We start from the raw sequence: 60948 nt of genomic DNA, 5'->3' as shown, positions 1-60948 counted from the left end.
GTAAGGGAGCTCGTATGCAGCATATCGCCTCTGTGAGTTTGTCCTCTTACATAGAAATTGCTAATTAACTAATTAAAAGGGAGCAAATTGTGATTGTATTTCTCTGGAAGGACAGTCTTGATATTCATCCCTCTGATTTAAATCATCTTAACTGGTCACTTGGCTTTTCTGTAAATACGGACTTTGCATTTTCACGCATGCTTCTGTTTTCTTTGCTTACAGAGCGCTTAAGAGGCTGGATGAAGACATTTCAGTAAAGCCAAACGCGGAGGATTATTATCATTCCTCAGCAGTGGGCTGTGTTGGCTGGAAAATGGGAATTCACAATGATGATTAGTGTGGGCATTTTCAAGTTTTGCGAGCTTATTCAGTTCTTGTCAGAGGTGGAGAAGGAAGGCGAGTGAGCTGTTTATAATCTTATTCAGCAGCATTAGTCGGCGCAGTGTTGGTAAGTGTTTACAGAAACAGCTGCCGTCAGCTTTCCTTAACAGCACAAATAAACAGAAATGTGGTGAGCTGCCCCGTGGCGTATTCTGTACTTATCTCCCAGAAGGACCGTGTCAGCTCATTTGAGTGACTCTCAGACCGCACTGTCCACCACCACCTACCCTTATAATGCTGCCTGGTACTGAGACAGGAAATGGATCACGACTGCCGTGCACAGAATAAAAGCAGCTCTGAAATTACTCACCATGACTATCTGTCTCTTTAGCTGCTAAATGCTCCGCTGTGTTCACCAGCTAGTTACTGACTGTCTGTCTGCAGTTTGGTGCGGAGCAGGTGGTGTGCAGCAAGTTGTTAGCAGTATGAGAGCCGTGAGAGTGAACCAAAATAGTAAAGCTTACAGTGAAACTCTGTAAAGCTGAGCAGCTCCAGTCACATTAGGCAGGTTGTGAATACAAAATACACTTGATAGAAACACGTCAATTTTGAAAAAACTCCCAATTTGTAAACATACATTGGTTACAATTTGCAGGTGACACTTTTGACAAATTGTGAGTCAAAATGTGTTGCACATGATATATAGTTACGGTAGGAGTTAGGCTTCACTTGGATAAGATGGAGGAAGAATATCAACCTTTTAATTTAATATAAATGTATGTTTCCCATGCGATTAAAGCCACTTCAGCTGAAGTTAATTAAACCTGGCAGTATTAAAGGCGGTGCACTTGTGTAACATAACAGGGTGTTAAACGCATCCCTGTTTCTGTTTAAATTAACATGCAGTGAGTTTTCCATGTCTGGTTCTTATTGGTCCATTTGGGTCAGATGGATGACCTAAGTGAACCAATGACAACTTTTTGAGTCGCTTTTTCTTTTTCTTTTTCATGTTTGTCTTCAGAAAAGTGCCCCGATGGATGTGTGTTATTTTTTTATTGATTTACACATTTAAAAAGGTGAAGTATCTTTACAAAGTGGATTCATGTAAACATACAAAAGGCAAAATAAGCTCACTGCTGTCTTCCTTTGTGTGAACTCTGCAAACTTTCAGATCACCTGCTAGAGAAACAGCCACCCGCATCCAGGAAGTGAAGGAAGGAGTCTGTCTGCTTTACAGGTAAGATAAATGCTCTCTGAGAGGGTCTTGTTAAAGATAAATGAGGTGTAGATTGAATTCCGAGACGTTTAATCTTTTTTGCTTTTTGTTTGTGGTGATTTAGTAATGTATCCCATCAATCTGAGCTGTGTGAGCGCGCCACAGTCGGCCTATTGAGTTTCTAAAAACAAACTGAATTATAAACTGTAAAACCACATGTGCAATTTCTCTCTGTCACACACACATTTAATCTACTACCTGATTGTCTTCCTAAAAATGATTTTAGCAGTGAAGCTTTAAAGCTTCTTTGTTGGAGAATTAGTCACAATGACGAAGAATCAGCCCAGTGTGACATTTACCAGAGTGTGTGTGGAGGTGGATGTTGTTGCAGGAAAGAAGCATGACATCAGTTTGCATTTGTCCGTACAGAAACCAGCTTTGTTGACAGAAAGTGATGGAAATGTTTTGATTTCTGTTCAGATTTATTAGAAAACATGAAGAAAACATGCTGTGAATTTCTGATGCTGTGCTGTTTTGCCATCTGACCAAGAGTTGTTTTTCGTGTGCTCAGTGTTTGGCCTGGCTTAGCACCAAATCTACGAGTTCAGGGAAACTGCTGAAAAGGTGCACTTTCCAACTGTCTTCTTTCATGTGTTGTTGCAAACGCGACAGCAATCAGGCGTTGTGCAGAATTTGGTCTGTGTTTAGAGCAAGGAACAACCCTGTTCTTTTATTCACATGTGCCTGAGACTTAGCAGAAGTTTGGGCTTTGTTCAATGTGTGTTACTGAGGAATATTTCTTCAACTTGCTTTATGTTGTTTTGACTCTCTACATGGTGTCTTTGCAGCTGCTGTAGTTACATTTTTGAGGGGCAGGCATTAGCTCTAATACAGCATGGTGTCTGCATGTGTCAGAGTAAAAGCTATGTTGTCAACACACAAACAGATACACACGGGTGGATTATGGGACAGTGGGTCCCTGGGCACAGACACGGAGGAGCCCCCCTCCACCTCTCTATCAGAGAGTGGTAATTTTGCTTCTGAGTGCATTTCATGGCTTTTTTTCTTTCATGGTCATTTTGTGTCACTTTGTGGAAATGCTGTCTCCACTTGTGGTCATTTTGTTTCTGTTTAGGTCATGTGGTGCTTCTTCATGACTATTTTGTGTGTCTTTGTAGTAATTTTGTGGATTGTTGAAGACATTTTGTGGCTTCTTATGCATGATGTGTGTCTGTGTGGTAGTTTTGTGTCTTTTTTGGTCATGTTGTGCTTCTTTCTAGTCGTTTCTGTCGCACTTCTGTCTCTGTTTTTGGTTATTTTGTGGTAATGTTTTCTTTTTTTGGTCATTTTAAGTCTCTTCCTGGTCAGTACATGTTAATTTGAGTGACATTTTGCAGTTCAGGGGACTCTCTTGCCCCCTGTCCCATTCAGTAATCCATCCATGGATATATTGTAAGACCACAATGTTTTCTTCTCTTTCTACTTACATTACACACACAAGATGTATCAGGAAAATCGGAGTGATATCCATCTCCTTTATCTGAAGCTAACAATAGTCCCAAGAATATCAGAGTGTTCATTTTCTTGGTTTCAATGCATAAATGAGTGCAGAAAACTGACGTCGAGTCAGAAAGGTTGCCCTATGAAAGTTTTGATGCTTAGTTGCTTGTATCCTAAATATTGTTGTGATTTAGTTCCATTTAGTTTGGAAACCAAATGGAGAAAACACACACACACACACCTACGTGCGCACACACAAACAGACCAACACATGAGGAATAATAGGATGTTAAATATTGATCCCTCTACAGCAGATTATTTAGTAAACAGTCGACCATCTGGACTGAATAAACATTTATCCGCCGCAAAGTCTTATTTATTTGGCAGAAATGGTTCAACTCTTTGATAATATTTTATTTTCTATGGGCTATAACTTGTCACAAAAACAATAACAAATAATAGATCGCTGATTTATCCTTCACAGATCAATGATAAGTGACCAGAATAACTACAGAATAAAAACATTCTTTAACAAAAAACAAAAAAAACATTGTCGATCCGCTTAAATGCAAAATCATGTCCATCTGCAGTTTCAAAATTAAGATAATTAATAATGACTAGCCAACATAAATCATTAATATCTTTTGAGCAGATGCTCTGCAGCCAGAAGCTTATTAGTCCTTTTTAAATATTCTGTCCTGTAAAGCCGTAGCCTGTGGAGGAGTTTGTTTCGATGCACTTGTGATGTGTTTGTGATGACTGAAGGAACCCTGAGCTCCCACTGTGTTGCTCTTGGACAGGTGTGTTTCTCCGCTGTTGCTTTGCCGGTGTTCTCAGTCGTTTCAGGCTGCCAAACTCAATACAGCTCCTGCCAGCTTCTGGATGTGGGAACCCTGATTAGTTGTGACTCTTTCTTCCTGCGTTTCAAACACTATAGCTTCATGATAGAGTCAGTGTTGATAGCGTTTGCCTGCTTGTCTCCTGAGCTAAGTTTTCTTCCAGTCTTGCAAAAAAAACAGCACTATTTTACCTCCAAAACTCCTCTCTTCTCTTGATTTGTGCAGCATTTTTTTCAGTGCATGTATTGTAATATTAACTGAGGGTGAAAAAGAAGTTCTCTGAGACTCCGGCGGCTTAGTCTGCAGAGGTCAAAGCTCAAGAGTCTGGACTCGTGGGGTCAGCAGAAGTGGTCTGTGTAACTTCTGTCTTTACATGTTCAGATAGATGAACTAATTACAGCGAGTGTCTGCTGAGGTCCACAGACAATCAAGTCTTTAGCTTATCTGCTGCTTACAGCCACTCAGGAGGTCAAACACACATTAGCCTGCTATCACCGCTAATCTCTGTCTCCCTGTCAGTCTCTGCTTCCTCCACGCTCCACTTCAATAGCTTTCTCTTTCTTTCTCACACACACACACACACGCACGCATCAGCACACACACACAGATTGCATTAGGTAACCAGGTTATGGTCTTTCTGCTTGCTTCCTCTCATCACGTTAATCAAGCTTTTTTAATGGGATGTTGGGACAAAAACTTCAGTAATAGAAAGTAAATCTGTGATTTTGGAGTTAAAATGGAAAGATTAATACTCACATCCAAATTAATCAATGTAATAATTAAACCTAAAAAGTGGCTTAAAGAGACAGTTAATCCCAAAGTCAAAAATATCTATTCTTCCTCTTACCTGTAGTCCAATTTATCAATCTATATTGTTTTGGTGTGAGTTGTGTTGGAGATATCGGCCATGGAGATGTCTGACTTTTCTAAAATATAATAGAATTAGATGGCACTCAGCTTGTGGTGCTCAAAGCACCAAAAAATACATTTGAAAAACTCAACAGCAATGTCTCTGTCCAGAAATCATGATCTGGTTACTCAAGATAAACCACAGACCTTGTTGTGAGCAGTTTCAGTAGGAACTATTTTCTTTCTACCGAACTACACCAATCAAAGGAAGTGTGCATCTACACATGGGCGAGAGGCTGGTGCTCATGACAGTGGGAGATGTCAATATTAAGGCCTCCTCCTCGATTGAGTTGTAACATGGCTCAGTGGCTCAGTGGTGCTAGGTGAGGTAGCAGTAAATGTGCACTTTCTTCTGCAGGGTTATACAATTGGTGGATGAAGTTTGTTAGACAGAAAACAGTTCCCACATGAAGTGCTCACCACAAGGTCTGTTGATTATGTACAGTTCATTCCCAACTATTTGTATATCAGTTACTCACCATGTTATATTGAATTAGTGAAGAAAACTTGCAAATCTACATCAAAACATGTTTTACAGACTCTCACACAACTCATGCAGTATAATCCAAGTCTCTTACTCTAACCCTCTCTAACCTTACTATGTAAAACTGTTCCACATACAAGTAGCTGCCTGGGCAAGTGTATACATTAGAACTGCTTGTTCATTACATTGAGGTTTGTGTCATTTCCCCTCATTCTCTCAGACTGAACCTGCAAATCAATAAGGCACAAGTTATTTTACTTCTCTATTAGTAATACTATAATACCATGTTATGTAACAAAACACTTCACCTGCAAAATGACCATTTGTATAACAATGCCTCACCGCCTGTTACCTTGATTTTTTAAAATTTTTTTTTAATGCATGCCTACACGGTGAATGCTGAATCCAAAAAAGGCGAACATTCTTCAGAAAGATAAACAAACTCTCACACAACTCATGCAGTATTAGAAGTATACAATTTACAACAGATCAGTACAAACAGTGTCATGCACGTCTGAGTAACATGCCTGGAAACACACGTGCGTTTGAACTCTGCTCAAACACATGTGCTTGCCCAAGTGTGCTTCTTGTCCATGTGAGAGACTGTTTATGCAGAAGTTTTTTAAATAGACAGGTTTTAGCAAAATGCATGGGTTTCAGAAGTACCAAGCATATGACTGGATAAATAAGACTTGGATTTTACTGCACAATTTGTGTGACAGTTTGTAAGCAGATGGTTTGACGGAGTTTTGTTGTTGCTAAATGTGGTCCCCCCTTCACTTCTGCGTGTCTGTTTTAGGATTCTTTTTTTCAGCATTGGAGCATGCAAGAAAAAGTTGTCTCCACAAATTCGACATGGGGTGAGTACTTGATACACTAATGGGCATTTTGTGCGTGAAATATTGCTTCAAATTAGAAAACCTTTAACCTTACAACCTCCCTAAAAACCCAAATAATCGTTGAAAGTTGTAGTGTTGGGAGTGTCGCAGAAATCCTGCTCCTATCCCACTTGAAACTTTTGTTTCACCGCAGAGGCGTGCTCTTATAATGTCAACATACAGTCACATACAGCGGCCAGGCTTTTCCTGCATTATGTCTCAGCTGACACTGTGTACATTTTTATTGAGATTTAAATACACAAATCCAGGCTGATCTTTTTTTCCGAGCAACACCGACTCAAGGAGAATGATCCATAACCTTTTACATATATGACGTTTTATGATGATTTTGAAATGGCATGACCTTTTAGCGTACATCCCCCTGCTGCTTGACTTAAATGTCATTTTTTATAGTTAGTCATAAAACTACATTGCACCCTTGTTTTGCCTTAATTTGATATTTACTCATTTTGAGAAATGTTTGACTCTTGTGATGCTAAAATCTGAGTAATAAAAGCAACTCATAGCAGACTTTAAAAAAGGTTATCATACCACATTCAAAAACAAACATTTAGTGGATGCAATGGCAAGGTGACATTAAATTAATAATTAATATTCTTCATTTTTTTCCACAAAGTATTCATATTATTTGCCATGTTAAACTGTGGTAGTATTAACTTGTAAAAAGCACAAGTTGCAGTGTCATGTTTGCATATTAATATTTGTATAGCATCATAATGCCGCAAAGTTTCACATGAGGAAAACATGCATGCAGACACACACACAGCTCAAGTAAGCTAAAGCCTAGCATGCAGAATTGAGATGTAATCAGGTAACATTACAACGTTATCTGGAACAGTAATCTGGGAAATCGTACTCTTTTGTGCAGACAATGAGCGCCGCATGTTCCCCTTATCACGTAGAGTCAAATATCGAGAAGTGATGTTTCTACCTTCGTCTCCCCGCATCTCAGTCGGAGCTTCTGCCGTTCGGTTGACTTTATCACCGGCTGTACTGTAAAGCTTTAAATTATTCAGTGCCTGCGCAGATCCAGAGAAACAGAGTGGGAAACGGAGGGGGGAGAGACATTATCTTTGACAGCAGCCTCTATTTTTCTCCTCTTCCGTCTCACTGCACATCAGTTCAGACAGTGTTTACCAGAATAAACCCCATCGTCCTTCCTGCTCTTTGCTTTTCCTCTGGATGCTCTCTCATCGCTATTTGCCGTGGAGTTACATTACTGGACACAAGCATTAAGTTTACTCAGCAGCTGTAGATTATCAACTCCTGCAAAGTAATCCTGACACACACGAGCTTTAGTGGAAGATTGATAATCATAATGTTGATGTACTGATACAATCAAAGTCCCACTGACTGCTGCACTCTGCCACACAAATATGGTATACTGCAGTAGGGTGGGTATTATCCTTTTCAACGTCCATTCACCAAATGATTTTTATGTCAAAATCTTGGAATTTTCAATTATTTCCATTCCAGGAAAAAAAAAACAAATTCAATATTTTCTGATATTTTCTATTTTCTTATATTGTTTCGCAGAGTGTTGCTTTAGTTGTAGGTTAATGTTACGGTTTTATTATTTTGCTATTGTTTTTGTATATTGTGTACTATAATTTTCTGTGGTGTTGTTGCAGTATGATGTGTAACACCATTTTGCCACCTTGCTGTTCTGTGTAATGTCCGGTCGTGGAAAGCGGGGGCAGAGTGGTCTCGCCTCCAAGCTGGGATCAGAGGTATTAACAGCTCCAAAACCAGCTATGTGTAAAACATAAAACAGGAAAGATATGACCATGGTCGGCACGAGTATGACATTTTGACGACGTGTTTGTGTTCAAGACCCATTGCTGGAGATTTAAAAAGCTGCTGTTAGCATAGCAGCTAATTTAAAGATCGGTGGTCGTAAATATCCGAAAACTGGAAAAACAATGAGATTCAGGAGCTCCTTACCCTCCATGCAGAGGATGAGATAGCCGCCATATAACAGAGACAGTAAATGATTGCGATTGAGATGTTGTGCCTTTTGTTATTGTTTAGAAAACGCTGCAGATGCATGTTTCATTTCTTACTTTTGAAGAGTAATGTTATGCAATAACACCTCTTATAGCGTCTGCTGCATCATGCCCAAGGAAGCCGGTTCCTGCATCGTATCATAAGACCTATAAAAGCCAAAGAAATTGCAGTTTTGCGAAATATGGCATTTTCAAATCACCTGAAATATCACCTCAAGCAAGTGTAAAAACTTTATTTTGCAAAAAATGGGAGTTTTTTCGCAATTGACGTGTTTCCATTAGGCATATTTTAATTCGCAATTTAAATTTGCGTAATTTGAGAGTTAATGGAAACCCGTCTATTGTTTTTTTAGGGCACCATTGCTGCATCCTGATCTTAGCACTGCCCAAGACAACTGTGATTGGTTTAAAGAAATACAAACAAGCCAGAGCATTGTTACCCCTGTAGCAGAATCATAATGTGTGCTTCCAGACGTTTGGCCACACAAAGCCAGTTTATCACTGGGATCCACCAGCTTCCAGTAAAAAAATCATATTCATCATGTAATGTGAGTATTAAGTCTGAATCCATCACATAACTTAAACTCACTGTCTCATCATCATTATGATGAGAGCTTTTAGTACATCTGGCTCATCTTTATAACCACCGCCTGCACAAATGGGCATCACTTTGATGGATATTAAACAAGGACACAGAGAGACATCAATGAAATTGATAAAAATCTGTTTTTCTTTCCTCCTTGCATGTGTACATCTAGCTGGTGGAGCTCTGTAGGGAGCAATCCAGTTCGCCGATGTATCAAATTGAGCCTGAGGTCAGGGTTTCTTTAAGACGCATGAGTAAAATGTAATCATAACCTAAAGGACTAATATCCAAAACAACAAAATCAGACCCCATATGAAAGGAAAAACATTAATTTTCTTTTAATCAGAAAGCTATCGACTCTCCTCAGATGTAAGTTGGTAATGGAGATCCTGCCTTTGATAAGAGACCTGAAAGAGCATCTTGGATTCATCCTGTCCACGAAGCTAAAAGCCTCGAGCTCTTTGTGTCCTTTCTGTCAGTCTGTAATCATCAGACATGAAACAGTATAAAAACAGTGAAGCAAAGAGCTGCTGAAGGGCCCGTTTCTCCTCACAGGAAGATGGCTGAGCAGGAGCAGCGAGTGTTTACATGAGAACAATAAGACCCTGTCCTCGTCCAGATACTCCAGATTCTAGACAGATTGGATTTTGTTTTTTGGAGGAACGGATTTAGTATCTTTTGCTGAGGACAAGGTTGTTTTTTAAAGGAATTAACTCGTCGATGTTTTGCATCTGCAGTTGAGACCAGAGACAGTTCACAGTGTCAATAACATGTCATTTAATTGCACCCTCAAGCATTAAATATTCAGTACAGACACCAAGTTTCCTTTGGGGGACATGATTTATAAGATTTAGTTAATATTGTGAGTATTATTTCACCTCAGTGATTAATGATGCATAATGTTTCATATTTCATGTCATCTGATACTGAAATATATTGCGCATGCATGGATACACAACAAGAAATCTATGCTTTATATAAAAACTATAGTAAAGGTTCAGTGTGTAGGATTTAGGGGGGTATTTTGGCAGACGTGGGATATGATACAATATGTATGTTTTCTTAAGTGTATAATTACTTGAAAATAAGAATAGTCGTGTTTTGTTAGCTTAGAATGAGACATTTACATCTACGTAGGTCCCCATTCATGGAGTCCGCCATGTTACACTGCCATGTTTGAAGAGTAGCCCAGAACAGAAAAACCAAACATTGACTCTAGATAGGGTTATATGTGCTTTCATGTATCCATGTTTTGGCATCGGCCACCATAGTTGGCAACCTCTCAACCCCTGAGTGTCGGAAAAAACTGTTGAACTGGTTTAAATCACTGGACCGTACCCCTGCGTATAATTCAGCCCGCTCCCATTCCGAAGTCGTCACATACGGTCACTTTTGCAGTGATTTCGGTGTAAGATCCTGACACCAAAAGCCACCTTTCACATCTGCATAATTCTGAGAAAGTGGCCCGACAGAACAACCAAACAGTGTTATTATACGCCGCCGGACGACATATGTAACAGCAGCATGATCCACGGATGGTTGCCGTCCACTGAGAACACGGCCGGACAAAACCTGTCTCATGCACATGATAAGCCACAGATCGGTGTCAGGTTGAGATGCTGCTGGTAACAATGTAATATAAGGAGCATTAAGGTCCCAAAAGGGTGGGCGGTGAATTGATCCAACAAACCACGGACTTTCATGCACGAATCCAGTGTTTGCTTCCTGTCTGAATGTGTTGGGGGTTTTTTATGCCTTCTTTGCCGAAACCTAACATCTGTGCCTTTGTTGCCTGTGCTATATACAGTATATATACTAAACATAACCATGTGCTTTTGCAGTGTAATGCAACCATGTGCTTTTGCTAACATCCCAGCTTCAGTAGTAGCAACCCGGCACGTCAACAGTTGACGCAGAAGGATAGGCCTACCTAGAGCGTGGACGTGGAAGTCCACCAGCAAAGCAGCAATATGTGACAATTTGGATGAGAACGTCTTGGAGAACTGCAGATTTCTTTTTGCATGAAACTTTTTATTCAGTGTTTTTAGTGGCTTAATCACTGTGTCTGTTTGTTTTGGAGAGGAAGAAACCTCTGCAGATAATATGGCTCCTGATAAAAACCTGCTGTATGTCTGTTATATTGTCAAAGAAAAAAAGGGTAAGCACACGTTAGTAGGTGTTTGGCTAGTGGTCCGTCTGCAACATACCAAACAATGTTGAGGAAACGGTGATTTGTGATGTTCAACTGCTTTACTCAGTGTTTTTACCGGTTTTCATCAGCTGGTCTGTTTGTTTTGGAGAGGAAGAGATTTCTGTGGACGTGAGACGTTTCAGCTGGTTGCAATCTGCAATCCTCACCACACAATTACACTAAATCTTACACACTGTTCCTTTAAGAAATTTCTGGAAGGATCAAGAGAAATGGAAGAGAAAAGAAGAGCGACAGAGAACTAGAGAAGCAGAGGAACAGTCAGAAAAGTTAGATTGGCAATTCATTCATTTGTTCTCTTGTGAATATCCTTCAGTTCTCAGTGTGTGAGTCCAATTGAATGCTTTCTGCACCTGGTGCATCCTGCAGCAGCTCAATGTGAAGGAGGAAAAAGGAAAAGGAAGCCTGTAATAACACGCACACAAACACACTCGTGCAGCATATTCACACTCATACACAATTGGTTTTGTGTGAGTCAAGGTCTCAGGCCGTCGTTCGAGTATCTACTCTGATAGAACTGGAACAAAGAGCACAACACAACAATGTGCCATATTCAGCGCAGTGTGTGTGATGACTATTTTTTCACAGTATGTATCATAAACTGTAAGGAACACTGTGCATGCTTCACGTTCATGTAAAAGTTCTTTATGTATAAATTTGACCATATATTAGCTGTAAAATGTCATCAGAAACTAGAATTAAAAGTATTGATTGATAATTGTGAAGAATATTTCCTTTAAGAGGTTAAATGATTGATTTTTAATGGACAGTTCACCCCAAAATCACAAATTCATATTTTTCTCTTTCCTGTAGTGCTGTTTAGCAGCCATGATTGTTCTGCTGTGAGTTGCAGTGTTGGAGATATTGGCTACAGAGATGTCAGCCTTCTCTCAAATATAATGGAACCAGATGGCACTCAGCTTGTGGTGCTCAAAGCGCCTAAAAAATACTTTTTAAAAACTCAACAGCAATGTCTCTTTCCAGAAATGATGCCCCAGTTACTCAAGATAATCGGCAGACCTTGTTGTGAGCAGTTTAATGTGGGATCTGTTCTCTTTCTGCTAAACTACACCAACCGAAGGAAGTGTGCATCTACACGGGTGAGAGGCTCGTGCAGAAGAAAGTGTGTATCTTCTCATGGACCATAGGCTCATACTCATGAGAGCGCAAGATGTAAACATGAATGGCATGGCATCCCATGGATTTAGAAAAAGAACTGGATACAGCGTTGGGAACTTGCATCTTGACTTACAGTTTCATCTGCAGACTTGACTTAAATACGCAGCAGCAGCAGCAGCAGCAGCTCGATCACACTACAGTGAGTCATTTGATTCAGTGCGTGTGTCCAGAAAAATCACTTAATGGAGCTTCAGTGTTCAGAATAAAAAACTCAGATAAATTCTTAAGTTTGTGTGTGTGTGTGTGTGTGTGTGTGTGTGTGTGTGTGCGTGCACGCGCTGTCAGCCTGTCCTTGCTGTGTCCAGCGGTGACAGCAGAAGCTTTGGTCCTGTCACTGCTCATCGCTGCTTCACATCCTCAGTGCTCACAACGTGTCAGTGTTTCTGTTCCACATGGGGGCCAGTGGGGCATCATTACCATCTGGCTATAAGGCTATACTGATGTCAAATATAGGCCAGTGAACACACACATGCTCGCACACACTTACACACTGATCCTCCACACAGTGTGCTGTTAGCACTTGGAGAGCAACAGGGGGAAGGAGGCGACGTGGACATGAGGCGAGCCGCAGTGACAGTCCATCCAAATTGACCGCCAGCGCTCTGGTGGCAGTTGGCCTGGTTCCTTCTCATTGCTCTGTGACATTCCCTCAATCAGCACTGTGACACACACACACACACACACACACACACACACACACCCACACACACACACACACACACACACACACACACACACACACACACACACATGCTCACACATGCAGAGTGATATCCTCCAGCGGCCCTCATTGTCTCACTAGACTATCCATATGAGTCATTCTTCCCCTGACTCCAGCTTCCAGTAAAATACACACACACACACACACACACACACACCAATTTGTCCCTTTATATTCAGCAACAATAAAGATCAACACATGTGGCCTGTTGCGACACAAAAAGGTCAGCCGTTCAGGAAAAGGGGTTCTTTTTCAGTCACTTTATTGAATAAATGACTTCCCCGTCCTTCTTGCAGGATCACTATTTGCGATTATTACCCATCCTGCTCCTGATGGAAAATATTACTGTAACTCCCTTTAAGAAGTATATAGCAATTCAATAAAATGTAGAAGTTGTTGGTTCCAATAATTGTAGTTATAGAAATAAAAGTCAATTTGCAATGTGTCTGCAAAAACATTTATTTAGAAACACAAGATCGGCGTCATATGTTGACATTTTTCTTGTCAATTCAGCATCAATATAATCCATACAGATAAACTGTAAATATTTTGAACATCCATTGCCATGCTTCTAGTAATGTTATTGCGAGAGGAGAATACGCATAACTTCACTCAGTGGAAACGCAGTCATCTCGCAATTATGTTTAATTGACATTTCAAAATTATCACTTAAGCTTTGTGCAAATCTGTAATGAGCTCTTGGCCAGTGTCTGTCTGCTGTTTGGTGCTGAGCAGGAAGTATATTAGAGAGGTTGTTTAATTCTGGAAAACCAACCGAACCAAACCGTGAATGTGCTGCAAAACCAAAACAATGAGCTAAAAGAGACTGAAAAACTCTATAGAGCTGCAGAGTTGTCTGATAATGCTCTGTGGGTCGTCACCGTGAGCAACCACACATTTAATATTTTGTCATTGGATTCACTGACAGATATTGATTAGTGGAGTTCTCAGATAAGAGCGTGTTTTCCAATTTTCTTTAAACATGAAATTTAAACATTCAGTCAACTTTTTATAAAACTCAATATGTTTTACAAGGAAGGCAGAGCAGGCTGAAAGATGAAACCTCGCATATTATATTAAGCAGTATTTTGTTGTCTAAAGAAACAGGTGCTATACATGGTTATATAAATTGTTTTTGCATAAGTGGTAGAAAACAGATGAATCTCCAGCTCGTCTCCCTGGTGAGTTTCACCTTGCCCAGCAGTCTTTGGGGAGCTGTTGGTCTCATTAATCTCCTGTTTTCTCTCCCCTGCTTGCTTTCCCCTCTTTTTTTATTCCTTCCCTCATCCCTCGCTCCTCCTCTCTCCTTTCCAGACAATGATCCAATTAGCTGCTAGCTGCGGTGGCACCAGTTGCCTACAGATGTCAGATGCCTGTGTGTGTGTGTGTGTGTGTGTGTGTGTGCGCGCGTGTGCGTGCATGTGTGCGTGTGTGTGTGAGTATGTGTGTGTAACTGTTTCAGTAATTACCAGTCTGATACTCCTGCAGCTCGGTAACCTTGTTCAGAGTTCTGACTCTGTGCCTCACACTGCTGCTGTTCTCCGCTCTTTAGAGGCTATATAGAGCTGTGAACAAGTTCTCCTGCTTTAATCAGCTGCACGGCTGTAGAAGTCATGGATGAACTCAGACTGCAGTCACAGTCATAAACCAACGCTTATGTGGCTACATTTGAAAAGCACGGTTCATGTGTGAAACAGTCTTTTTGTGCATTTTGTGATCGCCGTCTTAAAGCTCATTCTCCACCTTAATCCTTTGAAACCTGGATCGACATCAGTTTTCTTGTGCTGTGTTTAGAGGCCTTTCACAAGCTATTTGACCCTTTGAAACCCGAGCAAATTGGTTTGATTTCTTTCAAAAACATGGAGGCAAAAAGGCAGTGACCAACTTGAAAATAAGGGAAAGGAAAAGGAATCAGGAACAACATATTTCAGACAACAAATAATGCTGGTGCAGTAAAGCCAGACGTGCCTGAGTCAGACTCACTACTTTGTTCCCACAACATCTTTCCACACATTTTTATTCCCCTCCTGTCCTCCAGATGCCCTCGGTGTTCCCACCTTCCCCAGTCACCTTTCTCCACACCCACCTGCACACCTGCTCCTCATTACCTCATTAACTCCTCCAGTATAAATACCTGCTCCCTTTATCTCTGTGCTTTATTGCAGGTTGTTTATGTTGCTTTGTTGCCATACATATCTTTCCTTCATGTCAGCATCCAGTTCCCTGTGCTGTTTGATGTGCTTCTTCAGACCACCCGTGAGTTGCCTGTTCATCAACCATAGCCTCTTATAAAGTGCTTTTAAGCTTGCAATAGCTGTTTGCGCATCACGCAGGAGCATTGGAAGTCTTTTTTGTGTTCCTAGGAAAGTAATTTATTTTTAGCTCTGTTTTGGTCTCCTGAAGGAAATATCTGCCTTTTTTTGCTGCTAAATGCTCCACCAGTCGCGGCTGACCAGACCAGATTGGTCAGCCGGTAACTTGTTTATATGCTCTTTGGCGCTGAACAGATTATGCCTGGAAAGATTTTGGAGCGATCTGCAGTTGTGTCCTCTTTCTTCTTGCCTGTGACACAGTGAAAGATTTGGACAAATAATGGTTCATACACTTGCCAAATGAGTTTTGCATTAAGATGTGTGATGGTTGTAAAAACTGACAGTTGTTACAGCCTGACGGGTCTTGCCTTGAGTGGTTACTTGACTGAGGCAGCAGATTTGTGTTTTTCAGGTACAGTTTAGTGAGTTTGAACTTGGTAGAAATTGGTTATTAATGTATATATCCATTTGTGTGTGTGTGCGTGTGTGTGATTTTTAGTTTTTCACTCTTAAGGCTCATTTATGCTTAGTGTTAGAAACATTTACGGACCTGGATGGAGCCTTCTGCATGTAGTCTTTGTTCATTTCATCCATATTCTTGCATGTTTTTCAAAGCTTATGGCCACCGAAAAAAACAGCAAGATTACCAGAAATTGTGAGAGCAGTGTAGTGTATTTCACGCAAGACACAACCATAAGACATGACAAAGACATTTTAAAAATGGTGAAATGGAACGAATCAGTGATAAAGTGACAAGATTTTCCGTCCACATGTAGCAAAGTATTTAACGTCCCCACAGACCCTCTGAAACGCTGCCTCCATTAAAGGGGGATTATTTCGCCCTGTTCCGCTGTCGCCATTTTTGTGAAACGTTTTGACTTTAGTGCCATCTAATGGTTGCCAAGATAAAGGACACGTGTACTCGGGCAGTGACGGTTACAACATTTGACATTAACTGATCTATTTTCATACATAAAGAGACTATAAATGAGCCCTTATTGTTACAACTTACCCAGATAGTAGGGCAGGTTATAAAAAGTCCTCTTATTTGACATCAGCTCATGAATTCCGTGATATAAGTTAAGAAGTTCGAAAGATTGATATTTGTAGTAGAGAAATACAGGTACTTCGTGTCAAAATTTTAGAGCCAAACACAAAAATTTAGCGAGTAATAGGCGACAAGATGAAACGTGTTACAACCATCCATGGTCTATTAAAAACAAAAGCAGCTTTTGTCTGCTATTGCTTAAGAAGTCAATATTATATTTTATAGATAGACAGAAAGATAAAAATGTACACTTAATACCACAACTTCTAAAACAATTTTTGTATGTTTGTTTGTATTTGAGGATTCTGCATCAGTGATTTATGTCCAGTCTTTCTGTAGACAGGGTTTGATGTTTATGTAACATTGCAAAAAGTATAGCAAAGACCCTGGTTCCTTTCTTGTCTCATATATCCATACTCAGTGTTTTTTGCCATGATTTAACCATGAGGGCATTGATCTGAAGGTTTCCAGCCTTTCAGCACGGTTTTGAAAAAGCTCCGTTCTCTGCATTGAAAAGCAAGGCCGTCAATGTATTCACTGTGAGAAGCGTTTTTGAAAAGCTCGGGGGTGGAATATGCTGGCTGAGTGTCAATTGAAGGCCAAATCTAAGAAAAGAAGAAAATGTACCTGCGTTATTATGTGCACGGTCATAATGCATGCACACGGGCGGAGAGGTATGATGTGTTTTTGTGTGTTTGAAGGCGCATTACTGATCTATTTTCCATCAGTCTCTTCTCTCTTCCCTCCTTTGTCCTCCCTCTTTTCTCCCCGTCCTCTGAGCTTCTTTCATCAAGGTCCTCAGGTCAAAGGGAGCAGCAGCTGCTTGAGGCTGTTTAGGATCCTGAGGGTTTGACCTTTTGACCTTGTATGTTACAGCACCGCGCTATCCATTTATGCTCAATTTAACACAGCAATATGAGTGAAGACAGCAGAGTAGCGTGAGCGGGATCAATGAGGGAGCATGCCTGGAATTCAGCAGCAGGGCTTCGCCTTTGTACAAAGAGGAGGGGTAGGCTTTTATAGTCCCATCACAATTTCATGTTTGGGGATTGAAGCTCTCAATATCGATAGAAATTATTCAGTGTTTTATTCAGTGTCTTTATGAAGACGTGTCTCACAGAGAGATCATCAGGGATCAAATCACAAGATGCTAAAACTGAAGGAATAACACTAGTTTTCATTAGTAGTGTTGAATTATTTCAAAATGTTAATTATAATCTAAAAATACTCCACATGGGCAAGCGGCGTATTTAGTGCTGGCTCAATTAGTTGAATCGCTGGTTATTTAAGGGAAAGAAAATTAATTGGCAAGAACTTTGATAGTAAATTATTTGTGATTTCCCAAGCTTCTCAGATTTTTCGCTTTGCTGTATTTCTCTCTTTTGTTCAATTTCAAAGTTACAATCTTAGGGTTCAGAGATTTTGGTTTGACTAAATAATAGATCTGAAGATGTTGTTTTTCTCTTGTTTTCTGACATTTTATTCACTAAAAGATTTTCTTTACCTAGTACTGGCCCAATGTTAGTTAGCAGCGGACTGGTGGTGAGTTATAGTTAAGCGGATCAGCTGATGTCTCATGCAGTAAACAGCATGCTGCAAAACTAAAAGCGCTTGAGATTGTCGGATGCTCGGCACCGCAGGCATGGATGTCTGACACAGATAATGCAGGAGCAGCAGAGCAGGACATTCCTAAATTACACCAAAACATGACAGAGACTCTCAGCATAATAGTAGCATTGCATTACTATTTTAGCACAATCATCGACAACAACATTTAGCAACCTACCCCAATTTGGGGCTTGGCGGGTGTTATTTTCGGACCCTGTTTAATTTGGACTTCGTTGAAAGCTCAGTGAGTCTCATACAGACGCTAAAAGATGCCGTGTGCATCAAAATCAGACACTGAGGGGCTTTTAAAGTTTTGGTATTTGACGACATGTACTGTAGATGTTGAGGTATTTCATTGTATGACTGGAAACTTTGAGGTGCAGATGAAATGAAATTAAGTTTTAAATTAAGGACTATGACAGATAGCAAGGTTCATCTTCTGGCAAGAGAGAGACAGACCGACCAACCAACATGTTCTCATCCCAAGTCGCTCCGAGTGTCCATCTGCGTCTGCTGTTTATGTTTTGGCGTGGTGCTACAGTGATGTCAACACAAGCACATGGTAGGTGCAAGTGGTTATTACGTAATAAAAGCACATGACAATCAACACCAGAGCGTCAACAGAAGCACATGCTTAGGATTAGGCAACACGGGTACAGTGGTTAGGATTAGGAGGCACATGGTAAAGTGTAGAAAAAACAAACAAACATTATATTCAGACAAGAAGCAATCAACAGATGCCTACATGAAAGTTAGGGATTTCCTGCTTTTTGACTGTTGTGCCCTTTTATAGTCACGTGATGCCTTCGTAGTTTTTTGAATCCTGATGAAACTTTATTTATTTACCCAGGAAAATAAAACTGATTCAAGAAAGTAAAACAAACATAATTATTGTGCAGCTGAAATGTTTTTCTTCCTCTCTTCCATTTTATTAATCTTCTCACAACCCATCAGATTTATCTCAGAAGGCCCTTGGGGGGTCCTGACCTCCACATTGGGCTCCACTACCTTCAGTATATCTGCCTCAGGCTGTAGTTTATATTTGGCTACATTACACACCTTTATCAGGGCCCAGACTGCCATCATATATTGATTTATTTCAAAATGAATCTCTCTGCATCGCCTGGAGATGTCAATATTAAGGCAGCTGCTTGAGAAACGCATTCAAAGGAGAATCAGGGACCTCTTAAGCGTTTCGACAAACCTGGAGAGATAAAAAATCCTATCTGCCAGATTCAATATAGAAACGAGGCCGGGTTATAGTGATGTTTTTGTCAAGACCCCATAGGTTTTTGGTATTTGGGAATTTCGCTGTCAAGCTGCCTGTGCTGAAATGGGACGAGGTTTTGTGTGTGTGTGTGTGTGTGTGTGTGTGTGTCAATAAAGATCGGCCGCTGCAGATTGTGTTAGAAATATCAAGTTTATTGATGTAGTTTAAAAGCAATTTGACCTATTTCATGCGGACTTGATCCCACTCACAGGATAACTTGGACCTTTTTCTTTAGATTAGTTGTCATTTTGGAGCTGTGAAAATGGTGAAAGAAATTCAGTACAGGCAGAAAAATATCAGGCAAAATACAAGATAGTGAATAGATCTGAAATATTTTTGGTGACTTAAAAAAGAACAGTTGAGTTGCATGTCAAGGGTGTTTTTGTCTCCTCTATATGTTTGTGTGTGTGTGTGTGTATCCATGCAGTTGCACATAGTTTGGGACTCTGTGTGTGTGTGTGTGTGTGTGTGTGTGTGTGTGTGTGTGTGTGTGTGTGTGTGTGTGTGTGTGTGTATATCCATGCAGTTGCACATAGTTTGGGACTCTGTGTGTGTGTGTGTGTGTTTGCGTGGGTGGTTACCAGGTGTGGATCATGCAGAGACATAAGAAATGCACAAACACGCACAGATGGCCCAAATCTCCAGAGTATTTCATATGCACATGTGTAAACAGACACCATGCAGCAGGAAAACCTACTGTCTAAAAAATATTGGAAAAATATGGAATACTTTGTCATAAGATGAAAAGCTTGTACATCATTTATGGAGCCTTTGTCATCAAACCAATCACCAAAGTAAATGTTAGCATTGTACATTTCTGCAAACAATGACTACATTGTATTTATTATTAGAATGTAGCTGATATGTTGAAACTTTACATTCCAGTAAGGCAGTAGTTAACATGTGGTGAGGTTTACTCGCAGTGCTGCCTGGGTTTGACCGATTGAATAGCAGGCATCACGGAGGCAGAAAGACATTAGCTAGAAACTAGTGAGGACAACCAGAAGACAAACTGGGGGCTGGGATAACATTTTGACCAGCTTCAGATGACTGGTAAATGAGTGTTTCACACACAGAGTGAATACAGGTGTACCAGCACATACTGTATGAGAAATCTAAATGTTTGTTTGTTTTGTTTTTAAACATTAAAGCATGTAAACATGTTCTGGTAGAAAATTAAAATACAAGCATGAACCTTTTTAAAAGAATACATATTTTGCATTTTTGCAGAAATTTGCCCTGTAATGCGGAGTGCGTTATTTTTCATATCCGCTCATACTGGCCACTAGGCTCGGGCAGTATAATCTATTACGGTGGTATTCAGAAATCCTCAAAGTATGTTTTTCAATATCTCTTTCTATTATACTGATTGTATGTAGTGCACAGCATGCACCACCAGAGCTCAGTCTCCACTGGTGGAACAGGCAGCTAGGCTGAAAGACATTGCGACACCCAGTGGTGAAAGGAGAAGTTACAGGACAAAAAGTTGAATTCAGAGGGTGTACAGTTGTATTTCTCTGTTTAATAAGGAAAATAGATGTTAGAATATTACTTCTCGTAATATTTATCGTTGGCCACTCAATGGTGATTGTGCATTTTATAGTTTTAAGATAATGCACTTTTTAGTTAAAACTTTGTATTAGCATTATGACAGTGTGGAGGAAATACCACGCCTCTGTGATCGTTTGGACACCCTGTCATGCATTATAGCTAACACATGTACATGTATCGCTGTACATGTGATATGAAATGTCAACACACTTTTTAATGAGTCATGTTTGCTGTGAAAGTCAAAAACACTTGCAGCAGATCAACAGTCGGACTTCAACAGTTTATCGTAAACAAGCCTGTAACCCTCCACAACGAGCTCTGATTGGTCCTCACTGCTGTGGTCTAAAGTCTTTAATTAACATGTCTGTGTGACAGTGGAGCATGTGTGTGTATGTGTGTGTATGCTGGCAGACGAGTGTGAAATTGGCTAATTAACGTGACCTCCCTTTGATCCGGGGAGAATACACATATGACATCTGAATTGGGGTGAGCCTGAGGGACGGGAGGGTTCCTGGAAATTTGTAAAAGTGTGTGTGTGTGTGTGTGTGTGTGTGTGTGTGTGTGTGTGTGTGTGTGTGTGTGTGTGTGTGTGTGTGTGTGTGTTCCAGAGCTTGCTGCAGCTCTGAATACTTGATTTAACCCTGTGTTTACCCCTCCTCAATCTGAAAAACACAGAAATGAACAGGAGAGCACATCAGTTCAAATGTAATTCTCAGTCTTATGAGTTGTTAAGTTAACCTAAAATTTAGCAAAACAGACCAGAAGAAAATGCTCTCATTTATATAGACTAAATCACAATGTTTATGAACAATAACCTCGAGGTAGAAAACCCCCACATCATGTACATGAAATGAAACAGCATGAAGGAAATGCAGCCTCAATTGGTTCATTTTTTAGATAAGAAGCAGTAAAAGCCAGAAAAGCACCACAGTACGTCAAACAATCACAGTGGAAATGTCAGATAGGTTGGACCACCATGTTAAACTACAGCCTGTATCTTAAGTTTCAGTTTGCTAATTTCACATATCTCATATGTCGAAATTGAAATATGTTGCCAGTTTTCTCCCCAGAAGTCTATACAAACATTAAATTTGGTGCACATGCATGCTTTGATGCTCTTAATGTTTGATTGTAATTATAGCAAAAAAGATACCAACTAGCCATGGCCTCAACTGCAGTGTTTTCCTATGACAACTTGACTTTAATTATTTAAAAAAAAACTTTGTTCCGATATTATTCTTAAAAACATATAATAGGGTCGTATTTGTACCCACAGCCAAACCTCAGTGGTCATTGCTCTGATCAAAATCCAAATAAAAGTTCCTTCTCTTTTTTCATGTTTTTCATTTTTCCACACTTTTGGAGTGCTTAGTTTATCCTGTTAGTTCCCGTTTTTACCCGACAGAAGTTTTTGACCTGTGTTTGGCCATAGCCTGCAGAGCAACCAGTCATCTCCCTCTTTTTCTCCGAATAAAAATTGATGAACGTTTTTTTGGTTGTTTCTCAGTGAAATGCTTCTAGGAGTGAAGCAACATAAAATAAGAGAAAAAAACAATGAAATAGCTGCTCTGTAGGCGCCTTGCTGCACCAGATGGAGGGAGTTAAACAAAAAACAGATGGACAATGAACTGCTTCATCACACCAATATGGAAGAACCATATTCACTTCTGCAATGTGTGTCAAAGATACAGAGCCTGACGGCAGTGAAAAAGAAAATACTATCATTACTATAATCCCCTTTCTATAGTATAATTTGTTTTATCTCTTATCATGGTCAGTTAATAGGATTTATGTGCTGTATATGTCAGTGGAAAAATGGAAGCAACTGCCTGTTTGTGTTTTTACAAAGCTCAGACTGCAATAGCGTCAAACTCTACAAAGTGAATGTATGATATGAAACTAAAATCTTTTTGCTTCTGTTGTGGTATGGTTTTTTTCCCCGACCTTCCTTGATGTGGTGAAGGTGTGTGAGGCCGCTGAGGAGTGCTGGGGTGTAATTGTGCAGCAGAACTTTGGACCATTTGTAAATGTCCTACAGCCTCTTGACATAAAAAGAATATCCTTAATTATTAAGTCTGTTGAGACCAGACACAGGATAATTTCCCGTAGCTGTTGGAAGAAATAAATGGTGTGTAACTGGGATAGTCATTTGTGGAAGAGTCTTTAGATCCTGTGCTTGAATAGAAGTACTTACACAACACTGTAAAAGCAGGTAAGGTAAAAGAATGTGAGGAAAAATTAACATAAAGAATTAAAAGTAAGAGTGCAGAAAAATATAAAACTAATCTAAAAAGTGTTTGATAGTTAAAAGAATTACATTTGTGAAGCTGGAAACATAAAATGTTTGTCATTTTTGCACGAAAAATATCTTAAAGGACTATAAAAATAGTTTACAATCAATTTCAGTTGAGTAATCGACTAATCATTTAAGCTGTAGCTTAATTTGTGTATTCTGTACACAAAAGTCTTAATTCAATGAAGTAACCAGTGACTAAATCTTACAGTAATTGTAATGACGTTAAAAGTTGAATATCTCCCTTTGATATGTAAAGGAGTAGAGGTGGAAAGTGGCATGAGAAGAAATTACTAAAATAAAGTGCAGGTCCCCAAATGTGTGCTCAAGTAGGCCATAGTAGTTGAGTAATTGCACTTAGTTACTATCCATATAATTTGTGACCACAAATAACAGGTATAATAATGACTTTGAAATGGAAACTGTGCTGGTAAATAGTGCCAGAAAGTTCAACAACTTCCGTCCTTTTGTGATTTAACTGAGATTATGAAAACAGGCACTGTTTCACAAGCCCTTTTACTAAGTAACAAGATTTGAGAGCTCTCTAGATGTCACAAATATGTAGAGCAATATCTTCTGATAGCAGTGATAACAGACACAACAAAACCAGCAGAAAAAGTGAATTAAAGGAGCACGTAGACAGATTATAAAACAGGCCCCAGAATAGAGCCTTGAGGAACTCCAAGAAGATGAAAATTACTCCTTGTCAGCAACAGATTAAAAAAACACAGAATTATTTTATATTCCATCCCAATTTCTTAGATGATCATTAATCTATATATAACATTTAATTGTTTTACTGCTGTTATGTCTACTCTCTAACTTGTCACCTATAAAGCACTTTGACCTTGACTAACAGTGGAAGGTTTAAGACAAGTTTAATTGATTGATTAAATTATTGATTTATTGACTGATTAGATGTATGAAGAGCAGTACTGGAATTAAGAGAAGCATAAATACACTTTTTAGATGCTTACATCTTCATGATTATGTCCCTGAACCCTGCTTCTGACATCCTAAATTAAAGGGTAATTTCAGATATGTTGTGCAGTTTCTAAGCATTTGCCTACTTAGTTGCTGATGTTATTATTGTCCTTGGCCATTTCCTTTGGTATTTATCTACAGTTCTAATAAGGCTCTAAAATTTAAGTTTTTTGTTGTGTATTGTCTTTAGTAGCCTTTCAGACTATTGGACCTCTTCATCTACTATTTCAGTACTGCTCACCTTTCTTTCCTCCTCTCTACTTTCACCATCCCTCATGGTTCTTCTTTGATCTCTCCTTTTCCTCACCATCCACATCTCAGTCTGTCCATTCTCATCCCGTCTCTCCGTCTCTGTCACATCAGGTCTCTTCTGCAGTCTCTCAATGTCTCTTTCTGGTTTCTTCACCTGCAACTGTGTCACACTGAGGTCTCTGCTCTTTCTGTCGCTTTTCTTTTTCCGTTTATCTCCACTGTTTTCTCCCCTTTCCACCTCTTCCTTTCTCCCCTCCTCCTCTTCATCCTCCCTCGTCTCCCTCCCTGTTCCCCTCCATCACCTCCTGGGTAATGACAGGGGGGACAGGTGGAGACCAGACCATCACCACCACCAGCCTGTGTGTGTGTGTGTGTGTGTGTGTGTGTGTGTGTGTGTGCGTGCGTGTGCGTGCGTGTGCATGCGAGTGTGCGCACATGTGCGTTTGTCTGTGTCATTTACACACACACACACACACACACACACACACACACACACACACAGATGGTGGACAGGGTCCCTGCCGGCCAGCCTGTCTGTCTGGTGATGGGGTGTTGTTGTTGTTGAGTGCACTCAGCCACACATGATTAGCTAGACAAACACACACTCTCTCTCTCTCTGACACACACACCCACACACACGCATATGTATTCCCCTCTACGTAGCACATATGGGGCTCAGCACCAAAACAAGTCACCTGCTATTCCAGTCACACACACACATGCACACACACCCACACACACATGCACACATGCACACACACCCACAAGCATGCAAACCCACACACACACACACACACAAACACACACACAGAGGACAGAAAAACGATCAAAGGGCTGTGGGACTGTCAGCACTGATTATGCATCATTTCGTTTTGTGTCTCTTCTTTATGTAACATTATCAGTCTATTGTTCCAAAATAACAGTGGTATTTCTTACAGAAAAACATCAGTAAATATTGTTTCTTAATCCTTATTGATACTATAGACTATAGTTTATTGATTGTGAGAGTATTGCTGTTAATGTGTCCTAATAAATATATAGCTAAATATAGATAAAGATGGCGTGTGTACATGTGTTTACATGTACTTAAGTAAACGGGTTACAGTCAGCTTTCATCACTAAGCTGATTTCTAAAATGTCATGTCGACAAGAAATCTGTAATCAGAGTAAAGATAAGAGAAACGTGATTTTCCTCATTATCCTGCCATGTAAAGGGTAACAGGGAAAGTGTAGTGGAGTAGTTGCACATGTGTATTTTTTATTATTGTTGTTATTATTATCTATATATTTATTTATGGTGGGAGCAGGGGACATGTCCCTCTTAATATTAATATTGAAACAATGTGCATTTGTCTGCCACAATAAAAGCATGAAAGTAGCAGAGGATTTTTTTTTGATGGTATGAAAGACATTTACACCTTAAACATCCACTGCGTAGGATTTGGTGTATCTATTGGCAGAAATGGATTATACTAGTCAGAACTGTTTCCATTTGTTGATAATCACCTTATAATCACCATCATACAACAATGACAACACAAGAGAAAACTGACGGAAGGATAAGAGGGGCTGATGATATACTTCTATATGTCTGCTCTCCGCTCTGACGATCAGCTTCATTGCATCTTTCCAAGCATCGGAGAGGGCAACACACTCATCAGTGAGCAGGTGCAGAACAGGTGCATGACCCCCAAACATGTCACCTTCATGTCAAAACTGTTGACACACATCAGATGACATGTTTATCATGTGGTCGGATGTTTATTTAAGAAGAAGGCAGTGGTGCTCCAAAGGTTGAAGAAGTGAAAGTGCCTTCGAGCAATGCACTTAACTCAGATGTTGAGACATCAGACTGTGGATGTGCTCGATATCTTGAACTCTGACTTTGGCTAGAAAGTACACTATTCTTCATTGTGTTTTTATTCTTCTCATTTTCCTTCTGAGTATCAGTTCCAGAACACAATGTCACCAAATGCCCCTGTGTGTGTGTGTGTGTGTGTGTGTGTGTGTGTGTGTGTGTGTGTGTGTGTGTGTGTGTGTGTGTGTGTGTGTGTGTGTGTGTGTGTGTGAATGCGTGAGTCTGTTCTTTCAAAGCTCATTAGCTTTATTACACAGAATGTTAGTTATATTACAAGTATGTAATGTATATATATATATATATATATATATATATATATATATATATATCTTATATATATAAATAAGTGTGTGCAGATTACCGTAAATTCCCAAGTTTTTGTAATAAAACCTTAATTTACATTATATTACATTGTAAAACTGATTTATTTCTGATCTGGGGCATCAGATCATTAAACACTTATTTTTGTCCCTCTAAAGGCCCATTACAAACAAAATATCTTGTTATTTAATTTGGAGGACTTGTTTGAATACTTAACCAAATATTAATGCCAGTCCTGAATTCTAGTAAAACATCCCAAAAACACCTAAAATCCTGAAATGTCCTTTGATTTTTGGGGTGCTGCAACAAGACAAGAATGATGGTGTGTGTGTGTGTGTGTGTGTGTGTGTGTGTGTGTGTGTGTGTGTGTGTGTGTGTGTGTGTGTGTGTGTGTGTGTGTGTGTGTGTGTGTGTGGGTCGGTCGGGGGGGTGGGGGGGGGCTCCTATCTCTTCTCTCCACAGTACATCAGCAGGAGCTGTCAGATCAGCATCAGGCCTTGCCAGTCAGATTAAGGATGTTACAGCAGCAGCATCCTGGCCAACAGCCGAACGGCTGCAGATAGATTTCACATACTCTCTGTTTATCTCTCCTCTGTCTCTGCCTCAGTCTCTGTCTCTGTCTTCTGTGTCTCCGCAGGACACTGCTGCTGTCGGCTCAGGTCCCAGGGTCGAATGGAGGTGAGCCCAGCTAAGTGGCGAGGTGAGGGGACAGGTGGCGCGACTCCACAGTTTCACCATGGCCACCAATGAATCATAGCTCGTGAAGAGTCCCATTAAAGGATAAAATAAATTCATGACTCGGTGCCAGCTGGTGCAAAAGTGGAGAAACAGCAGCTACTGATGAAGAGGAACTTGACAAGACGGAAAGGTAAAATTTCAAAAGCATATTTTTTCTGCTTTATTACCACTTGTACAATCTGTTAACCCTTTGAAACCTGAGCAATTGGCTTGATTTCTTTCAGAAAACACTGGAAAAAGGCAATGAGCATTGAAAAAAGACATGGCCCAAACATTTGCAAAAAAATCAAGAGAAAATCAAAAAGAAAACTATCTCAAAATTAGTTTTAAAAAAGTAAAAAATAAATAAATACAGAAAAAGGTTTAAAAAATAAATAAAAAAGAGGAAATTACCTGGAAAAAGTGCTTAAAGTTATAATATTTTTGGAACATTATCTCAAATAAAATTATGATCCTTATGAATATAGCTTTTCCCCAGCTTTTTAAATTTTCCCCTAGACATTTTTCCCCAGCTTTTTGAAAATAATTTCCTAAATCCACTTATTTCCTGTAATTTCCACAAGATTCAAAGGTTTAGACACCTGAAAGGCTTCTGAAGGCAGCACAAGAAAAGGGATGTTGCTTCAGGTTTCAAAGGGTTGATGTCTCATTTTGTTGGGATTAATTAACCACTCACTCTCTGACAGACACACTGGTGGCTCCATCCACATAGACTGTTTAACGTTTTCAAACAAACCAAATACATCAGGCTGCATGTCAGTATATTTATCTAAAATGATGCATTATTATTATTTCTATTTGATGGATGATCCCACCATAAAAACAGGTTTGAATATTTTGCTCATCGTGAGCTTCATTCAGTTTGTGTGTATTAAACTGTTGTCATGGCGCCTCAGAGAAAAAGTGTATGCGGCCATAAACCCACTGAATATGACTGTGAATAATTTCATCAGGGAAAAGATTTCATAAATGTAATTGGACTTTCTTAAATTATTTGAGAGCTCTTGATGAGATTGTTAAAGACTCTCAAAGACAGTCCGTCTGTTTTTACAAATCCGCGTGCTCAAATTTGGAATCGTTTCTAAAACTCTTGTAGCCTATCGTTAAAACTTCGACTTCTGAAACTTAGAAACGTTGATTTTAACAGTCACAAAGTTTTCACAAAATGTCCCCAAAAATTAGATCTTAAACGCTGATCTCTTCTAAAATCTCTCACTTTTCCTGACTTTGCCAATATCTTTAATGAATATCACAACTTTATACTATAAGCCCCTTTAAATGACGCTTTACTTACTTAAAGGAACAGTCCAACAATAAAAATATGATTGTTCTTTTTTTTGCCGAGATACCACTATAATGTCAGTACCACTGTCATCGCTATGAAGATAATGTTGGCATTGTACATTTCTGAAAACCACAGATCCATTACATTTCTACATAAAATATATCTCATATCAAAGTTTTAAATGTGACATAGTTTTGAATAAATGTGTATGAGCTGACTTTGTCATCGGGGGGTGGAGTGGATGGTGAGATAGCTGCCACGCTGCAGATTTTCGAGACTAACAAATAACAGATCTGGTTGATTTTTGTTTTTCTAGCAAGACAAGCTGCATTTTCAGCTGTGATTGTCAGGATCAGAATCAGATTAATTGCCATGTTTTTCACTTAAAAAGAATTTGCTTTGGTTTTTGGTACATATATTACACATATAGTAAACATATTAATAGGAAAAAGGCAAAGTACTGCAACATTCAAGAACATTTAAACAAAAATATGACATATTTTTTAAAAAAGTACTATAACATAACGGATATGTATAATATAGCTGTTTCAGAAGACAAAACAACGTGCACCAAGAAGCTGTGGCGGCTGTGAGCGGCACCATCTTTAAGTGATAGTGTGGGATTTTTGAAGTATGACCGTATGAAATACAGCTCAATATTACCATGCTGTATAGTGGGGTTGATTTCAAAACATGTTTTAGCCACTTAAAAAAACACCCGCCTAAAATATGCAGTATCTGTCTAAGTGGAAGCTGTATTGAGAGTGTTATCAATGTGAAGTTTCACTTCAGTCAGATCGCTTAACAGCCATTAACAGCACTTTCTGACCCAAACAGCCGAGCGGCAGCAGATGAGAAATGTAGTACCAAAGGGAAAGGCTGTGTGACGGCGAGGTGAAAGTGTTTGAAATACAGCGTCCACTTAGACTCATACTGATGTTTTTTTAGGTAGGCCTTTTTTCAAGTGGCTAAAATACATTTTGATATCAACCCTTGTGGGGTACATGTCCCATCTGTTTCTACAAACCAGGAGCCCGCTGATCTCATACAGCCCCACTGTATGAGATCCCTTTGATAGTGCCATCTAAAGCAAGTATTTTAAGCCAAAACATGATGTTTACCTCATCATAACTAAGTGTTTTTTGTGCCCACAGCCACACTTTAACCACAGCATTGATAAAAGTTTCGGCAACTTATACACATATATCGGCTACAAAATAACATACTAATGTGGTATATCTGTGGTTTGCAGAAGCACAATGCCAACGTTTATTCTGTCTGCAATGATACTGGAGCCAGATACAGGTTAGGTTAGTCGAGTATAAAGACTGGAAACAGACCGAAACAGCAAACCTGGCTCTGTCTAAAGGAAACAAATGATAATATCTTATTACTATACTAAATCGCTACAAAAGCAAAGTCTAAAACCTGCAAGTCGTCTTATAACAGGGGGTTATATGTCCATATTTAGTGCATAGTGATGATATCAGTAGAAGATTTACTGTTTCTCAGGTAGTGACAGATTTCCTTTAAAGATATATCCGTACTCTTACCTCTGTACTCTGGATAATGCCTCCCAGTTCTACACTGTCCTTTGTTTATTTCACGGCACCCTGGAGTATATTTAATACATCACATAAGCAGGCAAAGCCTATTTATACCACAAACTCGCTGCTGAACCTCGCTGTCATGTGAGTTTGTAAGACTTCAGTGTGTAACATAAAGCGTGTTGTGATTCTTGAAGCTCCATTGTGAGGAAACGTGATATTCTTGGCAGTCTGAAATACGGAGTGGAGGGCTGAAAAACTGTGCACAGTTTACAGCGCTGAGGGTTTTACTGAGCGTGACACGACCCTGTGAAGGTCACTCATCCATGTAAATAATATGGCATCCATGGACAAACACACGCTGAGAAAGACACACACACACACACACACACATACACGGAGCAGGACACTGTCACAAAGACACATGAGCATATCAGAGTATCAGATATGATCATGTATAAATCCATAAACTTACAGTGAAATATGAAATACATATATGACCCAAGAGAAACAGTTAATGGTCAAAAACACATATTGACATCTTGGCGAGACACACACACACACACACACACACACACACACACATACACATACATAAATACAAACACATACTGAACAGAAGAACCAAATAACTTAAACAATACACACCATGCGCTTTAATTAACTTTTGTTTTTTACTAACATACTTGTAAACAAGTATTCTTCTCAGTGAAACCTAGGATACTCGCACCAAAAATAAAAGTTTTGTTTTGCTGTCTGTAGTAGTAAACTGAACATTATGCAGTCCCTCCTGGATGTAATGATGTTGCAATTGCAACAACTAGTGCAAATTCAGCCAGACCCGTTAATTCTGCACAACCTTGATATGGTTTCTAATCACCACAACCTATTTGTATTGCTATGTAAAACAGGTCAAATCTAATATAATTTTAGAGCTGTGGGCCACCCGGCAGCTCAGTGAGTAGACCAGGTGTCCCATGTACAAAGATGATGTCCTGTCTGTGGACTGTATGTAAGGATGGACAACATGACAGTTTCCCCAAAGTGTAACTTTTCCATCTGGATCACCCCCTGGTGTCTGGCTGCAGTAGAGGTCATAAAGCCCGCCCCTCCATGTTAGTGAATGGGACATAGGCCAAACTAAAAACTCAAAGTACAAGCCAAATACATTTTTCCCAAAGATGGTTTCTGTCACTGATGGTAGCTTTCATCACCCTGATATTTGTTCAAGTGATTGTTTTTATGATAAGTTTGGTTTTAATGAGTTATTCAGTTCTATAAAAAGAGGATTTTACGCCATGATTGACAGCTGTGGCAGCCAATCCATGTGCTCACATTCAATAGGGCTGCTCACGATTGGTCGGACGGGTGTTTTGGTGGGAACTCGCCCCACTGTGGATATGGCTATCGAATGTCATCGTAAGAGGAGTAGTCACGTAACATCAGTCAGTGGAAACACAGTAATCTCGCAGTTGTGTTTCATTGACATTTCGAAAATATCGCTTGAGTTGTGTGCAAATGTGTATGGAAACCTGCCTGGAGTTTGTTTTTAGCAGCTGCCTGCTGCTGTTGGAAACTGCTGGTTGATAAGAGCGCTGAGAGCTAAAAGAGAGCAAAAAGCTCAGTAGAGCTGCAGAGCTGGTGATAATTCACTGCGGGTTTGTCACTGTGAGTGATCCTTAACATATCACGCATTTGATTTATTGTTGATGTATGATTAGTGGATGTTTAATATGGAAAATCATTGAAATTCCCTGTTAAGGTGACAGGCTGGCGAATGCATTGTCAATGAGTGTCCTCCTGGGTGTATTAGTGGAAACGTGTGCAGGCTGTGAACGGTGTCCCAGACGCCGTCCATGCTCCTCCACTGGTCCCATGAATAATGTAGAACTCACATTTTCATACCACTTCCTCCTCCCTCCCTCTATCCCATTTTCTCCTCCCCCTCCACTGCCCCACTGTGCCGTAGTAAAAATAGAAACACAGACCTGCAAGCTTTCGCTCCTGTGTTTACACCATCATGACCCTCCCCGCCGCTCTCTCTCTCTCTCTCTCCTGACAGTCGGGTTATTACTCTCATTCATCTCAGCATGTTCTCTCTCTATCCTCAACGGGAGCCGCAGAGCAGAAACAAGACGGGAGGTTGTTGGGCCAGACTGGGAGCAGAACGAAAGTCCTAAGGAAGCATATAGATGCTTCATCTCCATATCTTTATTATGTGCCTCCATAAAAATAGCCCTGCTTAGGCCTCTCCGCCGCTCGCCTCCTCTCGCCTCCCACTTCTCCTCCTCTGCATGCACTCAGTCTCTGCTCAGGGGAAATGAGGAGCTGCTCTGCTCAGACATTAAATGTAGAAACTAGGATGCACAGACAGAAAAATTAGATGCCTGCTCCTTCTCTGTGGATGCAAAGCAATAATAAAGTTTCTTGTCAGTAAACAAATAAACACATAGGGGATGTTAGATGTAGAAAACCAGTGTTAAATCACTTCATCTAGATTTTTGTTCTCTTAAATGGATTGTGCCTTCCTTTTCAGCATAATATATATATAAGTCAGATATTATGCTTCATGGAAAGTAACATTAAACTGGCTAATTGATTGAAGTTATTTTACAAACAGTTAAAAAAGGGGGAAAGAGTTTTTGTGGAGAGGCAGTAAAAATAAATCTGGTGTCACCCTCTGAGTAACTTACAAGATCAACACGTCAAGTTAATTTTATTTATAAAGCCCATAATCACAAATCACAGTTTGCCTCAGAGGGCTTTACAGCATATGACAAACCTCTGTCTTTGGATCCTCACAACGAATAAGGAAAAACTCCCCCCTAAAAAACCCTTTAACAGGGAGGAGAAATGGTAGAAACACTGCTTTATTGTTGATGAAAACTTGCTGTTTGGCTAAATTTGACACGGTTGCACAATAATAGTAAATAAAAGTAAACTGATTTCTTTGTTTAACATTTCTGGTGGATTAACACTCTTTCACAACTGAACTTGTCTTAAAGAATGTCATCAGTTGTCTGTATCCCAAACAGCAACTGGGAGCGTCCTCAAAACTTGCTCATCAGAAATTAAACAGAGTTGTGTCATTTTTTTTAAATTCATGCTTCAATGAAAGGTTACCCCCTGCAGAGTCCAAAAAAAATAAAAACAATACAACATACAATGGTTAAAGACACACGACTCCGAGGTAAAAAACACACAATACAGTTAAACATGTACAAGTTAAGCCCGCCCGTTCTTACAAACATGTCTGCTCTGTCAGTGCTTTTGGCGTATGAGCGTGACGCCACTGCGATCAACTGAAATGTAGCTGGACGGCGTCAGATGAGAACACGCTTGGACAGAACCAGTGGTGCGCGAGCATGCTTACAGGGTGGGCATGGGGGTGGAAAGATCCCACAAAAAACTTACTTTTGTGCAGAAGTCTGGAGTTCACTTCCCATGTGGATGAAGATGTGGAGTTTTTTTTCTACACCTTACCATGTGCCCCTTTTGTCTATACCTAGCCATCCGTAACTTTGTTGCCTAATCCTAACCATCATGAGTCATGACAGTCCGCCTTGATTGCCATATGACAGTCTGCATTGTAGCCATGTGCTGTGGTGTAAATATAAGTACCGTGCTGCTTCATCCCACCATGTGCATTTGTTGACATCATGGTAACTGCATCCTGGAGCGTAAACAGATGACACAGAAGGTCACTGACAGAGCGACAGCACGTGACAAGTTGGGATGAAAACATGCTGGTTAAGTATATTTAACACATGTAAACATCACCGTTGCTGCATCAATGCCTTTTTTCATATCATTACATAGTATTGAGTTATATGTTATGTACTATTTAGCCTTCAAATGCACATTTAGGACCCTTTGCATGCTTCTCATTTTCAGTCATCGTTAGCCAGTTTCAGCTAATTCTAATTCTAAACTGCACATTTGCTCTATTTAGAAATAGAATAGCATTTTATTTCAGTACTCCAAAGCTTCACAGGTATAGCAACAGCAAAGAAGCGGGTTGGGGTTCAGTGAAGGGTCACAACTGGGAATACTTATTCATTCCCTCACAATGTAAGCATACATTTATTTTCTTCATGGATGCTTTAATACACATCACTGAACTAACTGAAGATTTGATCTGATAAATGATGAGCTATTTTTATAATGAATGGGAAGTAACAGCTTTGACACAGCAGGGAGCAGCAGTCTAGTTAGTGAAGACTCGCAGCGAGTTTTAAGCGAGACAAAGAGGAAACTGATGATGCACTCCGTTAATAAAGGTCTCCTCTTGCTTCTTCTCGTGTCTCCCTCTCCGTTCTTTTAAAGGTCACAGCGGAAACAAGGAGAAGATAGATGGAGCCGACAAAACGAGTGTTTGAACATTGTGCCGTGCCTCGTACGGAAGAGGTGTTTGAAGAGTCGCTCCTCCCACGCACTCCCTCAACACACGCACTTTTCGCAGGAGATCTGTGGCTGACAACGAGTGAAACTTCAGGTATGTTGATACAAGTTGAGTAAAGCTGAGGAAGTAAAGACAGTCTGTGAGTGTTTAAACTCACGAGTCCAACTCAAGAGTTCAGAAAGCAGAGCGAAAGAGGGAGGGAGTGATCTATGGGCCAAAGACCCAAATTTCACGGCTTGGCACTCTTCAAGGTGATAACATTTTATAAAGATGTACAGTACGTCACATACGATCATGAGTGGTGTGTTAGGTATTGCTGAGTAGCAGGTTTGTCACTGCTCATTAACCCTTTAACATTTGGATTGGCATCAGGTTTTTTTGCTGCATTCAGGCGCCTTTAACTAACATTTAAAATGATGTTACATGTTATGTCGTTGTTTTTGTTTTGTTTTTTCTTATTTTTAAGAAAATTTTTTTCTTTATTTAAAAGTATTTTTCTTCTACTCTTTTACCAATTTCTTGCAAATATTGGGATCATATCTTTTTAGGTTGCATGATTTTTAATTAAAAAAAACTTATGCCAATTTACTCAGATTTCAAAGGGTTAAATGAACCACCCTCTTCTTGATATATATCCTCATTTAGACTCACTTCTATGATATTTATTCATGTTTTGATGGTAATTTATATAATTTTCCAGGGAGAATTCTTGCTTTTAATTCTCTCATCCAGTTTCTGACATATAAAAGAACCCTTGAGCTCTTCAAATTATCACCAATGTACATTTTTTCTAATAATGTTCAGATTGGAATATCACAGACACACCACCACTAAAAGTGCAAATTATACTTTCCATATCTGCATAGCTGTAAGGGTCTGTTTGACATTAATTTAATCAGCTTCTCATGTCCAGTGAGTGTCTACATGCCTTCGAGCACGCTTTAGGGCTGTGACTTCGAAAAAGATCAAATTCTAACAAATAAGTTAAATAACATATCTAACATAATTTATTCAACTGTATTTTTAATGACACCCACGTGATTCTAAACTGTGTTCTCTGCGCCTCCGCTGCCTCACTGTTTGACAAGCTAATAGGTGACTTCAGATTTGTTGTCATAAAGGGACTGTAAGGCGGCTGCATTTTTAAATGGCAGTAAACAATGCAGACTGCTTCCACAAGACTGGCACAACTCGCTGTTTTACACCATTTTCTGTAGCAATGTTTACTGATGGCAGCCGGGCGTGCATTCAGTTTGAGTGTATGAACGCTCCCTGGAGTGCAGTGCATTGCCTGTTGTGTTTGAAATATTAAGAATTGTATTTTGACAGATTTTTACAGATCAAATATTTACAGGGGGCCGATTATGCTCATTTTCAGGGCAATACTCGAGTTTTCGGTTCCTAGGATTGGTTTATCTACATGCTATAATGTTCAGAAAGTCTCATCTGGTCTGAAACACCTGTACTCACCCACACACCTGTCTCTTTAAGACCCCTCCTGAAAAGACCAGTCTGATTGATCAGCGTTTCTGGATTTTCCATGCGCTCTCTGCATCTCGCTACACCATCATTGCAGCTCGCAAATGACTGTAACGGAGAATAGCGTCACTTTCAACTGTGAAAAATCACCAATAAAACCTTCAAAACCGAAATCTTCACAACTGGACAATTTTCGGCAGGAACATGATCAAAGTTGAGGAGCATGTAGCTACATGTGGCAATGTAGGCTACAGTTTTAAGTTGATTAATAATATAATTAAGTTGTTACAAATACCTTTTTCACATTACTAAAGGAAATTTAAAGAGTTATGCTCTTAATAAACATCATTATAAATGTTTTTGAGTTGACAACCATTTAAAATTAGAGGTCGTCAGCGTTTTTAAGGAGCCTTTAGCTCAAAGAGAGATTGAGCAGGGACCTTCTACAACAATATTCTGAATGTTTTCTGGGTCTTCGGCAGAAGTCAGCAGCAGTTGGACAATTTGCTCAGTGTGTCGGCAACCCCTTCTGCACTTTTACTGGTGGTTAGTTTCTTGCTCAGAAAGTTACAAGTATTTCCATACTGGTTCACAAGAATGTCCATATACTTGGTATAATAATACAGCTAATAAGCAAATATGTTTCAATAGTACGTAACTGTTAGCGAACTAGTTCACCTCTCTGCTATGGACAGGTTCTGCACAGTGTTCGCCAGCTCGTGCAAGGATTTATGAGTAATAGTTAGCCTCTCGTACAGAAAAGAGGACATAAAGCGACTTGAAACTTTTGATCTTGTCACTTTTTGGTCTTGTTTTCTTCGTCTTTGAGGTTGGCTTGGTGGGTCAGGCCCCTTAAATTCGACACATTTCAGTGCTTTTAAGGGTTACTGAAGGCTGTGTTGTTCTGAACAAAAACATGCTGTTGTTTAAAGTTCTGTCTACTTGCTTCTGTAAAAGCCCCAGAATATTAACTTGCATCCTTTTGCTCTGAACCGTGTGATTACTGGGGAGAGGATGAGAGTGCCAGAGTAGAAGAGAAAGACAGACAGAGATGCAAACTAAGGTGAGTTAAGTGCACTTCCATCAGCGACTGAAGAGAAAATGCGAAGCAGCAAACAAACACGCTGTGAAGAATCCACATCCATGGCATTATTTGAAAGGACACGAGAACAAAACCAAATCATGTGAAAGAAAACACAGCCTGTAACACACTGAAACATGCCGATACAAGTGTTGTGGAGGAATCAAAGTGCTGTTTTCGGACCCTTTGTGAATATGAAGCGTATCGCAGACAGACTGTCACACCTTCTTCTTTGACCGTTTCCCGTGGCAGGTTTTTTAAATTACCCCCCGGACATCCCACAGTCTCCAAAGCTTTTCAAAGAGCTTTCAGTTTGGCATTTGATTCCCTCCTGCTCTCCTTTTCTTTAGACGTGTCTGTCTTTTTTTTTCTCTTCTTCTCTTTCATGCAGAGCACCTTGGCTGCTGAGAGGGATTGATGGAGGAGTCCAAATTTATTCAATGATGAGAGGAGAGGAGAGGAAGACATACAGGAGGTGGAAAGGAAACAAGGAGAGGAGAGAGGAGATGAGACTATGGTAAATGAGGAGAAATAAAGGTCAGGAGACAACAAGGTAGAAGTAAAAAGATGGAAGGAAAGGAGAAGAGATAAATAAGGAAAGGAAACAAGATTGAAAAAGGAGGAGGAGAGAGAAGAAGCAGAAATTTGAGGAGGAAAGGAGACAAGAAGAAACAAGGAAATGTGAAAGGAAATTACATAAAGGAGAGGAAAGGATTAGAGGAGATGAGACAATGGGAAAGAAGAGAAAAGGCAAAAGGAGTCCACTAAGGATTGGAGGAGAGCCAAGGAGGAGAGAAAAGGAAACATAAGGACATAAAAGTAGAGAAGAGGACATGAAGGAGGAGACAAAAAATAGAGGGGAGAGGAAACAAGTTAAAGGTGGAGAGAGAAAGAGAAGAGGGGAGCAGAGGTAAAGGCAAGGAGACAATTGGAAAGGAGAGGAGATGAAATTTAACAAGGAGAATAAAGGTGAGGAGCAGAGACAAGGAGAGAGAGAGAGTGGTAAGAGGAAAAGAGGAGATGAGAGAGGAGGACAAAAGAGGAGAGGAGAAAAACCAATGTTAGGAAATGAAAGGGGGGAAGAGTTGAGACAGTGGGATAGAGGTAATACAGGAAATGAGAGAAAAGGAAAAAAGAGAGACATGAGAAGGAGGAGAAGATACAGAATGAGATAGAAGGAAACGAGGTGAGAAAATGAGAGAGGAGAAGAAGGAGGAGAGGAAACAAGGAGAAAAGAAGAGTGAAGAGCAGGACAGAAAAAAAGGGGACAAGCACATGAAGAGAGATCGGAGCACATAAAAGCAGAAAAGAAATGGATAGGAGACGAGAGACAAGAAAAGAGAGAGGACACGAGGAGGATGAGAAGCCAGTCGTTCTTTACCCGGGGCACAGCAGGGGGGTGAGGGAGGTGAAGGGGGGGAGAGGGTGGGCTCCTCATCCCTCTCTCCTCCAACTGAGCCTCCTTTCTCAAGGTCAATCACAAACACATACACACACAGGCACACACATGTACATGTTCACACACAGGCAGGCAGGTTGGCAGACATGGTACACACACACACACACACACACACACACTCAAACACTCTCACACACATTTCGTCGAGCTCAAGTAGAAAAGACGCCTTCTGCCTGCTTTTCTCTCTCTGACTCTCTCTGTACCAACCAGCCAAGTCTCAGTCAACCATCTGGAGATAAAAACACCATTCTTCCCACACACACACACACACACACACACACACACACACACACACACACACACACACACACTGTGTGTTTATGATAATAGACCAAATGCTTCTATTGATTCTTTCTCTCTCTGTGTCTGTCTGTGTCTGTGTGTGCATGTAGAATCAGTTTTATTTCTACATGGAGAACACACTTCTCTCTTTACAATGTTCCCCTGCACTCCTCTCTCGGTTGAAAATGTCCAAAAAAAAAATCGTTCACCATCTATTATTGAATTCTAGAAACCTATTGTTCATGATCTTTTTTTTTTTTTTTTTTAAATACAAAAAACACTTAAAATGGTGTTCACAAAATAAATTGTATACTGCTGCTAAAACACACGGAATACACACAAACAAGATCTTGCCGGAGAGGTAACCTTTCACAGTTTCTTCTGAAAGTGTCAAAAACACTCCGAGTGTTCGTGAAAATGAGCAGCAGGGGTTTGAATTCAGTGGAAACTGAAAATCCTTGTCTGCCTCAAACACAGAGGATACTGCTCCTGAAAAATATCAAACATGAACATCTGTTTTCTCTTGCATCCCTGCACCCCGATTCTGTCTGAAAGCATGATCTGATTTTACATATTTGTAACAGCAGCAGCAGACACAGGAATGTCCCGATGATCACAGCAATTATGGAAAGTATTACCCCATTTATTTCTGTTCCTTATCTAAATTCTCTTTACCTTTTTGTTTCCAGCCATTGACTTCTTGGCCTCCTCTCTCCAAATGCCAACAACGTCTTGGACATCTTCATTTATGAAAATGTCCCCCAAAGAAAAACAAAGGCATCAGTGGTTTCAGCAAATGTCCCAAAAACACATTATATTTACATTTAAGTGACATCGCCTTTTAGAGGGCATACTGCATGACTGAATTATGACTCTTGCCCTTCAGGAGCAAAGGAGGTGTGACATCGTTATAGATCCACAAAGCAGGCCAGTTTAGTTTGATGCATTTCGGTACGCATTTTTTGCGTTTCCATTGTGAAAAGTCATGGATGGTACCTTTAGCACCTATGGACCCGTCTCTATTTTTCACCATCCCTCTGCTTGTGATACCTAGCACACAGATGCGGTATGAAAAGGTGGAGCTAGAAACGCTGCAGTCCGTTCATTGGTCAGTAGAGAATCAACACTCTGTGCTAAGAGCTGAGTCGGGCTGATTTAACTACTGTCCATACTGTGAAAAGTTTGTCTTACATTAGTAAACTGTAACTATAAAATGACAGAATGTTTTGCAGCCTCAAGCAGCAGCTGTAAACAATTTAATTCACTGGGCCAACTGCTGGCAACTTTTAAGGTGGAAGATTTTGTTGTAATGTTACTAGATACTGAGATGACAACGTGAATCCATCAACACACCTTAAATTTCAATATGACAACTTTGACCAGTCCATTTGTTTTTACATATACTTTTAGTAATGACTGGATCTTCAAGTTTTAAAAATGTATATTGATTGTGACAAGATTATGTAAATGGAATATTCTAATCCTCAGTTGGAGGGAAAAAAAACCAAAACGGGTAGGAACGTCGTTCCAGCAGCACTAAACCCCTGCTCTTGCCTGAGTCAGTGCACAAACAGGCTATTTATAAATATCCCATAAAGAGAGAGTCTTACTCTAGCCTGCTCTTTTTTGTTCTGAAAATGTTGCTGTGCAGCACCATTCTGTTGACAATAAATGAGGGTCAGATTTAACTCTGTTTAACCTGTGAACACGGAAATACAGCCAATGCTGTTGGACAAAGCAGCGAGTGACCACAACCCTGCCAATATGTATGAGTACTGTCTGCGGTGGAAGGGGCTAGGTACCTGTTCATAGGTGTTACTTTGGTTCCAAAGTTACTACACTGAGAGCCTTTGATGGAAATGCAGGGAAAGTCTGCAGATGGAGGTGGTTAAATGGGTCAATCAGTTACTGGACTTTCATGTGAGACCACTGTTTGCTTCCCGATTTCTACCAACAATCAACATTGGTTTCTTTCCACCATGTCCCTGAATTATTACTTAATCTTAAGTGGTTATTATTGTAACCATGATGACGAAGATCCCCTGACCATAACAAATTAGTCTTCTGTCTTATTTCCACTGCCTGAGTTTCCTCAGCTTGACTCACTTTTGGTACAGGGTGTTTTTTTTTTCCAGTTTTGTTTTCCATTGCATATAGTACCTCCTCAGTACTGTTAGCCGATCACCATAGCTACACCGCGTGAAATTGCTGTGGCATCGTCTTCGACTGACACACATTGCTCTATTTAGCTCTTGTTGGATCCTTTCATTGGCAACCAAACAGCAGATTATCTGCACTTTGTCATTCTACTACGGGCTGCTCTTTTGTAAAATCATGGCCAAGTGAATTTTTTAAAAAGTTGCGGTCACTAGTAACAGTAGCCTGGCGGGTTTGTGCAGGATGACCCCTGTCGCACTCGCGACAATTCTCTCTGATCAATGAGTGGTCTGCAGTGTTTTAACTCCACCTTTTAGTATCAGCTCAGCTTGCTTTGCACCTCAAACAAAGGTGGTACCAAAAAAGTACCAGGTACTGTCCACAACCTTTGCCAATAGAAAACCTAAAAAGAACCATTCCAAGCGAGTTGAGTCGTGCCGTACCATGCAGTAGAAATGAGGCTTTTGTGCCAAGCCCTAACCGAACCTTAACCACAGCAGTGTCAGTTTCAGAAAACAGTTTTACTTTGCAACTGCAATTTTTAACAACTTTTGAAGGCCGATAATTGCCTGGGTTCACCTTGGAATCCCCCAATCCACCAAGTTGAATGATTTGTCTGGCATCATGACATGAAACAATGGTTTCTTGGTTGACAATTGATTGACCCAATCAGCACCACGGGGGGCACCAATACAGTTGTCAGGCTGTGCACTGGAATGCATCGATGAGCATTTATAACAACATGGGAACTGCGACAGACAAGATAGACTCTGCTACCGAGGCTGTTCCTAATCAATATGTCTTCTCAGTATCACCTGACATCGAAGCACATTTTACTTTTGCTCCACTCTCAAAACCTTGTTGGCATGGCAACACATCAGTGCGGACTTAAGATGATGTATATGCAGATATATTGATCTGTCGTGATTGTTTAGTAAAAATCGAACCCCGTCCCCCCAAGGAAATCAGTCAGAGTGAACACAGTGTCAGACTGAAGATGTAAAGGAGGTGTAACAGGTGGGCAGTTCTGTCTGATATCAGGCACATCAGAGTATGCTTGTGTGTGTGGTTCTAGAGGGGTGTTACAAAGTATTTTGTTGTTTAACCCTTTGAAATCCAGAGCAACATCACTTTTCTTGTGATGCTGTCAGACGTCTTTCACAAGTATTTTAACCTTGGAACATTGAAAAAATTGGTGCAGTTTTAAAAAAAAAAAATAAAAAAATTTCATGTTATTTTCTTGTACTTTTCACTAATTCCTTGATCATTTTTGGGCGAATTCTTCCCGTTGCTTATTGCCTTCTTCCCGTGTTTTTCAAGGAAATCAGGCCAGGTGGCCCAGGTTTCTAAGGGTTTATTTGGAGGACTTGTTATTATTTCTCCAAAAGCATTCTGCAGTTAGTTTTCTTTTATGCATGGTTGTCCCTGACCCCCTGAGAGTACCCAGAGTATATGCATTTAGTGTCACCTTTGGAGCAGTGCCTGAATTCATTTCTAGGAACTTGCCTTGAGAACAGAGGCAACAATGCAGAACTTGTGACGATGGCTACATTGTCACTTATGTTTTATTAAGTTCCTGCTGTGGAGAGAGGCTCTTAGAAAGGTGTTTGTCCACCACAAGCATAAGGAACAGCTGCAGCGCTCCTTTTCATAGATTCTTCAAATCTCTGGAGGGATGAACACCTTCTAAAACATTGATCTTTGTTGGAGAGTGCTATCTGACATGTTGCTCCAAAATTTCCCATAGGTTTTAATTGGTGAAGGCCATAGCATATGATTCACACAATGTGTGACCATTCAGTGGGCTCTTGTGACCTGTATGGAAGACTCTGTGTTCATTATGTTAATCCTCTCAGGTTTTTCCTATGATTTGTTTCCTTTTTGTACAACCTTTATATATATTCAGCTTTGCACCACTGCAGTATTCCTACAGCTGATATTAATTCAAAAATATATAGCGTAAATTACAATGTGACACATAAGCTTTGGCCTCAAACATGTGGCACTCTTGTTTTTAGTTAAATGTTGACTAATGGACACAATCCTGCAAAACCAGAGGATAACTAAAAATCAGCCGTGTTGAAACCTCTAATGGGACGTGCTTCCTCCCCCTTGTAAAATATTCCTCCTCTCCTCTTTGGGTCAAAATTGTCTCCCCCCGTTCAACCCCCCTCCACCCTCTCCCCTCCTTTTTATAACTGGCTGCAAATTCACTGCTGTTCATTACCCAGGCAGGGTCAATTCCCCAAACAATGTGTTTGGTGTCACAATAAAAAGGGTGTTTTTTACGGCGTGTAGCAGTAAAATGCTATTAAACAGATAAAACACCGGCAACGAGCATCAGGAGGATTATAAAAGGAATTGCCTTGATAAACTCCACATATCTGCGTGATGACACACCAGCAGCTCTCTTCTCTCCGTCGCTGGGGAGGAGGAGGGGAGGTGGACTGAGGAGCACATGGTCGCAGAGTTTTTGCAGCTCTACAGCGACACCATCTGGGGAGATTTAAAAACAAAAAATATAATAATTGGTTACATCTCTGCCCTGCATCCTGTCAAATTATATGCATGGATGGGTTACTTAATGGGCCCACCGGGCACAGGCTCAAGGGCCCAACGTGTCAGGGGCTCCCCTGGCCTTCACTTCCAAAATGTTAAATGTCAAGAAAACATATACAAACCAGGAAGACATTCAAAGTGACTATAAAAAGATGCTAGGGAAATACAGAGTCTCAAAATAACCACAAAATGGGAAAACAATCACAAAGAGACACAAAACAGCCAAAAAGACACAAAATTACATCAAAGGGACAAATCAGTTTGCTTAATTGGACATGAAATTAACACAAAGAGACACAAGAAAGAGAGAAGTAACAAAACCACAAAATATGATGATATTAATTATTACTATTAATAATAATAGTAACTTTATTTATATAGCACCTGTTAAAACAATAGTTTACAAAGTGCTTTGACAGACAAAGCAGAGACAGGAACTCAGGGAATAACAAGATAAAAATCAACAAACATGCCAAACAGAGAAAGGTCTAAAAAAGCCAAACTTAGAGGCAAGAACAAAATGTGTATACAATGACGCGTGAGAAAAAAAAAAAAATCTGTTATTGCCCGTGTTTTAGCAAAAATGTATCTCCTCAAAACCTCGACTTTATTTGATTTTTTTAACCCTTCAAAACCTCGATTCACATACATTTTCTTGTGCTGTGTTCAGACAGCTTTTACAACCCTGAGAACATTTATTTGAGGTTGAAAAAACCTTGGACAAAAGTCAGTGGGCAACTTGGCAAGAAATGTCAAACAAATTGCAAGATATTAGTAAAAAGGTGACAAGAAAAAGATATTAAAATCTTAAATCCGCCTGATTCATAAATATTCTAATATAATTTAAATTATGTTACAAGGAAAAAAACATAGTGTTTTCAGTTTTTAGCACTTTTTGGCAAATTTCTTGTTTGTCTTTTTACCTTATTTTTTTCCCTCAGGTTTCAAAGGGTTAATATAAGGTATGTATTCAAGTGTACACGCAAATTCCTGCTACTTTATGCATTAATGGTCTCGTGCTTCCCTCTAGTGGCTACAGTGAGAATGTCTTCACCAAAATAGACCCTTTTCATTTGACTTGTCTTAACAAGGTGTCACTAATAACATTACCAGTGAATGTGCTATATTCCCATATGTCCCAGTAGGAAGATCATAACAGTGAAATGCACGCAGGACCCCGACCTAAAGCAGTTAAATAATAATAATGATAATAATAATAATAATAACTATTGTTGTTATTATTATTATTATTATTATTATTATAGGTAGTAGTAGTAGAAGTAGTATAGAAATGCTGGTATTTGTAAAATAAAATAAAAAGTACTTAAAGCTTAATAATAATAACAATAATAATGATATATCATAAATCATAATTATAAATTGATTGTTTTTTTCTACACGTTTTTTTTTTATCTATTTTTGCACAAAACAGAACATATCACAGAAATACAACAACAGAAGTTGACAAGGTTGTTCAGGTGAGATTAAGAAACCTGGGTCTTATGAGGAATCTCATCTCAAAAAGAATAATAAACATATTCAAAAGCCATGTAATCAAGCAAAGTAAACAAACAAACAAAGTCAATAAGCAGACATTAAGTACATGCAAAGTAACTAGAAAATACATTTTTATCAAACACCCTAATAAAGTGGAGTAAAACACAATATTTGCTCCCAGAGTCAATGGAGGAGTGGAAAGTTGTATAAAATTAAAAAACTGGTTACTCAAGCCTATAAAAACTGTATTACATCCCTTCACTGAAACGGTCTGTACAGCTATTATCTGCACTCAAGTGAAAACTATTTTCAGGTTAAAAAAATTAAGTTTCTGTAATTCAGATGAACCCAACGAACCCTTTAAATTTTATTTACTAATAGGCCATGGATTCTGCTTTTATGACCATCGTGTGTATTAAGCAGATTATTATATTTCATGTTACATAATTATTAAACAGCTTATTGCAAAAAATGTCATTTTGCCAAACGCTTGACGAGGCAGGAGGGTGTCGTTACGTTCCGCCTCTCCTCGGCATTTTCCGGCCTTCTCCGTTCCCCCGTCGGCCATTTCCGGCCAGTGTCGCCATCTGCTTTCTCGTCCTTCTCCAATCTCCGTGTTGTTGTTCCCGGTGACGCGGCGGAGGTGTAGCCTGACGCGGGCTCTTACGTGTCGGCCAGAATAAAAGTGGAGCTCCGGAGGCCCGGGAGTGACGAAGGGAGTCTGTATCGGTAAGGACGGAGCGGTGTCCGGGTCTCAGGGAGACAGGACGCGGCCGTTAGAAAGTGTCGGTCTGGTCGGGTTCGGCCCGAAGGAAACAAAGAGATCATGGCGCCGCGGTGTGTTTGTAGCAGGACGGAGGGAGGGGAGGCTGCGGCTGTTTGAGCAGAAACGGAGCAAATATGCAGCTTTGATAATGAACCATGAGGCGCAGTGTGTGCGCGAACACATCGGAAACTGTGGCAGGACTTTAGCGTTGTTAAAACACTCAGCTGTCAGACGATGCTGTATAAATTCATGGATTTACGCGCACAGATTTGCGCTGTTTTCCTGTAAACGGCGCATTGAACCCACCACTCGCGACAGGCTCATTTATTTCTAATTCTTGCAACATTTAATTAGCCGTTTACGATTTTACATAGATTATTTAGGATTCCACGCTTGCAGACATTGTCTATAATTATCTTTTTTCTGTCGTACAGTGTTTTTTTGAACAGAGATCGGGCCATATGCAGGCCGTCGCGTGCATTTGCACGTTGTAAACACGAAGTGGAGGCCTGCAGATTTAACTCGCGTGTTGTACTTAAAGTTTGAATAGTTTGTTATCTCCCGGGATGTGACCGGTGTGTGCGTTGAGGGGGCGTTGCCCGGCCATGTGGCTGTGCTGTCACACAAGTGATTTTTGAAAAGCAGAGGGAGAAATGTGTAAAGCCAATCATGCAGCGGAGTGAAGCTACGCACAGTGTGAGATCACTGAACAACACACGTCCCAGATCAACACTGTGCACCGCCTCAAGTCACATCTCACAGCATCCTTTTACCGGGATCAGGACTGCAGCTGCAGGAGCATCAGCGAGAGCTTTTCCTGTCAAGCCTTTAGTTTGATAGCATTTAATCCAAACTATTATTATCACTAACTAGGTTCATCAACTTAAGTATTGCACTGTACAGTTTTCACTTTTATTCCACTCATGGGAACAGTTTTAAAAAAAGGATTGATTTGATTTTGATATTTGATTTTAATTTTTTTTTATTTCGAACATGTAAAAAAAGAAATAGAGGAATTATTTTTTTAAAGTAGTAATTACAGACAGTGTAAACATAGTGCAAAAGAAATGGTCAAATGCATATTAGAAAAGGAGTGAGAAGAAAAAATGTATTTAATCCCACTCTTTCTCCATAAATCATTGAATTTTAATTAACGAATTCCCTTATTCATTTAAACCTATACTATATATAGTTAAATATATAAATACACCCGCATACTCAAAATTAAGATTTTTCATTATTATTTACCGAAAACCACAAGTTATTTGCTACATTACATACGAAGGGGAGCAAGGATAAGAAAGTCTGATTTTACCAACCCCTTTCTCAAAAATAAATTAACAAACCAAAAATAGATGGTCTGTCCGTCAGTTACTCAGCAGTCAGTACTTACAGAAGAATGAGAGCGAGAGAAAAAAAATCAAAAGCCATACACAGAAACATCAATCAATAAAAATAAAAAAAACATTACCTGGAAACTTCATATTGTCTAATTATTTTCTCCTTATACATGTTTTTAAACTGAAATGTATTGATACTACCCTTTAAATCATTCTCTGAAGAATTCCACAGTTTGACACCACATACTGAAACACTCATTTGTTTTCATATACTTTGTGCATACTGATGTTTAAAATCAAATTTTTTGTCACTTTAAGATAATTTAAGCTTTGGTTGATCTCTACAGGGAAAATTCAGGTGTTGCAGGAGCACGAGGACAAACTTCAATACAGATAAAAAGAGAACGTTAAAAGGGTAAATAAGTTATTAGAAGTGTACAAAAGAAAAGATTTAAAATAGAAACTATAAAAGTGCAATTAGACTATTTGAACTATTAGTGCAGTACCATCTCAAGCAAAGAAGCAATGATTTAATTAGTTGTCAACTATTAAATTGGACGCCAGTTATTTTGATAATTGATTAAGCTGTTTGAGAAAATGTTATATAATGAGTATTTGAAGTATATTTTTAAACCAATACTGCTGTACTTACAGTTAAAATATAATTAATTAAAAAAAAACAACAGCACATTTATTCTTGTCTTTTCATTTAATTAGCTAATGAAATTATTTAAAAAAATGTTTTTAACTCAAATTATTTGTTGGCGTTGTTTAATAATGCTCTTAATAGAGCTCTTTTGCTGACAGGGAGATGTGTTTGCAATATTGTTTTTAAATTTAGAAAACAAAAAAGATTGAACTACTGATAAGGGGTTATTATTGTAAGTATCTTACACTGTGTGATCTAATTAGCCATTAGGATATCATCACAGCTTCTTGTTTTTGTAATGTTTTTATCTGAGTAATCATTACTTATTTCTCTGCCTCTTCGCGAATGGAAACATGAAAATATAGTTTTGTTTGTTTGTTTGTTTGTTTGTTTGTTGCTGGCGACAGTGAAAGCTGTTTCAGGAGTGATGCATGCAGTGATTTACTGTTGATGATTACAGCTGGGCCTGAAAAGGATCATTCACCCTGCTGAACAGTTGGTTTTTGGGGTATCCATTACAGGAGGAAGGGGCATGTGCAGTGTGGTGTTACAGATCAGCCAGTTTCTCTGTTATGTTTCGGCGTCTTCCTGCTGAGTGTGTCGGTTGTTGTCTGTAGTGGCAGCAGAGGTTTGTAAACAGTAAAAGTATCTTAAGCTCGTGAATGCCTTAGTTTTGACTCTTTTATATTTCTGCTTTCCAATGACTTGCAACACTGTCGAAAGAATGCTCCCTTTGTTTTGCTTTATCACATTTTGGGCAAAGTTCAGTTTTTGGAGCCCAGCTGGCACTTCATAAGGTACAAGATTCAAGACCACATCGTTACACAAAAGTACTTTTTTATTGTAAGCTTCACATGTTTGAGTGACAGTCTTTCTGAAAAAGACCATCCGTCAAACTTGGCCGCTGTAACTCCCCATGTTGGACTTAAAGTTGCATTTTTCACGTGTTTTTCTAATATTTTTCTGCAGTTTACTCAGTATTAATGCAAACACCTTTAGGTAAAATGCAACACATTGCAAGTACAGCCTACAGAATTAGGGTGTTTGTAAACAGTCTCTCTGAGAGCTGGAGCATGTTCTGTCAAACTGAAATTGTTATTCAGAGCACCGCACTCCTGCATCAGCAGAGAGCCAGGCGCAGTGGATGTGATTAACTAAACTAACAGGAGAGAAGAAATAGAGCACTCTGTTTCTGTATGAATCGATGAACTGCATCGCGTCGGATTGGATTGACGACGCACCCTTTGTGGGGACTTCTTCAGAAAAAACAACCAACACTTGCACAGTTCAACAGTGACAAAAGCACATTTCTGTTTACAGCAAAACATAACTTCACTTGTAGTTATACTACTTCACTGCTTCCAAACGTGCTGAGCTCACATGTAACTGTGGATGTAACATTACTGCCACCCTGTGGTCTGGTTAAGTTACTGCACACTGTATTTCACCAAATAAAACAAATAAATTATTACACATTTCTGATACTTTAACCCTTTTTTAACTGTAAGTATTTAGCTGCATGAACTTCTTTATGAATTACAGTGTGAATGAACTGAAGATACAGCACCCTTTGTTGACAACATTCAGTTAATATTCTCGAGCCTTAAGTAACTCCATGGCAGCCCATTGTCCATTTCAAATTTGTAGTGTTTTCAGTACATATTCTTTTGGGTTTTGCAATGGCATTTCTTTTCTTGTTTTCGTGGCACTCTTCCACTGTGTTTGCTTGTATGTGTTTTTCCGTTTGTATGTCTCTCTGAGGTTGCAGCACACGCACCATCTGTGATCCTGACACTGCAGATGCTGTTGGCTGCTGTTGAGTTCAGTTTTCACAGCTTCTCCTCAAATCTTCGTCCTCAGCTCAGCCGATGAAGATGGAGTCAGTGGAGGTTCAGCAGGGAGTGGAGACTGCTGTGACTGAGGCGGAGACCCATCAGATCACCCAGGCACAGATCGCTACTTTGGCACAGGTACAGCTGTTACTGTGAGCAGGAGGTGCAGCTGATTCCAGCCACTTTGAAAATCACTGATTTTCAATGCCGCAAATGTAAAATAAATTAATGTGAAAATGTGTGCGCCTCCAATTTTAGGTAACCATGACAACAGGTCACGCCTCAGCAACAGGTCCCACAGTCACGCTCGTACAGCTTCCCAACGGACAGACGGTTCAGGTCCACGGTGTGATCCAGGCTGCACAGCCATCTGTTATCCAGTCCCCACAGGTCCAGGCTGTACAGGTAACACACACACACACACACACACACACTCAAGTTTAATAGCCAGAATACAAAGAACATTTGCAGAGTTTTTCTGTCTGGGTTTATCGGTTTATTTGTTTGTTTGTTCCAGATCTCCACCATAGCAGAAAGTGAGGATTCACAGGAGTCAGTAGACAGTGTGACTGACTCTCAGAAGCGCAGAGAGATTCTGTCACGACGCCCCTCATACAGGTAGTTTGTGTGTGTGTGTGTGTGTGTGTTTTTCAGGAAACCACAAAGATGATTATGATAACTCATAACTAAATCAAACATGTATGAAAAATGTTAAAGCTCATTTGACAACTTGGAACTTTTTTGGCGTAATTTACATTTTTAAACGGCATTCATCGTTATTAATAACACAAGCTATCACACAAAACATCAGGTAACATTTTTTTAACTCTCTAACAGAGCATGGAATCATCTTTTTTTTCATTTTTCTCTCATTTTACGCTTTGCTTTTCAATAACTACAAGGTTTTCTGAGCTAAAGAGAAACGTGTTTATGGTTACATAATTGTCTTGCAGTAAGACATTAAGTAACAGCAATGGCAGTGATCAGTGAAAGGTGGTGGTGATACTAAAGCAGCATTTTTCCTGAACAAATGTGAAACTTGTCCACCATGAAAACCTCAGATACCAACACACAAACCTGCTCGGTACGTTTTGGTTGTTTGTCCCAACAGAAAAATCCTGAACGACCTTTCGTCCGACGCGCCTGCTGTCCCTCGTATCGAGGAGGAAAAGGCTGAGGAGGATTCATCTGCTGCTGCTGCAGCTGCCACACCTTCAATCACCACCGTGACCGTGCCCACACCCATCTACCAGACCAGCAGCGGCCAATACAGTAGGTGATGGCGGGCTCGGGGGAGCTGTGTCTGACGCTGCAGGCTGATGTAATTTACACCTAACTTTCACTCCTCTTCAAAAAGGATTGTTTCTTCACTTCTGCCACTCTTATTGATGCTTCAGGGTTTCCCACTCATTCATTTAGTTGTGATAAGCTAAATGAATGAGCCACAAATGGATTTTCTAGCGTTATTCATTGCTTTACACTCTCGGAGTGCAGAGTGTACTGTTGTCACCGGTGTATTGTTGTTATTGTAATGGGTCTAAAAGTTTGCATCCAGTCAGTCTGCGTCTGCTTCTCCTCTCATCCATCGATCTAATCAGCTCAGACCGGATCAACTGAACAGCTACACGGCAGCTGAAGGATGAAAATAACTCATGATGAGTTTCTCCTTCGCTGCATTTACAGACGTCTGAATGTAGAGATGGGTACCATATGATATAAAAAAAAACAGGACACATACACAAGATTTTAAAAAAAACTTTAGCTACGGCCACACATTAATTCTGATCTTTTCTGTTTGTTTATTACAAAAAAAATGTAGCAAAATTAGTTTTTATCAATATTCAAAGAAAGACTTCATTCAGAACCGGTTTCGAATGCATCTCTATTAAATATAACAAAAATTATCAAAATGTTTCCTTATGAATGACTGATGAGCAGAGTGTTTATGTTATTCATTGGCTGCTCTGTAATTTTGCTTTTCCTTTTCTTTGATTTGAGTAATTCTCTCGTTTGTTCCTTCTCACCAAACGCACAGTTGCAATCACACAGGGTGGAGCCATTCAGCTGGCTAACAACGGTACAGATGGAGTCCAGGGCCTTCAGACTCTCACCATGACCAACGCAGCTGCAGCCGCGCAGCCCGGAGCCACCATCCTCCAGTACGCACAGACCAGCGACGGCCAGCAGATACTGGTTCCCAGTAACCAGGTGGTGGTGCAAGGTGAGAGTGTTATTAAGTTTATATACATCCATCATCCTGATCACTGTCATTTTCTGCAGCTGGTAGCAAAGACAAAAACATTTCACTCTGTCATTAAAATCAGTGAATTATACTCGATTGAAGTAAACTTAAGAAATAAAATTTAACATCTCCTTTCAGCCGCCTCCGGTGACGTCCAGGCCTATCAGATCCGAGCAGCCCCCGCCAGCACCATCGCCCCGGGGGTGGTCATGGCCTCATCCCCCGCCCTCCCCACCCAAGGTGCTACCGAGGAGGTGACTCGCAAACGGGAAGTCCGCCTCATGAAGAACAGGTATGAACAGGGGAGGGCTCTGTGTCTTCGTGTGTTTGGTCTTGATATTGGCTTTTCTTTTCAGCAGGTTCATAATGAAAATGTGTCTCAATCTACAGTTAAAAAAAAAAAAAGGCCACCAAAATGTCGGCCAGGGGCCAGTGCATTTAAAAAAAAAAACACGCCAGTGATATAAATCAATTTATAAGGTTTCAAAATATTTTTATATATTAAAATTAACACCAAATCCCCTGAATCCCCAAAACTGAATCAGAGAGACAAACCATGTGTCATCCTCCCTACAGAGAGGCAGCCCGTGAATGTCGCAGGAAGAAGAAGGAGTATGTTAAGTGTCTGGAGAACCGCGTGGCCGTCCTGGAAAACCAAAACAAGACACTAATCGAAGAACTGAAAGCCCTTAAAGACCTTTACTGCCATAAATCTGAGTAGTTCCTGTCCTGAACACCAAGCTGGGCCAAGTAGCATTTCAGTTCTCTTCAAATACTTTGACTGTTTGATTCTGCCTGGCTGGCCTTCCTGTTTGCACACGGCTGGATCGCCCCAGTCCAGTCCTGCTTACACCACCTTCTCTCCAGCAGGCTGTCAATAATAATGAGAAACAGGCAAAACCTTTCCAGTATCACTAAAATCACCTGCGTCCTCCGTCAGGTGTGACGATAGACTAACTGTGCTAACTGAAACTATGTAGTCTAGACAGAAGCTGCAGTGCTGCGCAACATCACAAAAAGGCTCAAATCAGCTACAGACAACAGGTGACATAATGTTTCACACACCTTTATCTGTGAGCCTGCGTCCTGTTGTCGTAGATTTGGCTAATAGCAATATCAGTTAGCATAACGCTGTACTCATCATGATCACTGTAGAGATACTTTGCAGGAAAAATGTGACGTTGGACAAGTGACGATTAAAATGGTTTCAAGGAATATCCACAAAATGACCATCCGTGTATCAAGTAGTCATGCTGTATTACGTTGCATTCCTGAGGAAAACTTCATTTTTTTTAATCATGGCTCATATTAATTTATTGATGTGGGACCAAGTTTAATGACAGCAGAACTTCATTAAAACATTATAAACTCTAACACAGCTCGTGCAGTGGAATAGAAATTTCAGTTATCCCGTCTAAGGTTCAGTACTTCCCAAACACATGCGTTTTTCCTAAAACCTCGCTACTTAAAACTGAACTGAAAGTGAAATTTAGCTCTCTTCAAAGCCAGATTCCAGTTGTAAGGTTTTCTAAGTACTGAGCATAAACTGGATAAACGGACCCGGATTATTCTGCACGAGCTGTGTGAAAGTTGTAAAGACGTTTTGATATAGTTGTGCTGTTGTTTTAATTGTGGACCCAATAAATCAATATGTTTGCTGTTTTCCTGAGGCGTGCGAGAAACACAAAGTTTTCCTCACAAATTTAAGGTAACACGGCATGCCTTACTGATCTACAGGTTATAATTTTGGGGGTGAATTATTCCTTTAACGCTCGTACTGTTCTACACACGTTCATGAGCGATTCTTAAACCTCAAGAGTTTTTTTAGTTGTTGAAAAGCTGCTCATATCTTATTGGCTTCATTGGACTCCACTTAAGCATTTGCGTTCAAGCAATAATGCCTGCTAAGTTGTCCTTGAAGCATCACCGTTGTTGCTATGGATACCTGCAGTTATGTTTAAGGCGTCCTGATGTGTGATTTAAGGGCGCCTGCAAAATATATATATATATCATTTCCTGTTTCCACGGGGAAACTTTACAGTTACGGTGGTGAGTTCAGTGTTCAGCTATTGAGAACATACTTTATCTGCGAGTGTCGGACATTTGTGTTTCAGGCGAGCTCAGTCAGCTGCAGTTAAAGGCTTTGAGTGAATTATGAATCTCTACTTGATCCACACCCAGATACAAACCAACTTTTCCAAAAAAAAGGCTTGTATAGTGGACTCTACAACTGATTTGGCACAAACAAGTCATTTTTTAAAGTGTTTTTAAAGATGCTACCAACTGCCGAATTTGTAGGAAGGAGAGCAGACAGTGGATTGTTTTCAGTTCAGTCATGACGGCTGTGGGAGAAGCTGCTTAAACGAGACTGTTCACGAGCTGAAGCACAGCTTTAAAGAAAGATTATTGCTTTTACAGCCTGGGGTCACATCTTTAAAGTTTTGGCCAACATTTCTTTCCGTTAGAAAAACATTTTACCCACTAGCTTAAGTCCTTAAGGGCAGAATATAAGAGGCTATTTTATCTAATCCAGATAATTTAGAAGTGACAACATCTGAACGCTAAAAATGAACTGCAACGCTCATTTTCAGGCTCATACTTGTTATTAAAGTTTATACTAGAACATGTTTAAATGCTTAAATGGTCAGAAATCTTGATTCCACCTCCGTCTGAGATTTTCCATTTTAGCGCTGCTCTCCTCAAGCCCCCCTCCCAAAAAAGTCAAGTCTGCTCTGATTTGTCAGCGTTTCTAGGTCTTTTGTATCTCTGTGTTTCTGCACCGTCATGGCAGCCAGGGAATGACTGGAACGGAGAAAAGCTTCACTTTTTATCGAGAAATCCACAATAAAAGCTTCAAAGCATGCACTATGACGTCATGCTGTTGCCAAAATAGAGAAAACACTAGAAACTTCAGTAGAAAAACAGTTGAAATCCTGAGATTTGTGCCCGCAGGGATTACTTTTACATACGTTTACCTCGTTTATTAGAACTCTGGCCACGTTTAATATGAACATCCAAACCTGTTACGTTACATTTATGACACAAAATACAGAAAAGCATAATAGGTACCATCAAAAGTTACTTCCTAATCTGGTTGTTGCACAGAAAAAAGAAAACGTTGCAGAACTACTCGATGGTTGAGCTTTGAGCGGCTCGCTGCAGTTCTGCACACAAGTAGTTTTTCAAGGCAAAGCACATCAGGTGTGTTCATGGCTCAAATTATTGGAGGTTTTTTCATAACTCAGCTCCTGTGGCTCGCTGTGTCCCCAGATATCAGCAGTTAACTGATTGAGTAAAATGTTTTTTATAACAGATGGGTGTGATGTCTAGAAATATTTAAAAAAAAAAAAGAAGATCCAGGTTGTACAAAAATGCACATTTTTGAGCAATTTTAACACCTGAGACCTAGATGTTTTCCAAACCTAGCTAGAGATAAATTTGAGGTCTCGCATCGTTTCATTGTGCCACAGCAAACTCTCAGTTTTGCGTAAAAAAAAAAAAAAAAGACCACCTTGATCAAAGTTAGCAATTTTTCCATAACATATTCTTTTTAAGTGTTTGATAATATTGTGACTGTTTTGCCAAGTCTGTTAAATGGTGGTAAAATATGGACACTATGTGAGATTGCAGAGCCATGTTTTTAATGTGTAGCAGATTCTTTGTGGAGATAAAGGCTACAACTACGTGAGTTTAACACTAATAATCCGTTAAGATGTGTTGAAAAGAGATCTCTTTTGTGGGACTGTGTGTGGTTTTTGAGAAGATACATGTATGTACTTGTCTGTTTATTTTTTTACTGTACATAGACTCTACAGCATGTGTAGACCTCATGTATTTCTGTTGATTTGATATGGAAAATGTTCTTATGGCTTGTATAAAACCAACTTTGCATATTTGTAACATACGTCGATGTATAATAGAAGACAGTGTATGTGTGTATTCATGTGATCCACCAGGCCTACCACCGTCATGGCAGCTAAGTGTATGAGAAAAGGCCTTTGTTGGAGATGTTATATTTTGGATTGCTGTACTCTGTTAAGGATCTGCAGTGTTTGTTTGTAGAGAAGAGCGAGTCTGTTGAGAGCAGTCGGGGTCCGCAGTATACATCCATTTAATAATTAACTGTTTGTTTACTCAAAAACTGCAAATCAGAAAGCTCAGCGGCTTCAAACTCAGCCAAACATGTTCTTAACTGTAAATGTATTTTTATCTCATTGATCTGCGTAAGAAGTGGCTCCATCCGTTTTTTTTATACCTTCAGATTCATCAAATGAAAGCACAACTTTCCTTTTCACTGGAGCCCTTTTTATCTTTATTTTACTGTATTCTTATTTTGCTATGAATTTACTCCAGATGTTAATTTTAGATAAAGGTCAGTCAGTTGATCCTCAACTCAAGTATTTGTTCTGTTCGACTGGAAAATAACCTGAATCCTCTCTAAACGAAAATATTTGTCTTTTTTGGGGTGTCAGATACTCTGATTTTGTTATAAAAAGTCACTGTTGAACTTTGCGCACTCACCGCGTTGGAGTTATATCCTGTTAACTTATTTAACTCAAGGTCCTTAAATAGAGTTGTGCAGGAACGAGTCCTGAAATCTGGAAATTAGTATTTTTGTATTTTTGGTTTCAAAGTCGATGTTATTTCAATGGATTTTTAGTCAGATGCTCGAAATACCGTCTGTGTTTAACACAATTCTTCAAGAGGAACTGCACCCAGTTTCAAAATTCACACGTTAACACGTTATTTCTGTTGCCTAAATATTAGCAAACATGAACAACTCCTTAAGTCTTAAAAGGCACTTAATTCATTAATCTAAAAATAAGGCCTTAATTGGTATTAACATGTTCTTAAAATGCTAAGACATTATGATTTATGATTTTTTTATGTAATATGTAAAATATCTAAATAATTGATATCTATTAAAAAAGAAAATAAAAGCGACTGCCTTTCACATCACAGACATCAGGATAGTGAAACGACAAAGGGAAGTGCAGATTTAAACGGAAAGTAGTAAACTTACCAAGATTTCGCAGCACGGTTTAAACTCATACTGGTATGATGGGAATAGAGGAAATGAAATCTCACTTTCAGATCAAAACAAAATCGCCCCAAAAAATTCCCACTTCTGTTCTATTTTTGTCTCCACCACGAGACAAGACAAGTCATGTTTTATGTTACAGTAACATTTGGCCTGAGTTGTCCCTTTCCCTAACTGATGTCGCTTCATGTTTTCTTTGTCTTCAGTTATTGTAAAATTGGTCTTAAATTTCACTGCGAGTGGAGTCTTGAAGTCTTAAATCTGATTTGCCTTTAGCTGTAGGATCCCTCAAAGAGATTTTCACATTTTGTTCTACAACCGAAGATAATCTCGAGTTTTTAAGCTTTTTTGTGTTAAAAAAGGCAGTCATGGCTAAATTAGGGTTCGAAGGTCACCACAGAACACGGCTTTACAGCATCGCTGTGGTGGTGAAGTTAAATTCACGCAAATGTCATCTTCAACTGTTAACGATTGCATTTAGGCTTCAAAAATCCTAAAAGTGTTGTTCATTTGTGAAGATTATCATGCTGCACAAAATGTGTACCATAAACGATTGTTTGTTAGAGTTTGTTTTCTGCAACGATCCAAAATCCAGCGGAGAAATACCATCGACTTTTTCACAAAGCAACCAAGGCGATGTTAACTTCCGGGTTGCCCGACAAAAAAGTCATCCCTGCGTCGTTCTGTGGCGTTTTCCAAAAATCTCAAATGCTCAGTTGTTGTTATGTGACGAAGTATGTCTGATTTTTGTATTTTTTTGGTTGAAAACTCATGAGCGGACCTTGAGTTAACGTTACTTTGACTACGAATCTGTTTCCTGTCTTTCACAAGTAAGTTTTAAAATCAGTCGTGACGTTTGAGGAAATTTAGGCCGGGCTAAATGCTCGCTGTAACAATTACAGCGTGTTCCTTAAAATGTGTTTTGTTTGTTTTATATTACTTTTTTAAAAGATCATCAGTTCATGATCGCTCTGCCAGTTTTATTTTTATAGTTTAAAACATTTTTGATATTGTACAGTATGTATTTGTAATATATAGAGGATTAAAGGGTTAAATCAGCGAAAGAAATTGCACAGCACTTAATATTTGAAAAAAAATATGATATGAATCAGCTCATGTTGACCCACAATAGAGCGTGCACAGCAGCTGTACATGTTACCACACCTTTGGCCTCGCTGATCTTAAAGCTTATTTTAGAGGAGAGGAGAGAAAATTTGACGGACTCATTATTAGGGAATAATAAATAGATTTTTGTCAAGGGGTTAATGTGTGTGGAGCTGGGGAGCGCTTCAAACTTTTAGAAACCGGTGCCATTATTATACCTGAGTTACTTAGATTAAAAAGAACTTTTGTAAGTGTATCTTGTAATTCACACATCCAGTGCTGGTGCTGAAAAAAAAATCTTTTTTCTGTTTGTTTGATATGGTCCGCTCAACTATGTCGTGCAATTACACAATGTCTTTTCCAAAAGAACCAAAAGTGTTTTCATTTCTGTGCCAGAACGGTTAACACCCACGGGCCTCACTTGTGCATGAAACAGATTGATATCCATGTGTGTAAAAGTATATATAGAGAATTTCTAGAACAGTAATAATAACATTTTTTCTAACTTTTAATGTGATCAGTTTATATATTGCCACTTTTACAAGTTATCAATATAAAATGCTATGTATTGTATAGTATCTTGTAGAGACAAGGTCACCAAATGATGCATTATAAACTTTGTTTTGACATTGTCACATTATACAACTATACCAGCCCATTATTGGAAAGTGCTGTTACTCTGACATTACATCACTCTTTTGTAAACACTTGCTATGTCGCAATAAACTTCTCTTGAAGATTGTTATGTATTTTATTGTTAATTTATCAATTATATATAAACAATCCACTCATGGCATACATCAATGAACCGTAAAGGGTTACAATTTAAAAACAATAAAGTACAACTACTTAAATTAAGCACCATTTTTAAAAGCTGTTTACCATTTGTTCACATTATGAAATAGACATTTAAGTTAATGTAATGCATTAAAACTTTTAAATATTGCAGTATTACTGATGCATTGATGTGTATGCAGTACTTAAAGGTTCCAGCTGGTCATGATGGAGTTAAATTTAACTATTTACATTCTATTGGGTAGAAGCAATGAAAGCAAATAAGATACATAAGTATTTGAATTTCAACAGTACTTGAAATTTGAAATTTAAACACCACTGAATTTGTTTAATTTATTTATTGTTATGAATTATATGTTTTTTAATGTACAAAAACTCATATCCAAAAATTGTTTTAGAAATTTGAACAAAATAAATAAAATATCAACAATTGAAATAGATTCAGGTTGTGAATTTAAATTTTGATCAAATTTTTATTTTATTGATGATACTTGAAGTTTTGGATGTGAAATTATTAAGACTGCAAAAAAATGTGTTTAAAATATACATTTTTAAAATGCAAATATATAATATATATTATATTAATTATATATATATAATTCACTGAATTCAGAATTCAGTGGCCTTAAAAATTCAAATATTTATGTCTCTAATTTTCTTCCATAGCGTAACATTTTTATTTATAAATTAATTTTATGATTTATTTTTTGCAAAGCACCATGTTACTTATGTGTCAGTGTAATGTATTTGTGTGTTTTCTTAGAAAATCCAATATTTCCCCTTAAAACAAACCTTAAAAACTTATATTTCATATTGCATGAATGGGGAGGGGTGTGTTGATTGACAGGTCGACCGTGCAATAGAAGACGGGCCTCAGTTTTCACTGTCAAAAAAGGGTGTGGGTCGGTGACGATACAAAAATAGTAGCGTTGTAAATACAGTTCATCGGTTTAAATCGTCTCCAACGGACAGCTCTATCAGCCAATGAGCGGCTCCAAAAGATTTTTATTTTGATTTCTCAGCCAATGGGAGTGAAAGGAATTCCCAAGTGGGCGGGGCTACATCATTTCTGTGCCAAGTAATGCCGTATGTGAGCTCCGGCAACAGATGGCGGCGGTGGCGGGGAGTAACGCATCATCCAGCACAAATCTGACCGGGTGGGGAAACTATTTGGGGACTCCGGATAAACTACAGACTCGGTTGACTTATGAGAAACCGGAATAACGCGTAGTCAACCTGACTTCTTTGAGAAAATTTCGCCTAAAGTGTTGGATTTTCCTCTCTTTATCTGCATTTCCTTTGGAGGCCGCAGAAGCCTCGGGCTCGCTTTGGCTACACACCGGTGCGAGTGCAAGAAGACATCTACGGGATTGTTTGGAAAGTGTCGCGAAATGTGTTTACCAGAATTTGGCGGTTTTAAGTCGTTTATTTTATAGAGTCAATTGTGTTTACACGACAGTCAAAAGTGTGATTAATGTGGAGTAGTAAAAAAGTTGCACGCTAACTAGTTAGCTAGCATGCTACAATGCTAGTTAGCTACCTAGCAGCGAAACTCAAGCAGGTTGAATGAATGAATGAATGAATTGGCGACCGGGTGCATTTAACTAACAAGTGCTTGCTTTTATTACAAGAACACGTCGAACATTACATGAGACGACACAGATTTGGTGCATCGGGGTGAGCCTGTGTGGCTAACTCTTGTTTGGCTGTTACACTTCATACCCTCGGATGGACAGGAATGCGATTCCAGGGAGTTGGTGGACAGCGGCGATTTAGCACGCAAAGATAGTGTTGTGCTAATACTGACAAAGCCCGGTAATGTTTATGAAGCTGGGGAAAGCTAACTTTAGCTAGCCACGAATATTTGCACTGCTTGGACTTGGCTGCGATAGTGTGAAGCTTACGGAATGGGGAATACGGTGTCATGCTGCGTCTCCCCCGAGTCGAGCCCCAAACTACCGTCGAGACAACCGGCGGAGCGGCTGGAGGAGTTCCAGACCAGCACCGAAGTGAGCGATGATAACACCGTGCCCTACCTGCAGCACATAAGCGACAGAGAGGTCCCTGATGGTATGTATCTGCCCGATTCCCAACACATGTGATGTTTGAACTTTACCTTTTCTGTGTTTGAGCCCATTAAGTGTCCCACCCATGTTGTTTGTTCATAGGGAGGCTCATCTTAATCTTGTCACTGCCAAAGTGAAGGAGCTTATTTGCATGACTTTAAGAATGACTTTGATGGCCGAGTTGGCAAATATCCACTGCATATGTACACACACCATGTTATTTGTATCAGTATTATAAAGGGCCCCTGTTCAATTATTGAC

The 60948-nt window shown here is 39.5% G+C and overlaps 2 protein-coding genes and 1 long non-coding RNA gene across 3 annotated transcripts in view; all 3 read left to right on the top strand.

The window, feature by feature from the left end:
* Positions 1 to 230: 230 nt before the first annotated feature.
* On the top strand, positions 231 to 34808 carry LOC148188547 (uncharacterized). The gene is made up of 5 exons (XR_015777582.1): positions 231 to 448; positions 1343 to 1397; positions 1493 to 1558; positions 27004 to 27234; positions 34263 to 34808. It is a non-coding gene; the product is annotated as an uncharacterized LOC148188547 (long non-coding RNA).
* A 10527-nt stretch (positions 34809 to 45335) lies between these two features.
* creb1b (cAMP responsive element binding protein 1b) lies at positions 45336 to 58568 on the top strand. Its single transcript, XM_042494362.2, has 8 exons — positions 45336 to 45581; positions 49468 to 49577; positions 49698 to 49844; positions 49957 to 50057; positions 50551 to 50711; positions 51475 to 51660; positions 51820 to 51973; positions 52258 to 58568. The coding sequence occupies exons 2-8, from the start codon at positions 49476 to 49478 to the stop codon at positions 52400 to 52402; spliced, it is 996 nt and encodes a 331-aa protein (XP_042350296.1). The 5' UTR covers positions 45336 to 45581; positions 49468 to 49475; the 3' UTR covers positions 52403 to 58568.
* Positions 58569 to 59715: 1147 nt separating this feature from the next.
* ccnyl1 (cyclin Y-like 1) overlaps positions 59716 to 60948 on the top strand; it is a 20000-nt gene continuing 18767 nt past the window's right edge. The window contains exon 1 of the mRNA XM_088083520.1: positions 59716 to 60691. Coding sequence (XP_087939646.1) covers positions 60529 to 60691 — 163 coding nt within the window. The 5' untranslated portion in view covers positions 59716 to 60528. The remainder of the gene's footprint in view (positions 60692 to 60948) is intronic.

The sequence above is a fragment of the Plectropomus leopardus genome, chromosome 10 (genome assembly GCF_026936395.1).
Source record: "Plectropomus leopardus strain MGB_pleo_1.0 chromosome 10, ASM2693639v1, whole genome shotgun sequence".
Classification (NCBI taxonomy): domain Eukaryota; kingdom Metazoa; phylum Chordata; class Actinopteri; order Perciformes; family Serranidae; genus Plectropomus; species Plectropomus leopardus.
This window is presented reverse-complemented; position numbering and strand designations above follow the sequence as displayed.

What these genes read in the sequence shown, in the direction of transcription:
- creb1b (XM_042494362.2), top strand. Translation starts at nt 49,476, where the DNA reads ATGAAGATGGAGTCAGTGGAGGTTCAGCAGGGAGTGGAGACTGCTGTG. An exon ending in CACAGGTCCAGGCTGTACAG is followed by an intron (nt 49,845 to 49,956) that starts GTAACACACACA and finishes TGTTTGTTCCAG; the next exon opens with ATCTCCACCATAGCAGAAAG. An exon ending in TAACCAGGTGGTGGTGCAAG is followed by an intron (nt 51,661 to 51,819) that starts GTGAGAGTGTTA and finishes ATCTCCTTTCAG; the next exon opens with CCGCCTCCGGTGACGTCCAG.